Source organism: Oncorhynchus kisutch, linkage group LG29, assembly GCF_002021735.2.
Source record: "Oncorhynchus kisutch isolate 150728-3 linkage group LG29, Okis_V2, whole genome shotgun sequence".
NCBI classification, from domain to species: Eukaryota; Metazoa; Chordata; class Actinopteri; order Salmoniformes; family Salmonidae; genus Oncorhynchus; species Oncorhynchus kisutch.
In genome coordinates this window covers 44,134,508-44,194,507 of record NC_034202.2, presented here as the reverse complement: position 1 = coordinate 44,194,507, position 60,000 = coordinate 44,134,508, and the positions used below count along the sequence as shown (strand labels likewise).

At 42.8% G+C, this 60,000-nt stretch overlaps 2 protein-coding genes across 3 annotated transcripts in view; both read right to left on the bottom strand.

The window, feature by feature from the left end:
- ltn1 (listerin E3 ubiquitin protein ligase 1) overlaps positions 1-14,720 on the bottom strand; it is a 75,902-nt gene extending 61,182 nt beyond the window's left edge. The window contains 11 exon segments of the mRNA XM_031809100.1: positions 347-433; positions 435-495; positions 573-763; positions 5,313-5,486; positions 6,723-6,903; positions 8,820-8,872; positions 9,982-10,152; positions 10,655-10,714; positions 10,811-10,909; positions 13,836-14,042; positions 14,509-14,720. Of these exon segments, the coding sequence (XP_031664960.1) occupies positions 347-433; positions 435-495; positions 573-763; positions 5,313-5,486; positions 6,723-6,903; positions 8,820-8,872; positions 9,982-10,152; positions 10,655-10,714; positions 10,811-10,909; positions 13,836-14,042; positions 14,509-14,550 (1,326 nt within the window). The 5' untranslated portion in view covers positions 14,551-14,720.
- An 8,448-nt stretch (positions 14,721-23,168) lies between these two features.
- On the bottom strand, positions 23,169-39,730 carry cct8 (chaperonin containing TCP1, subunit 8 (theta)). 2 transcript variants are annotated; one of them, XM_031808697.1, is made up of 15 exons: positions 39,450-39,612; positions 37,495-37,585; positions 36,783-36,862; positions 36,310-36,459; positions 35,137-35,317; positions 31,993-32,054; positions 31,256-31,393; positions 30,548-30,726; positions 28,807-28,873; positions 26,373-26,460; positions 26,037-26,224; positions 25,721-25,885; positions 25,325-25,444; positions 24,315-24,452; positions 23,169-23,471 (listed from the first exon to the last, which is right to left on the bottom strand). In XM_031808697.1, the coding sequence occupies exons 1-14, from the start codon at positions 39,507-39,509 to the stop codon at positions 24,348-24,350; spliced, it is 1,674 nt and encodes a 557-aa protein (XP_031664557.1). In that variant the 5' UTR covers positions 39,510-39,612; the 3' UTR covers positions 23,169-23,471; positions 24,315-24,347. The 2 variants fall into 2 exon arrangements, with proteins under 2 accessions (XP_031664557.1, XP_031664558.1); XM_031808698.1 differs by lacking the exon at positions 24,315-24,452 and having other exon boundaries at positions 39,450-39,730.
- Between the last annotated feature and the right edge of the window lie 20,270 nt (positions 39,731-60,000).

The following is a 60,000-nucleotide window of genomic DNA, read 5'->3' as shown; positions in this document are numbered from 1 at the left end:
AGCATGTTGTTACCTGTTGTTACCTGTTGTTACCTGTTGTTCTAGGAGCATGTTGTTACCTGTTGTTCTAGGAGCATGTTGTTACCTGGTGTTCTAGGAGCATGTTGTTACCTGGTGTTCTAGGAGCATGTTGTTACCTGGTGTTCTAGGAGCATGTTGTTACCTGTTGTTCTAGAAGCATATTGTTACTCGTTGTTACCTGTTGTTACCTGTTGTTCTAGAAGCATATTGTTACTCGTTGTTACCTATTGTTACCTGTTGTTACCTGTTGTTCTAGGAGCATGTTCTTTACCTGTTGTTCTAGGAGCATGTTCTTTACCTGTTGTTCTAGGAGCATGTTCTTTACCTGTTGTTCTAGGAGCATGGTGCGTATCCGTGTGTGTTCCTCCTCCTCCCCAGTGTTCTGTAACAGAGTGTATCTCAAACACTCTACTTGCCGACACCACTATAGCAGCACTCTCTGACGGACTGGACACAGCACGCTCACTGGACAAGCTGCAACACACACAGTCTGGGTTAAACACTGCAGCTGGACTCCCCGCCCCCTCCTCCACCACCCGCCCTCTCCTTACCCTTGTATGAGACAGCTGCAGAAGGTCGTGTAGAAGTCTAGGTTAGGTGTAGTGACCTCAGAGGGTAGTTTACTGATGAGGGGTAGCAGGTTAGGGTGGAGGGCTGTGGCTAAACCTTTACCCCCATCCTTTAACAGGGACCACAGTTTAGGCAGAACAGCCTTCCTGGCGTTGACATGACTCCAACAGTCCTGGAACAGAGACAGAGAGCGTACTGGGTAACGATGACCCGGGAAAATGACACGTTGTCCATTAACTAATAAAGCCTATGATTTAATAAATGCAAAAGCCATTTTACAAACATCTGACTGAATTCTGAAGGTGTCGAGCATACTAGAACAGGGATGGAGTTAGGTCTTCCTCTCGTTGTGTAGTTATCTGACTTCTAGATCAATGGCATAGTTACATAAACCTCCTAGAGGAGGAACTAGAGGAGAGGCTAGAGGAGAGGCTAGAGGAGGGGCTAGAGGAGGAACTAGAGGAGGGGCTAGAGGAGGGGCTAGGAGGGGCTAGAGGAGGAACTAGAGGAGAGGCTAGAGGAGAGGCTAGAGGAGAGGCTAGAGGAGAGGCTAGAGGAGGAACTAGAGGAGAGGCTAGAGGGGAGGATGGAGGAGGGGCTAGAGGAGAGGCTAGAGGGGCTAGAGGAGGGGCTAGAGGAGAGGATGGAGGAGGGGCTAGAGGAGAGGCTAGAGGAGGGGCTAGAAGAGAGGCTAGAGGGGCTAGAGGAGGGGCTAGAAGAGAGGCTAGAGGGGCTAGAGGAGGGGCTAGAGGAGAGGATGGAGGAGGGGCTAGAGGAGGGGCTAGAGGAGGAACTAGAGGAGAGGCTAGAGGGGCTAGAGGAGGGGCTAGAGGAGAGGCTAGAGGAGGAACTAGAGGAGAGGCTAGAGGAGGAACTAGAGGAGAGGCTAGAGAGGAACTAGAGGAGAGGCTAGAGGGGCTAGAGGAGGGGCTAGAGGAGGAACTAGAGGAGAGGCTAGAGGAGGAACTAGAGGAGGGGCTAGAGGAGGAACTAGAGGAGAGGCTAGAGGAGGAACTAGAGGAGAGGCTAGAGGAGGAACTAGAGGAGAGGCTAGAGGAGGAACTAGAGGAGAGGCTAGAGGGGCTAGAGGAGGGGCTAGAGGAGAGGATGGAGAAGGGGCTAGAGGAGGGGCTAGAGGAGGAACTAGAGGAGAGGCTAGAGGAGAGGATGGAGGAGGGGCTAGAGGGGCTAGAGGAGAGGATGGAGGAGGGGCTAGAGGAGAGGCTAGAGGAGGAACTAGAGGAGAGGCTAGAGGAGGGGCTAGAGGAGGGGCTAGAGGAGGGCTAGAGGAGAGGCTAGAGGAGGAACTAGAGGAGAGGCTAGAGGAGGAACTAGAGGAGAGGCTAGAGGAGGAACTAGAGGAGAGGCTAGAGGAGGAACTAGAGGAGAGGCTAGAGGAGGGGCTAGAAGAGGGGCTAGAGGAGGGGCTAGAAGAGGGGCTAGAGGAGGGGCTAGAGGAGAGGCTAGAGGAGAGGCTAGAGGAGAGGCTAGAGGAGGAACTAGAGGAGAGGCTAGAGGGGCTAGAGGAGGGGCTAGAGGAGAGGATGGAGGAGGGGCTAGAGGAGGGGCTAGAGGAGGAACTAGAGGAGAGGCTAGAGGGGCTAGAGGAGGGGCTAGAGGAGAGGATGGAGGAGGGGCTAGAGGAGGGGCTAGAGGAGAGGATGGAGGAGGGGCTAGAGGAGAGGCTAGAGGAGGAACTAGAGGAGAGGCTAGAGGGGCTAGAGGAGGGGCTAGAGGAGAGGCTAGAGGAGAGGCTAGAGGAGGAACTAGAGGAGAGGCTAGAGGGGCTAGAGGAGAGGCTAGAGGAGGAACTAGAGGAGAGGCTAGAGGGGCTAGAGGAGGGGCTAGAGGAGAGGATGGAGGAGGGGCTAGAGGAGAGGCTAGAGGGGCTAGAGGAGGGGCTAGAGGAGAGGATGGAGGAGGGGCTAGAGGAGAGGCTAGAGGAGGAACTAGAGGAGAGGCTAGAGGGGCTAGAGGAGAGGCTAGAGGAAGAACTAGAGGAGAGGCTAGAGGAAGAACTAGAGGAGAGGCTAGAGGAGGGGCTAGAGGAGGGGCTAGAGGAGGGGCTAGAGGAGGGGCTAGAGGAGGGGCTAGAGGAGGGGCTAGAGGAGGGGCTAGAGGAGGGGCTAGAGGAGAGGATGGAGGAGGGGCTAGAGGAGAGGCTAGAGGAGGGGCTAGAGGAGAGGCTAGAGGAGGAACTAGAGGAGAGGCTAGAGGGGGGGCTAGAGGAGGGGCTAGAGGAGGGGCTAGAGGAGGGGCTAGAGGAGGGGCTAGAGGAGGGGCTAGAGGAGGGGCTAGAGGAGGGGCTAGAGGAGGAACTAGAGGAGAGGCTAGAGGAGGGGCTAGAGAGGAGGCTAGAGGAGAGGCTAGAGGAGGAACTAGAGGAGAGGCTAGAGGAGGAACTAGAGGAGAGGCTAGAGGAGGAACTAGAGGAGAGGCTAGAGGAGGAACTAGAGGAGAGGCTAGAGGAGAGGCTAGAGGAGAGGCTAGAGGAGAGGCTAGAGGAGGAACTAGAGGAGAGGCTAGAGGAGGAACTAGAGGAGAGGCTAGAGGAGGAACTAGAGGAGAGGCTAGAGGAGGAACTAGAGGAGAGGCTAGAGGAGGAACTAGAGGAGGGGCTAGAGGGGCTAGAGGAGAGGCTAGAGGAGGGGCTAGAGGAGGGGCTAGAGGAGAGGATGGAGGAGGGGCTAGAGGAGGGGCTAGAGGAGAGGATGGAGGAGGGGCTAGAGGAGAGGCTAGAGGAGGAACTAGAGGGGCTAGAGGAGGGGCTAGAGGAGGAACTAGAGGAGAGGCTAGAGGAGGAACTAGAGGAGAGGCTAGAGGAGGAACTAGAGGAGAGGCTAGAGGAGGAACTAGAGGAGAGGCTAGAGGAGGAACTAGAGGAGGGGCTAGAGGGGCTAGAGGAGAGGCTAGAGGAGGGGCTAGAGGAGGGGCTAGAGGAGAGGATGGAGGAGGGGCTAGAGGAGGGGCTAGAGGAGAGGATGGAGGAGGGGCTAGAGGAGAGGCTAGAGGAGGAACTAGAGGGGCTAGAGGAGGGGCTAAAGGAGAGGATGGAGGAGGGGCTGGAGGAGGGGCTGGAGGAGGGGCTGGAGGAGGGGCTGGAGGAGGGGCTGGAGGAGGGGCTGGAATGGGGGCTAGAGGAGGGGCTAGAAGAGGCGGGGCTGGAGGAGGGGCTGGAGGAGGGGCTAGATAAGGGCTAGAGGAAGGGCTAGATAAGGGCTAGAGGAAGGGCTAGAGAAAGGGCTAGAGGAAGGGCTAGAGGAAGGGCTGCATCAATTCAGCAACAACAGACAAGCAGCATATTGGGTAATGAGGAAGAAATAAAATAACAGAATACGTAAATGAATTGACCTGGCGATTCATAATGTTTGAATCGGTTTTCTGATTATCGGTGAAGCCCTGTGGAAATTACGATCACCAAATACATATATACATTATATGTCCTTTTTGGGCTTTAAAATGTGTTTATTATGATCAACTTCGATACCCACGTTGAATTATTTGGAAGTTCGCTACAAAATGGAGAATTAATTCAATACTGATCCATTCTGACTGCTAGATATTTAATTAAATAGTGATCCATTCTGACTACTAGATATTTAATTAAATACTGATCCATTCTGACTACTAGATATTTAATTAAATACTGATCCATTCTGACTACTAGATATTTAATTAAATACTGATCCATTCTGACTACTAGATATTTAATTAAATAGTGATCCATTCTGACTACTAGATATTTAATTAAATAGTGATCCATTCAGACTACTAGATATTTAATTAAATAGTGATCCATTCAGACTACTAGATATTTAATTAAATAGTGATCCATTCTGACTACTAGATATTTATTTAAATAGTGATCCATTCTGACTACTATATATTTAATTAAATACTGATCCATTCTGACTACTAGATATTTAATTAAATAGTGATCCATTCTGACTACTAGATATTTAATTAAATAGTGATCCATTCTGACTACTATATATTTAATTAAATGCTGATCCATTCTGACTACTACATTTGTGGTCACACAGGACTACATGCCGACACAGGCCAGCGGGCCACGGGAAGCTCGCGCCCTCATTCACACGGATGACAACTGCGGTGTCAACGAGCCTGTCAAATGGAGACAGAGTTGCTGACCAATGTCTATGGGACTGACCAGAATGGAGAACAGAGAGTCACCATGTTCTCTATTTAACAGTGCTAATAGTCGCTCTAAAAAGAGACATAATTCTGATGATCGTATTTGCCGTCCATTTCTGTTGACCTGTTGACCTGGCTCGGTTCTAGGTGACCTGGCTCGGTTCTAGGTGACCTGGCTCGGTTCTAGGTGACCTGGCTCGGTTCTAGGTGACGCTGAGCTTTCAAATGAAGCTTCTGCTGCACAGGTTTAACAGTTCTAGGTAACGCTGAGCTTTCAGTTTAACAGTAGACTACCATCCGGTTCAGAGACATTAAAACCAGGTTAACTCCATCAGGCAGGATGAAAAAGACTACAACGACCACGATCCTTTCCTAGTTACGGCCACATTCACCATGATCCTTAGCAACAACAAAAAAAACAGTGTGCTATTCAACCCCGTTCAGAAATATGGCAAACTTCAAATAGTCCCGGGAGTTTTCCATAGAAATATGTGGATGACGTCAGCCCTATCACTACTATCTACCGGTTTGAATGTCTGTGGTTAAATCACCCCCAGAAGACTTACTGTTAAGGTGGAGAGCGTGTGGAGCACAGCTTCCCAGAGAGGAGGCAGCACCACAGGGTCCGTGTCGTCTATAGACAGTAGAACAGCAGGACAGACTCTGGCAGCCTCAGTCTGCACCAGACCTGGTGTGTGTTCACACAGGGAAGACACCACCTCGAAGAAAGCACCACGCACCTGGAGAGAGAGACCAGAGGACACGTCGAGGAGGTTAGCACCTGGAGAGAGAGAGACCAGAGGACACGTCGAGGAGGTTAGCACCTGGAGAGAGAGACCAGGACACGTCGAGGAGGTTAGCACCTGGAGAGAGAAACCAGAGGACACGTCGAGGAGGTTAGCACCTGGAGAGAGAGAGACCAGAGGACACGTCGAGGAGGTTAGCACCTGGAGAGAGAGACCAGGACACGTCGAGGAGGTTAGCACCTGGAGAGAGAGACCAGAGGACACGTCGAGGAGGTTAGCACCTGGAGAGAGAGACCAGAGGACACGTCGAGGAGGTTAGCACCTGGAGAGAGAGACCAGAGGACACGTCGAGGAGGTTAGCACCTGGAGAGAGAAACCAGAGGACACGTCGAGGAGGTTAGCACCTGGAGAGAGAGACCAGAGGACACGTCGAGGAGGTTAGCACCTGGAGAGAGAGACCAGAGGACACGTCGAGGAGGTTAGCACCTGGAGAGAGAGACCAGAGGACACGTCGAGGAGGTTAGCAACTGGAGAGAGCGAGACCAGAGGACACGTCGAGGAGGTTAGCACCTGGAGAGAGAGAGACCAGAGGACACGTCGAGGAGATTAGCACCTGGAGAGAGAGACCAGAGGACACGTCGAGGAGGTTAGCACCTGGAGAGAGAGAGACCAGAGGACACGTCGAGGAGGTTAGCACCTGGAGAGAGAGAGACCAGAGGACACGTCGAGGAGGTTAGCACCTGGAGAGAGAGAGACCAGAGGACACGTCGAGGAGGTTAGCACCTGGAGAGAGAGAGACCAGAGGACACGTCGAGGAGGTTAGCACCTGGAGAGAGAGAGACCAGAGGACACGTCGAGGAGGTTAGCACCTGGAGAGAGAGAGACCAGAGGACACGTCGAGGAGGTTAGCACCTGGAGAGAGAGAGACCAGAGGACACGTCGAGGAGGTTAGCACCTGGAGAGAGAGAGACCAGAGGACACGTCGAGGAGGTTAGCACCTGGAGAGAGAGAGACCAGAGGACACGTCGAGGAGGTTAGCACCTGGAGAGAGAGACCAGAGGACACGTCGAGGAGGTTAGCACCTGGAGAGAGAGACCAGAGGACACGTCGAGGAGGTTAGCACCTGGAGAGAGAGAGCCCAGAGGACACGTCGAGGAGGTTAGCACCTGGAGAGAGAGACCAGAGGACAGAGGTGTGTGTATGTGTGTGTGTGTACCCCTATCTCCGTACCTGTGGGGTCTTGTGTCTGCTGTACTTCCAGAATTTGGCCTGGTTGAGGAGGTGTGTCAGTCTGTCCTGCAGGTTGTGTGTGTCTGTCTGGGGTAAGGAGGACAGCAGTCTCTTCACCCCAAGTAGAGAGCTGGTAAGCAGGCGGAGGAACTTCGCCTCCCTCTCCTCCTCTGGAACACTCCTCATAACACATCATCAACAGGTTAATGAATCAGTCTCTGCCTCTTCTGCTGGCCAAACACATCATCAACAGGTTAATGAATCAGTCTCCACCTCTGCTGCTGGCCAAACACATCATCAACAGGTTAATGAATCAGTCTCTACCTCTGCTGCTGGCCAAACACATCATCAACAGGTCATATCATCAGTCAGTCTCTACCTCTGCTGCTGGCCAAACACATCATCAACAGGTTAATGAATCAGTCTCTACCTCTGCTGCTGGCCAAACACATCATCAACAGGTCATATCATCAGTCAGTCTCTACCTCTGCTGCTGGCCAAACACATCATCAACAGGTTAATGAATCAGTCTCTACCTCTGCTGCTGGCCAAACACATCATCAAGAGGTTAATGATTCAGTCTCTACCTCTGCTGCTGGCCAAACACATCATCAACAGGTTAATGAATCAGTCTCTACCTCTGCTGCTGGCCAAACACATCATCAACAGGTTAATGAATCAGTCTCTACCTCTGCTGCTGGCCAAACACATCATCAACAGGTTAATGAATCAGTCTCTGCCTCTGCTGCTGGCCAAACACATCATCAACAGGTTAATGAATCAGTCTCTACCTCTGCTGCTGGCCAAACACATCATCAACAGGTTAATGAATCAGTCTCTACCTCTGCTGCTGGCCAAACACATCATCAACAGGTTAATGAATCAGTCTCTACCTCTGCTGCTGGCCAAACACATCATCAACAGGTTAATGAATCAGTCTCTACCTCTGCTGCTGGCCAAACACATCATCAACAGGTTAATGAATCAGTCTCTACCTCTGCTGCTGGCCAAACACATCATCAACAGGTTAATGAATCAGTCTCTGCCTCTTCTGCTGGCCAAACACATCATCAACAGGTCATATCATCAGTCAGTCTCTACCTCTGCTGCTGGCCAAACACATCATCAACAGGTTAATGAATCAGTCTCTACCTCTGCTGCTGGCCAAACACATCATCAACAGGTTAATGAATCAGTCTCTACCTCTGCAGCTGGCCAAACACATCATCAACAGGTTAATGAATCAGTCTCTACCTCTGCTGCTGGCCAAACACATCATCAACAGGTTAATGAATCAGTCTCTACCTCTGCTGCTGGCCAAACACATCATCAACAGGTTAATGAATCAGTCTCTACCTCTGCTGCTGGCCAAACACATCATCAACAGGTTAATGAATCAGTCTCTACCTCTGCTGCTGGCCAAACACATCATCAACAGGTTAATGAATCAGTCTCTACCTCTGCTGCTGGCCAAACACATCATCAACAGGTTAATGAATCAGTCTCTGCCTCTTCTGCTGGCCAAACACATCATCAACAGGTCATATCATCAGTCAGTCTCTACCTCTGCTGCTGGCCAAACACATCATCAACAGGTTAATGAATCAGTCTCTACCTCTGCTGCTGGCCAAACACATCATCAACAGGTCATATCATCAGTCAGTCTCTACCTCTGCTGCTGGCCAAACACATCATCAACAGGTTAATGAATCAGTCTCTACCTCTGCTGCTGGCCAAACACATCATCAACAGGTTAATGAATCAGTCTCTACCTCTGCTGCTGGCCAAACACATCATCAACAGGTTAATGAATCAGTCTCTACCTCTGCTGCTGGCCTATCATAACATCAACAGGTTAATGAATCAGTCTCTATCTCTGCTGCTGGCCTAACATAACATCAACAGGATAATTAATCAGTCTCTACCTCTGCTGCTGGCCTATCCGCCCCTAGCCAGGGTTATTTAGCCAGCACTACAGATCACAGCTTCTCTGGCATTATGGGTATGACTTCATTCTTCCTTATAGTCAAAGGACCCTGCTTACTGTGGGTGCTAAACAGCAGTCATATGTTATATGAAAATAGATGAACTACTCACTGTGGGTCACTTAGGGTGTCTGCCGTCTCCTTCAGCAAGTTGTCTTGAAGTACCTGAAGTTCAACATCACAATCATCATCATCCTCTCTATCACAATCACCATCGTCTCTATCACAATCATCATCATCACCATCGTCTCTCACAATCATCACCATCGTCTCTCACAATCACCATCCTCTCTATCACAATCATCATCTCTATCACAATCACCATCGTCTCTATCACAATCATCATCATCACCATCGTCTCTCACAATCACCATCGTCTCTATCACAATCACCATCATCATCGTCTCTATCACAATCATCGTCCTCTCTATCACAATCATCGTCCTCTCTATCACAATCATCATCGTCCTCTCTATCACAATCATCATTGTCCTCTCTATCACAATCATCGTCCTCTCTATCACAATCATCATCCTCTCTATCACAATCATCATCCTCTCTATCACAATCATCGTCCTCTCTATCACAATCATCGTCCTCTCTATCACAATCATCGTCCTCTCTATCACAATCATCGTCCTCTCTATCACAACCATCGTCCTCTCTATCACAATCATCGTCCTCTCTATCACAATCATCGTCCTCTCTATCACAATCATCATCAGGTTAAAGACCTCATCATTTTGATAATCATCTCCCTCAACACCATCCCACCTACCCCAACACCCCCTCAATTTTCTATAGTATAGACTACTGACAGTGAAGACCTCTATACTAAAGTATAGACTACTGACAGTGAAGACCTCTATCCTAAAGTATAGACTACTGACAGTGAAGACCACTCTCTGTACTATAGTATAGACTACTGACAGTGAAGACCACTCTCTATACTATAATATAGACTACTCACAGTGAGAACCTCTATAGTATAATATAGACTACTGACAGTGAGAACCTCTGTAGTATAATATAGACTACTGACAGTGAAGACCACTCTCTGTACTATAGTATAGACTACTCACAGTGAAGACCTCTCTCTGTACTATAGTATAGACTACTGATAGTGAAGACCTCTCTCTGTACTATAGTATAGACTACTGACAGTGAGAACCTCTATAGTATAATATAGACTACTGACAGTGAAGACCTCTATACTATAATATAGACTACTGACAGTGAAGACCACTCTCTATACTATAATATAGACTACTCACAGTGAGAACCTCGTCCTTGCAGAAGCTAAGAGCCTCAGCCTGTTTGCTGGGAGGGAAGGCAGCGCTGAAGGCCTGGCAGGCAGCAGAGGCAGCGGGAGGATAGCTGTCACACTGAGACAGCAGCCAGTGGCCCATCACACTCTTCAGGTAGGGAGCTAGACTACGCCGCACCTAGGGTTATACAGAGATCAATGGGTTACAGAGAGATCAATGGGTTATACAGAGATCAATGGGTTATTCAGAGATCAATGGGTTATACAGAGATCAATGGGTTACACAGAGATCAATGGGTTACACAGAGATCAATGGGTTACACAGAGATCAATGGGTTACACAGAGATCAATGGGTTACTCAGAGATCAATGGGTTATTCAGAGATCAATGGGTTATACAGAGATCAATGGGTTATACAGAGATCAATGGGTTATACAGAGATCAATGGGTTATACAGAGATCAATGGGTTATACAGAGATCAATGGGTTATACAGAGATCAATGGGTTATTCAAGTGTGTGTCCGTCAGTCCGTCCGTCTGTCTGTCTTGCTGTCTGTCTGTCTGTCTGTCCGCCTTGCTGTCTGTGTCTATCTGTCCGTCTTGCTGTCTGTCTGTGTGTCCGTCCGTCTGTCTGTCCGTCTTGCGGTCTGTCTGTCTGTGTGTCTGTCCGTCTCCCACCTTCAAGACCAGTTGTTCAAACGCCTGCTGGGTGGCCTCTCTCACACGTCGGTCGTGGTCCTGAAATCAACAACATCAGAGTTCAAGTCCCACAAGGATCACATACAATATGCAAACACTTAAGACCCCCCCCTCTAACATCTCACTAAGACTCACCATTGAAATCTTGCAGTAGATCCTGGGCCAGTAAGGCAGAACTCCTTTAACGACCTCTGAGTCCCGCTCCTGACACATAGCCCCAAACTCCTGCACTGCCTGTAATGGAGAAACAGAGAACAAAATGTCAGAGCCTCCGGGACAGGGCTGGTGTGTGTGTGTCTGTTTGCGTGCACTAAGTCTAGAACATTCTTCTCCCAAGGGAACTGAAGCGACTGGTACTCTATCAGTCTTTATGGTGTGTTGGTACTCTATCAGTCTTTATGGTGTGTTGGTACTCTATCAGTCTTTATGGTGTGTTGGTACTCTATCAGTCTTTATGGTGTGTTGGTACTCTATCAGTCTTTATGGTGTGTTGGTACTCTATCAGTCTTTATGGTGTGTTGGTACTCTATCAGTCTTTATGGTGTGTTGGTACTCTATCAGTCTTTATGGTATGTTGGTACTCTATCAGTCTTTATGGTGTGTTGGTACTCTATCAGTCTTTATGGTGTGTTGGTACTCTATCAGTCTTTATGGTGTGTTGGTACTCTATCAGTCTTTATGGTGTGTTGGTACTCTATCAGTCTTTATGGTGTGTTGGTACTCTATCAGTCTTTATGGTATGTTGGTACTCTATCAGTCTTTATGCTGACTGTATTTTATTTTAATCTGCCCATGTATTTTTTAGAGCCCAATCCAAACAGTCCCATTTTTTACCACATTCTAGCTCAGATAAGCTTTTTATATCTCCTGCGCGGAGGGAGGCGTTTAGGAGAGGGGAGAGACGTTTAGGAGTGGAGGTAGACATGGGCCGATGTGCTGGCTAGTGTAGGAGTGGAGGTAGACATGGACCGATGTGCTGGCTAGTGTAGGAGTGGAGGTAGACGTGGACCGATGGGCTGGCTAGTGTAGGAGTGAAGGTAGACATGGACCGATGTGCTGGCTAGTGTAGGAGTGGAGGTAGACGTGGACCGATGTGCTGGCTAGAGTAGGAGTGGAGGTAGACGTGGACCGATGTGCTGGCTAGAGTAGGAGTGGAGGTAGACATGGACCGATGTGCTGGCTAGTGTAGGAGTGGAGGTAGACATGGACCGATGTGCTGGCTAGTGTAGGAGTGGAGGTAGACATGGACCGATGTGCTGGCTAGTGTAGGAGTGTAGGTAGACGTGGACCGATGTGCTGGCTAGTGTAGGAGTGGAGGTAGACGTGGACCGATGTGCTGGCTGGTGTAGGAGTGGAGGTAGACATGGACCGATGTGCTGGCTAGTGTAGGAGTGGAGGTAGACGTGGACCGATGTGCTGGCTAGTGTAGGAGTGTAGGTAGACGTGGACCGATGTGCTGGCTAGTGTAGGAGTGGAGGTAGACATGGACCGATGTGCTGGCTAGAGTAGTAGTGGAGGTAGACATGGACCGATGTGCTGGCTAGTGTAGGAGTGGAGGTAGACGTGGACCGATGTGGGTCTATTTTAATCAATCCATTGAATATACACCATCACAAAGAAACCCATTAATAAATAGTTTTAGGCAGGTCCTAAGAAACATTATAGATGTTTAACTCTACACAAACAAAAACATATTTTTCTAAATATTAGCTAGCTGGCTAGCATTTATGAGTCCAGCAAACATGTTTCCTCACATGCTAGGAACATATTTCCTCCAATGTTATAATGAAAATGTCTATTTCGGCGCCAAAACACAAGTTTTATGGAGACTTGTGGGAGGACTGCTGATGACATCACCCACTGTATGTTCTTTCGGTAGTCTGATTGGTCCAGACTGAGGAGAAATTTGCATACGATGCATCCCTGACCACTCCCCCTGAAGAGGTCAGACAGATCTGAACACAATCAGACCACAAAGCCACTTTTGGGTGCGTCTACACCCGTCTTTTCAAATGTGATCTTCGTATTCTGATAGCAAAAGTCGCATGTAAGTGTTAAGTGTAGACACGACTTCAAAGCAGCGTGAAACGATACTGAAATAGTTGACCACACGTGGGTAGGCTATTGATTCAAATCCTATTATAAGGATTGGATTACTTTGGGAGTCAACAATTTGATGCCTTCAACTGCACTAGCCTACTTTATTAGAATAATTTTTGTAATTCAGTGATATTTATTCCAACAGTAATTTGTTCTGGATAGATCTAGTTGTGGTTTAGAAAACAGATTATTTTTATTTTTTATTTTATTTTATTTCAACCTTTATTTAACCAGGTAGGCAAGTTGAGAACAAGTTCTCATTTACAACTGCGACCTGGCCAAGATAAAGCAAAGCAGTTCGACACAAACAACAACACAGAGTGACACATGGAGGAAAACAAACATACAGTCAATAATACAGTAGAAAAATAAGTCTATATACAATGTGAGCAAATGAGCTGAGATAAGGGAGGTAAAGGCAAAAAAAAAAGGCCATGGTGGCAAAGTAAATACAATATAGCAAGTAAAACACTGGAATGGTTGATTTGCAGTGGAAGAATGTGCAAAGTAGAGATAGAAATAATGGGGTGCAAAGGAGCTAAATAAATAAATACAGTAGGGGATGAGGTAGTTGTTTGGGCTAAATTATAGATGGGCTATGTACAGGTGCATGTGGTGGGTTATGTGAAGAGACAGGTGAAGTGACACGCCTCACAACTGCCAGGATGAGTAGTAACGGGCGCTGCCTAGCAACCATCAAAAGCTTAAATAGTGCGTACCAATGCTGCCTCAGCATTACAGCTACTAGATGACACGTTATGGTCATTCCAGCATCTGCATTCGCCGTAAAGCCTTTACTGCGATGCGGCCTCTGCAGAAGTCAGGGCATTAATAGTTCTTGAACTTCGCGGAACAGAACAGAGCTGTTGTGTAGGAAGATGTCAAGGAAGCGAGTTTGTGAATTTACAGGATGTACCGCCCCCACCTACCATCAACCAATCATGCCAATGTGGAGCCCTCCACATCGTTACAAAATGTGGGAGGCGCGATGCAGTACAAAGGTTGATTTGGCCTCTGTAAAAGTCTATATCTCTTTCCTTCTATTTCTCTAAGATCTTACCTTCAGTTTGGTGACTGTGTCTCTCTTCGATAGTTTTCTCAACACCAGGCGGAAGTCAGCATCAACCAGGTTGTCAATCTCCTCTGCCCCATGGACAGCAGGCACATAGCCCGGCTCTGTGGTCGTAGTGGTGCCGAACCCCACGAACCCGGGAACGACACCACTCTCCCGGGCCAGCAACTCGGCAGCCCGCCCGCTGCTGGACGGCTGGTGGTGGAAAATTGAACGAAATGTCAGATTCACAACTGGGGTTGTTAGGTAGTTATTTAGCACATTGACCATAACATTACCATAAGTAACACCGGGTAGCTCACTGACAAACTAGTCAATTGATTTCTAAGTTTGATTGTGTCAAACATGACATTCTGGAAAGTTATGCTGGCGTGAACTTTGAATTGGCAAGTTAACGTTACCTAATGGGTCGGCGCCAACCGGGATCCTTGGGAATAGGACATCCCAACTCTGACCAACACACCATTGAAGTTCACATTTAAAACGGTATGGGTAAGAGGTTATGATTTAGGGTAGGGAAGTCCCAATGATCCCGGATATCACCCAGCTTGTCTAATGTTTTGTAGCTAGCTAAGCTAACCACACAGATATCATGACTAACGTTAGAATAGCGAGATAATGTATATCTGGCTCAATCGATAGCAGAGGCGAGGTAACTTACCCGGACGTTTCCTTTCGTTCGCTGTTTATTCTTTCCTCCCATGTTATGTATTTAATTTTTTTACAGATTAAGTTAACTTTCAAACATTAGATAACGAGCCAAAGCCAAAGCCCAAAAAAAAGCATGGGGTTTGAAAATGGAAAACACGTCACAACTGTTACCCGGAAAAACCGTAAAAAAATACCGGAAACACGTCATCATAGCGCAGCTAGAACAAGGAGCAAGATGTGCAAAAAAGACTCCTGAATACTAGTAGACCACATAAAAACCAAAACACATGTTTCACCGGATGTATAAATCTGAAGAATGGAAATATGAAGAGGGAAAACCCAGTGGCCAACAAGTGGAGCGAGATGGAACTGGACCTACTTTCTGCTGATCGTGGAAAAGGACGATCTCAATAAAGTTTTCTGTTCCCAAAGCAATAATCTAAGAACAGAATGCACTGAGTTTTGTACACGTGACCCTATAACAACATGTTTGTTGTTTACAAGGAGTGTACGGGCGAAGTGACTTATTGCACATGTGTACCTCACAGTGAAGTTATTCACTAACGGGAATATGCAAATATTTATTTCTATAAACTAGAGTTCCAGTGAGAATTTCCTACACTGAAAAATGTGTTACAGCTGTTGATAAGTCATTGATAATAATACAGCAATTATTTTCATGTCATAACATGAATATATATAAGTGTGGTCATAGCTATTTGCAATAAAATTTATATTTAACCCTTTATCATGATTGGAGTCTTGATTGATTTGTCCAAAATCATGTGCCATAAAACATTACTTTTCTGTCCTTGCGTTTATGGCAGTGTAAGTTGTTATATTGAGTCTGACCGTTTTTTGTTGTTGTTGTTGTACAGAGATCTCAGATATACAGTGTAACTTCTGTAGTATTTATTGTCTCCTTATATTACAGGGTGAAAACCGTTTTCATGGGCACACAAATCCCAAATAATAAATGCGATGGCAAAAATCGAATGCTTCTAAAAACCAACACACACACAAAAAGTCACCTTACCTTGATACTTACAAAACCTGAATTGATACTGTTATTAATAAGTGGTTCTTCAATAATTATGTATAATACTTGTTGGATGTTGGACTAGTTGAATACTCATTTAGCATCCAGCTGATTAGCGTATTTTCAAACATTATCATCAGATCCAGGAAGGAGTTTTCTGAATGACAAGTCAAGTGTTGAGCAACAACAGTTCATGGAGAAACCAGCTTCCCCCTGAAACTAAGACAGCAGAGGTAATGGCCTGCATCTATTTTATTTCTTTACGTTCTTTGCATGCTTTTGGGGGGAGGGGGGGGCTATTTTAGGCCCTATATGTACAATTATATAATATTGAGGTCCTTGAAAATCACAATTTTAGAGCTTGAAAAAGTCCATGAAAGTCCACACAGATGTCCTTGAATTTGTCTTGCCAATGTCTGTATGAACACTGCTTAAAGAATCTATAGTCCTAGACATGTTGTTGGATATGGCGGCATTCGGAAAGTATTCAGACCCCTGGACTTTTTCCACATTTTGTTACGTTACAGCCTTGTTCTAAAATGGATGAAATTACAATATAAAAACCCTTTGCTATGCGACTCCACATTGATCTCAGAAAGGTCCAACCTGATCTTGCCTCCTGCCGGCTGACTTTCAATTTTGAAGATATTTCTGTAAGGGGTCCTTATTGCAGTGTAATTACAAGACTAATGACACTGTAACGAGCATTGTAGTTCATTGTAATAACTCAGTTACAAGTGTAATAACAACATGTAACTGGTGATAATTACAGTCTGTAATTACAGAGGTGCAACAACGAATGTTTGTTACCACGTTTGTTCCAAATGGGCAAGTTTCCACAAAATTCACCGATTTAGTGCTTCCTTTCTTCTCAGCTGCATCCGATTTAGTAATAACTATCACAAGGTTGTAATCTCTTGTGGACAGATTTATGTGACATTTCGTTGTGTTAAAAATCAAAATGGATAAAAAAAAAATAATACATCTCACCCATCTACACACCAAAGACATCAACCACCCTAGCCACGGCCTGTTCAGCTCATTATCATCCAGAAGACGAGGTCAGTACAGATGGATCAAAGCTGGGACCGAGAGCCTGAAAAACAGATTTCATCTTTTGTTTTTTTGCCATTTTTGCAAATGTATTGAACATGTAATACATGTAATACAATGTTAGCCATCTAATTTACATAATTATTCACACCCCTGAGGCAATACTTTGTAGAAGCACCTTTTGCAGCGATTACTTCTGTGAGTCTTTCTGGCTGAGTCTCTAAGAGCTTTCTACACCTGGATTGTGCAACATTTGCCCATTTTTATTATTATTATCAAAATTTGTCAAGCTCAAAACTCAGGGACATTCACAGTCTTCTTGGTAAGCAACTCCAGTGTAGATTTGTCCTTGTGTTTTAGGTTATTGTCCTGCTGAAAGGTGAATTCATCTCCCAGTGTCTGGTGGAAAGCAGGCTGAACCAGGTTTTCCTCTAGGATTTTGTGCTATGCTCCATTATTTTTCATGTTTAACCTGAAAAACTCCCAAGTCCTTAACGATTACAAGCATACCCATAACATGATGCAGCCACCACTATGCTTGAAAATATGAAGAGTGGTAATCAGTAATGTGTTGTATTGGACTTTCCCCAAACATAACACTTTGTATTCTAGACAAAATGTGAATAAAAGCGAACTATTTCCCTTCACCTGTCTCAGCAAGGGAGTATCCAGCATGAGACCTTTCTGGTGTTAATCACAGTGCCTCCGCGTACCAACCCCTCTACACAATCTGTAGCCACGAGTTGAAGCAAGCACTGTTCTGTAGGACCGAAGGAGGCAGGGGGAGAGAGTGTTTGGTAGGATGAGGAGGAGGAAGACGAGGGGGAGGAAAGCATTGTGGAAGAGTGTTCGGGAGAAGGAGGAGAGCGAGAGCTGGATATCATCATGATGTCTCTGGGATAGAGAGGAGAACCACAGAGTGATGGGGCAGCCTGGTCTCATACAGTAGACATAACAAATTAAAATGAAATCCGAGACACTAAAATGTGTATGATATGTTACGTTTGGTATGGTTACATAAGACAGAAGGTTCGTTAATTAAAAATCTAAAGGAGGATGGTTGGTCTGGGCGGATGGGTAGGCTTATGACTGAAAAGGTTGCGTGTTAGAATCTCATCACGGACAACGTTAGCATTTGACCTAATTAGCAACTTTTCAACCTCTTACTACTTTCTAGCTAGTTTGCAACTACTTAGCATGTTAGCTAACCCTTCCCTTAATCCTTTCAGCTAACCATGAACCCTTTTAGATAACCCTATTCCTAACCTTAACCGTTTAATCTAACTCCTAAACTTAACCCTAACTAACGTTAGTGTTAGCCACCTAGCTATTGCAATTAGCCACAAATTGGAATTCAAATCAAATTTTATTTGTCACATACACATGGTTAGCGGATGTTAATGCGAGTGTAGCGAAATGCTTGTGCTTCTAGTTCCGACAATGCAGTAATAACCAATGAGTAATCTAACCTAACACATTGTACGTTTCGCAAATTCGTAACATATTGTACGTTTGCAAATTCATAACATGTTGTATTTTTTTTTTGCAGATTTGTAACATATCATAAAAAAAGGATAATGGACATCCACAAATTAATACATACCATACGAAACGTAACATATCATACTAAATGGAGCATCTCGGATTTAAATACAAGATATTACGAAATGCTCTGAGACCAGGTTGGGTGGGACAGTCGCAGAAGCAGGACAGTCGCTAAAAATTGCAACCAGCTATTTTTTTTTGTAAAAGACAGTCAAACTAAAGGATCTAATCAAAGCCCTGTTGATCTAATCAAAGCCCCATTGATCTAATCAAAGCCCCGTTGATCTAATCAAAGCCCCGTTGATCTAATCAAAGCCCCGTTGATCTAATCAAAGCCCCGTTGATCTAATCAAAGCCCCGTTGATCTAATCAAAGCCCCGTTGATCTAATCAAAGCCCCGTTGATCTAATCAAAGCCCTGTTGATCTAATCAAAGCCCTGTTGATCTAATCAAAGCCCTGTTGATCTAATCAAAGCCCCGTTGATCTAATCAAAGCCCTGTTGATCTAATCAAAGCCCTGTTGATCTAATCAAAGCCCCGTTGATCTAATCGAAGCCCCGTTGATCTAATCAAAGCCCCGTTGATCTAATCAAAGCCCTGTTGATCTAATCAAAGCCCTGTTGAATATGTTAAAGATGATTCGTGTTGTTTTTCTGGAATGTGTCATTTTGGTATATTTGTATTACATTGTATTTTGTAAATCATGTATATGTTACTGTGTGATTGGTTAAGACATGATCACATGTTTAAGATGTTACTGTATGATTGGTTAAGACATGATCACATGTTTAAGATGTTACTGTATGATTGGTTAAGACATGATCACATGTTTAAGATGTTACTGTATGATTGGTTAAGACATGATCACATGTTTAAGATGTTACTGTATGATTGGTTAAGACATGATCACATGTTTAAGATGTTACTGTATGATTGGTTAAGACATGATCACATGTTTAAGATGTTACTGTATGATTGGTTAAGACATGATCACATGTTTAAGATGTTACTGTATGATTGGTTAAGACATGATCACATGTTTAAGATGTTACTGTATGATTGGTTAAGACATGATCACATGTTTAAGATGTTACTGTATGATTGGTTAAGACATGATCACATGTTTAAGATGTTACTGTATGATTGGTTAAGACATGATCACATGTTTAAGATGTTACTGTATGATTGGTTAAGACATGATCACATGTTTAAGATGTTACTGTATGATTGGTTAAGACATGATCACATGTTTAAGATGTTACTGTATGATTGGTTAAGACATGATCACATGTTTAAGATGTTACTGTATGATTGGTTAAGACATGATCACATGTTTAAGATATGTTACTGTATGATTGGTTAAGACATGATCACATGTTTAAGATGTTACTTTATGATTGGTTAAGACATGATCACATGTTTAAGATATGTTACTGTATGATTGGTTAAGACATGATCACATGTTTAAGATGTTACTGTATGATTGGTTAAGACATGATCACATGTTTAAGATATGTTACTGTATGATTGGTTAAGACATGATCACATGTTTAAGATGTTACTGTATGATTGGTTAAGACATGATCACATGTTTAAGATGTTACTGTATGATTGGTTAAGACATGATCACATGTTTAAGATGTTACTTTATGATTGGTTAAGACATGATCACATGTTTAAGATGTTACTGTATGATTGGTTAAGACATGATCACATGTTTAAGATGTTACTGTATGATTGGTTAAGACATGATCACATGTTTAAGATGTTACTGTATGATTGGTTAAGACATGATCACATGTTTAAGATGTTACTGTATGATTGGTTAAGACATGATCACATGTTTAAGATGTTACTGTATGATTGGTTAAGACATGATCACATGTTTAAGATGTTAATGTATGATTGGTTAAGACATGATCACATGTTTAAGAGATGTTACGGTATGATTGGTTAAGACATGATCACATGTTTAAGATATGTTACTGTATGATTGGTTAAGACATGATCACATGTTTAAGATGTTACTGTATGATTGGTCAAGACATGTTTTATGATTGTACATTATGATTGTAATAAACATTTTAAAAAATATAAACCTAACATGGAACATTTTCAACGATTTTACTGAGTTACAGTTCTTATAAGGCAATCAGTCAATAAAAATAAATTCATTAGACCCTAATCTATGGATTTCACATGACTGGGCAGGGGCGTAGCCATGGGATGGCACATGCCCACCCACTGAGGAGCCAAGCCAGCCAATCAGAATGTGTTTTTCCCCACAAAAGGGCTTTATTACAGACATAAATACTCCTCAGTTTCATCAGCTGTCCGGGTGCCTGGTTTCAGACAATCCCTCAGGTGAAGAAGCCAGATGTGGAGGTCCTGGGCTGGCGTGGTTACACGTGGTCTGCGGTTGTGAGGCCGGTTGGATGTACTGCCAAATTCTCTTAATTAAACGACATTGGAGGCGGCTTATGGTAGCGAAATTAACATTAAAGTCTCTGGCAACAGCTCTGGTGGACATTCCTGCAGTCAGCATGCCAATTGGATGCTCCTGTTGTGTGACAAAACTGCATATTTTATCATGTCGCCAGCACAAGGTGCACCTGTGTAATAATACCTCTGTTTAATCAGCTTCTTGATATGCCACACCTGTCAGGTGGATGGATTATCTTGGCAAAGGAGAAATGCTCACTAACAGGGATGTAAACAACATTTTGCACAAATTGAGAGAAATAAGCTTTTTCTGCGTATGAAACATTTTTGGGATCTTTTTTTAAATTTCAGTTCATGAAACATGGCACCAACACTTCACATGTTGAGTTTATATTTTTTGTTCAGTGTAGTTTTGGTGCTCATAGAATGGAATCATGAGTGCATTCAGATGTATGGTCCGCGCAAACTTTATTTCACAAAAACAAACGAGTCATTTTGTTTAGGACAATGCAGCGTATGATGTCATCTTGTAAACTGTACATCAAAACAGTGACCAGAAATATGGACACTAATTTACTTCAGTTATACTTTCAGAATGTATTCAGATCCCATGGCTTTCCACTTTTTTTTTTTTAGGTTACAGCCTTATTCTAAAAATGAAATAATAAATAAATAAATAAATAAATAAATAAATATAAATTAAAAAATTTAGGTTACAGCTAAAAATGATTAAATCTAAATCTACATATAATCCTCCACAGTGACAAAGCAAAAACTGTTTAGATTTTTTTTGTTAATTTGTTAAAGATAAAAACAGAAATATTACATTTACGTAAGTATTCAGACCCTTTTATTCAGTACTTTGTTGAATCACGTTTGGCAGTGATTACAGCCTTGCGTCTTCTTGGGTATGACGCTACAAGCTTGGCACACTTGTATTTGGGGAGTTTCTCCCATTCTTCTCTGCAGATCCTCTCAAGCTCTGTCAGGTTGGATGGGGAGTGTTGCTGCACAGCTATATTCAGGTCTCTCCAGAGATGATCGGGTTCCAGTCCGGGCTCTGGCTGGGCCAATCAAGGACATTCAGAGACTTGTCCCGGAGCCACTCCTGCGTTGTCTTGGCTGTGTGTTTAGGGTCGTTGTCCTGTTGGGAGGTGAACCTTCACCCCAGTCTGAGGTCCTGACTGCTCTGGAGCAGGTTTCATTCAAGGATCTCTGTACTTTACTAGGTTCATCTTTCCCTCGAGCCACTGAAAACATTGGCCAGGTGATGAGCGGTGCCTGGATTCCTCCAGATGTGACGCTTGGAGGAAGAGTTCAATATCGTTTTCATCAGACCAGAGATTCTTGTTTCTCATGGTCTGAGTCTTTCGGTGCTGTTTGGCAAACTCCAAGCGGGCTGTCATGTGCCCTTTAATGAGTGGTTTCTGTCTGGTCAATCTACCACAAAGGCCTGATTGGTGGAGTGCTGCAGAGATGGTTGTTCTTCTGGAAGGTTCTCCCATCTCCCCAGAGGAACTCTAAAGCGCTGTCAAAGTGACCATTGAGTTCTTGGTCACCTCTCTGACCAAGGTCCTTCACCCCAATTGCTCAGTTTGGCCTGACGGCCAGCTCTAGGAAAAGTTGTGGTTCCAAACTACTTCAATTTAAGAATGACGGAGGACACTGCGCGCCTGGGGACCTTCAATGCAGCAGAAATGTTTTGGTATCCTTCCCCCAGATCTGTGACTCAACACAATCCTGTCTTTGAGCTCTATGGACAATTCCTTCAACCTCATGGCTTGGTTTTTGCTGACATGCACTATCAACAAAGCTACCTTATATAGACAGGTGTGTGCCTTTCCAAATCATGTCCAATCAATTGAATTTACCACAGGTGGACTCCCATCAAGTTGTGGAAATGTCAAAAAAATAACGCACGTGAGATCATTTAAGTCTAATAGCCAAAAACTTATACACGGTTCTGATTTTAATAAATGTGCAAATAGTCAAAAGAAATGTTTCACTGTCATTATGGTTTATTATCGGTTTGTTATCATTATCAGTTGTAGATTGCAAGTTTAAAGAGGCTATCACTCAAAAGCCCTTAGAGAGCTCAGACATCAGGTATAGCATGTTATGGTACAGGCACGTTGTGTCCAAACCTGCAATTTTCAACCAGTATGACTGTAAAGGGTTAAAGGCTCAGTCCAAAACCAGATTTTCCTGTGTTTATATACCATTTCCAAATGGAGGTTGGAAGAACACTGAAAATGTAAAATGATTTCAGTGTAAAAGCTGTTGGCCTGAAACTCCGGCCTGTTTTTGGTGGAATGGAGTAATGGCCTGCTTGGTGATATCAATGGTCTATTAACCAATAAGAACATACCAAAACCTCTGCCAATAAGAGCTCGTTTTCAATGTTCCCCTCCCCCACTCAGAAGACCAGACATTCCTAGCAAAAATCTTTGCTTGAGAAATTGCACCTAGCACCCCCCCCCCCCATATCTCACAATAAGATACTTAGTTGTTAGCCAGAGAGGATGACATCGCAAAAAAATATATTTTTTAAAACTGCTTTGGAAATGTTTAATTCATAAAATAAAACAATGACAGGGAATGAAGTGCCTTTTATTTGAGAGAACATAAAAAGCAATACAGTGCCATCATCAATCCATCCATGTCATCTCTCCTTCCATCATACAGTAACCATGCAGGATGGTGCCTACACACAATACGCTAAACGCTTTGGACTTTAAATAAAACATAGAAAAACCAGATTGGGAGGGCTGAGGGGGGGGCATAGTGGCAGGGGTTAGGTGGTCAAAGGGTAGAGGTCATGTTCAGTCATCTTCATCCCAATCTTTCTTGCCTGTGGGGGCTTTGGGTCCACCTGCTGGTTTGGCCATGATGATCTGAGGAACACACACACACACAGTCAGTCATTCTACCATTGTGAACATTCTGTTGTTGATCTGGCTTCCTGTGAAGATGTAGCATGCATTCACACACTGTGTCAGTTGCTTTTACATCAAACATGGTTATATCACAGCAGAGTGCGAGCATTCGCCTAAAAAGAAAAGTAAATAAGGTTATGGTCGTGAACAACGTTATGGTTATTGTCACACGGTAGCACTATAGTCTCATTAACATGGGTATCTTGTTATATTTAAAAACACACGACTGTGAGAGTGAGTATTCATGCCATTTCCCCATCACAAATATATATCCCCCCTCCCATTAACAGTGCATATCCAAAACACACACGAACACGACAGCAAGGTATCGGCAGGTTCCATGAAATTGAATTTTTTTATAACTTTTTAATGAAACTCAGAATGAAACCTAATATCTAGTGATGTGGCAACAACTACGCAGTGACACAACATACAGGAAACACCGCAGAGCTTCGAACCCTGAATCTAAGACTTAAGGCCTTTCATCAGATAAATGTATTTAAGAAACCGCAGACACCCTGTGAGTGAGTGTTTTCCGTGCCATTTGACCATCACACAGTGAGTGTTTTCCGTGCCATTTGACCATCACACACAGTGAGTGTTTCCGTGCCATTTGACCATCACACACAGTGAGTGTTTCCGTGCCATTTGACCATCACACACAGTGAGTGTTTCCGTGCCATTTGACCATCACACACAGTGAGTGTTTCCGTGCCATTTGACCATCACACACAGTGAGTGTTTCCGTGCCATTTGACCATCACACACAGTGAGTGTTTCCGTGCCCCCGTTCCCCAGCACCTGTCAGTGTGTACTCTGTCCTGTTCAGAAAGGTTAGTGGTGTGTGTCAAAATGTTCAGGCTCGTCTCCCGCGTCCTTGTCCCAGTGGCCTTGTTGTTTAGGAGCCCGGGGCCCACCTGCTGGCTTAGCCATGATAATCTACACACAAACACCCCCCCCCAACCACAAACACACAGATTAACACACATCCTGTACATTTTCTACAGGATCCTGATGAGAACTTGGGAAAGAGAAGTGAAGACAGCAATTAAGAAGATGAAAACACCATTTTACTCCGATTGACCTGCAATGAGACGATGAGTGTGTGTGTGTGTAGCTGGTCCAGTAGGAGCACAGTGAATGAAAGTGGTAGGGATGTGTACGTTGCCCCCCCCCCCCCCCCCCCCCCCCCCCCCCCCCTTTCAAGACAAGTTGGATACGTATCTAGATACATGGGCTCGGATACGATATACAGGAACTAAACTTTTAGTTCGGTTAGAGGAACGAGTCGATGGGATTCGGGTCGATGTACAAACACATCCATCTTCCATTCTAAATCTCCCGCAGGCGGAGGTCATGAGTCGACACGAGTAAATATCATCTATGGTGTAAGTAGGAACTGGGTGGTTTCGAGCTCTGAATGCTGATTGGCTGACCAGCCATGGTATATCAGGTATAATACCCCCCCCCCCAAAAAAAATTGGGCCCTAATTACGTTGATAACCCGTTTATAATAGCAATAAGGCACCTCGGGGGATTGTGATATTTAGCCAATATACAACGGCTAAGGACTGTGTCCAGGCACTCTGCGTTGTGTCGTGCTTAAGAACAGCCCTTAGCCGTGGTATATTGGCCGTATACCACACCTCCTCAGGCCTCGGTGTATATGAAGTAGGCCCCAGAGACCAGCCCACTATTGGATGGTACAGAAGTATACTTTGATCCCACCGATCTGAAATCAAAACATGTTCGAGGTTGTAACGTATCAATGAACCCAGTCTGTGTCTCTGTGTGAGTGTGTGTGTGTGTACCTGGTCTACTCGGAGCACGGTGATAGCAGCGTTGGTAGCTAGTTTGATGCCCCAGTGTTTGACCAGGAAAGGCTCCAGGATCCCAGCTTCAAGCATGTCCTTCAGAGCAGCACCCTCTCCCTGTGAACACGTCCATTACACACATGACGTCAGCTTTGTAAAGAATCAATTTTTTAAAAAGGCACGCTATACACTTCCATGGAAATCAACAAAACCTTAATGTCTTAAGGTGCACTGGATTTAATGAGCATGGCGTGCCGGCAGAGCTTCTTTGGAAAACATCTGCCAACTTCGTACACTGGGCAAACTAAACCAAGTGCACCTTGTCAGGTATAAGGACCCCCCCCCCCCCCAAAAAAAAACTGGAAATGCAACAGGAAGAGACTTGTCACACACCTCGATGTCAAAGCCCATGTTCTTGTTGCCCTCATGATGCACGGCGTACAGTTTGGAGATGAGCTCGTTTCCCTTGATGCCAGAGTTCTCTGCCAACGCTCTGGGCACCGCCTCAAACGCCTCAGCAAACTTCTTAATGGCATACTGCTCCAGACCCGGACACGACTAGAGAGAGAGGAGGGGGGGGGGGGGGGGTCAGGGAAAGTTGTTCATGACACACTACTCAAAGACCGGAAACGACTAGAAAGGGAGTCATACTAGTTAAGTGTGTTTAAAACGACACATTCGTTAACACACACACGTCCGTGTTCTGTACCTCTCCGTATGAAGTGATCTGTCTAGCCAGTTCAATCTCTGTAGCTCCAGCACCTGGCACCAGTCTCTTGTCTCGGACCAGAACCTTGAAGGTGTTGACCCCGTCGTCGATGGCTCGCTCGATATCATCCATCCGGTTGTCAGTGGATCCTCTAATCACCAGGGTGGAGATGGCACCATCCTCTTTCTCTGGGAAGGAGGAGGAAGAGAGGTGGAAAGAGAACGACTATGAGATGGCACCATTGCAGACTGTGGTCTATAGTTCCCCGAAACACACAGAAATGACTTAAGTTTTTTTTTAAACGACAAGACTTTTAGTCAGGAAGTCTGTTCTCACCGTGTTTGAAGACCACCACCTGAGTGTCTCCGACCTCATCCAGGTAGACACTGTCACAGTGACCCATTTCCTCTGGAGTGGGAGGGGTCTGGGGGGGGAGAAGAGGACATAGGAATGGTCCATTTCAGTTTTGACTTGGAAGAAGCACAACTTACATTCATTTATTTTTACCGTGTCGATTGTCTGGGGCCAAGTTAACCTCCCCCTTTTCATGTTAGAAAGTCAGGACCATCATGCATTTAGGGAAAGAGGATTATTCATTCTTTGAATAATACATTATTTTGTACATGTATTCAAATAAGTTTGACCAATTCCAGTGCCCTTGCTTACGGGTCCTCCACAGGATCATTTTTAGGATGGGACCGAAAAGCTCAGTTCTGATGACTTAAAAAAAAAAAACGAATATGAATAAACAATACCGACACTAAAATATAAGTCCCGCCTCCAAATCAGCCCAATAACAAACCTGAAGACAACCGATGCAGAATCGTAGCTATAAAATGAACAGAGGCCGAAGCAAGGTGTTTGTCCATGTGCATTTATCCCCATGGACACATGATTATTGTATCATACATTTGAGATACTATGAGGAACAAACTACGCTACTGCCCCTTTTATTAGCCCTCTTTTGAAAAGCTGTCCCTAAACCATGAGAAATAAACCTGGGCGGGGATCCCAGTTTCCAAACAAAAAATGAGCTGTAGTTTGTACATGTAATACAGATCCAAAATAATGAAAATATTTTATAATCCTCTTTCCCTAAACACACGATGGTCCTGACTTAACATAAAATAGGGGGGTTAACAGGACAACAAAAGGACAAAACTGTTTTCATGGGCACATGTAACTTTGAGTCTGGAGTGTAACATTCATCACACAACAAGCCGACAGGGTAAATGGGTAAACCAGTCTACTGTGGGGATATGATTTTGTTTAAACATTACATGGTGAAAACAGTAACGGTGGACAGTTCCATCCTGGGAATAACTTCCGCAGCAGCGACTGTAGGCTTAACTGTCTGAGGTGAGAACCGTGCCGGTGCGCATTACGGACTAATTGGGCGCCAGATAGCCTAGGAGGTTCAGAGAGCCGGACCAGGCAGCCTAGGAGGTTCAGAGAGCCGGACCAGGCAGCCTAGGAGGTTCAGAGAGCCGGACCAGGCAGCCTAGGAGGTTCAGAGAGCCGGACCAGGCAGCCTAGGAGGTTCAGAGAGCCGGACCAGGCAGCCTAGGAGGTTCAGAGAGCCGGACCAGGCAGCCTAGGAGGTTCAGAGAGCCGGACCAGGCAGCCTAGGAGGTTCAGAGAGCCGGACCAGGCAGCCTAGGAGGTTCAGAGAGCCGGACCAGGCAGCCTAGGAGGTTCAGAGAGCCGGACCAGGCAGCCTAGGAGGTTCAGAGAGCCGGACCAGGCAGCCTAGGAGGTTCAGAGAGCCGGACCAGGCAGCCTAGGAGGTTCAGAGAGCCGGACCAGGCAGCCTAGGAGGTTCAGAGAGCCGGACCAGGCAGCCTAGGAGGTTCAGAGAGCCGGACCAGGCAGCCTAGGAGGTTCAGAGAGCCGGACCAGGCAGCCTAGGAGGTTCAGAGAGCCGGACCAGGCAGCCTAGGAGGTTCAGAGAGCCGGACCAGGCAGCCTAGGAGGTTCAGAGAGCCGGACCAGGCAGCCTAGGAGGTTCAGAGAGCCGGACCAGGCAGCCTAGGAGGTTCAGAGAGCCGGACCAGGCAGCCTAGGAGGTTCAGAGAGCCGGACCAGGCAGCCTAGGTGGTTCAGAGAGCCGGACCAGGCAGCCTAGGTGGTTCAGAGAGCCGGAACAGGCAGCCTAGGAGGTTCAGAGAGCCGGAACAGGCAGCCTAGGAGGTTCAGAGAGCCGGAACAGGCAGCCTAGGAGGTTCAGAGAGCCGGACTAGGCCTCCCAGAGCGCCGGGCCCGGTAGCCTAGCGGTCCAGAGCACCGGGCCCGGTAGTCTAGCAAGGCACTTGACCCTAAATGCTTCTTTAAGTTGTTCTGAATAAGAACATCTGCTAAACGACTCAATGTAAAATATGTCAACATAGCAGAGTCAGCGACAACCATGTCAGTTCAGCGCACATTGTCACAGTAATGTATTTATCAGGGGAAACATTTATCGAGGAATATATTTCGTAGAACAGACATGAATCTGTATTAGGCTGTCATCACCTCAAGAGGTCCATTGCCTTGCACGATTAATAAAATGTACCAATATATTTGTGTAGTTACCGACTGGTTTTCTTATTCACACCCCTTTGTGTATCTGTGACCAACAGATGTATGTCTGTATTCCCAGTCACGTGAAATCCATAGATTAGCGCCTAATGAATATATTACATTTTGGCGGATTTCCTCGTATGAAGGAAACGAACGATTGGGTACGAATACAGTCAACACCCACACTACCCTGTCAGTAAGGGGAACTCACCAGTCTAGGCAGGGCCACAGCGCCGACCGTCTTACACAGTCTCCTCAGATCCCATTTAGAGTTCAGCCTGCAGGAGACATGGGTTTAGTAACACAGAGAGACAGGATCCTAAAAGGACCAGTCGCTGATGTTCAGTAGTTTTAGATCAGGTGGTTCACACCACCAGTAAGACCTACCAGCTACCTCATGTAACCCCTTGACTCAAACTCCCCAAAACCAAGTTAATCTTAACTGACGAACTAGAGCAGACTGTCTTGGAATGTTGATTTTTAGGCAGGAAGTGGTCTGAACTTAAAAACAGGTACGAGTGAGTGAGTGCCCCATCTCTCTCCTACCTGACGACCATGAGCTGGTATCCTACCATGAGCTGGTACCCTACCTGACGACCATGAGCTGGTACCCTACCCGACGGCCATGAGCTGGCACCCTACCCGACGGCCATGAGCTGGCACCCTACCCGACGGCCATGAGCTGGCACCCTACCCGACGGCCATGAGCTGGCACCCTACCCGACGGCCATGAGCTGGCACCCTACCCGACGGCCATGAGCTGGCACCCTACCCGACGGCCATGAGCTGGCACCCTACCCGACGGCCATGAGCTGGCACCCTACCCGACGGCCATGAGCTGGCACCCTACCCGACGGCCATGAGCTGGCACCCTACCCGACGGCCATGAGCTGGCACCCTACCCGACGGCCATGAGCTGGCACCCTACCCGACGACCATGAGCTGGCACCCTACCCGACGACCATGAGCTGGCATCCTACCATGAGCTGGGACCCTACCCGACGACCATGAGCTGGCACCCTACCCGACGACCATGAGCTGGCATCCTACCATGAGCTGGGACCCTACCATGAGCTGGCACCCTACCAGACGACCATGAGCTGGCACCCTACCATGAGCTGGCACCCTACCATGAGCTGGCACCCTACCATGAGCTGGCACCCTACCATGAGCTGGCACCCTACCATGAGCTGGCACCCTACCATGAGCTGGCACCCTACCATGAGCTGGCACCCTACCATGAGCTGGCACCCTACCATGAGCTGGCACCCTACCATGAGCTGGCACCCTACCATGAGCTGGCACCCTACCATGAGCTGGCACCCTACCATGAGCTGGCACCCTACCATGAGCTGGCACCCTACCATGAGCTGGCACCCTACCATGAGCTGGCACCCTACCATGAGCTGGCACCCTACCATGAGCTGGCACCCTACCATGAGCTGGCACCCTACCATGAGCTGGCACCCTACCATGAGCTGGCACCCTACCATGAGCTGGCACCCTACCATGAGCTGGCACCCTACCATGAGCTGGCACCCTACCACGAGCTGGCACCCTACCACGAGCTGGCACCCTACCACGAGCTGGCACCCTACCACGAGCTGGCACCCTACCACGAGCTGGCACCCTACCACGAGCTGGCACCCTACCACGAGCTGGCACCCTACCACGAGCTGGCACCCTACCATGAGCTGGCACCCTACCATGAGCTGGCACCCTACCATGAGCTGGCACCCTACCATGAGCTGGCACCCTACCCGACGACCATGAGCTGGTATCCTACCTGACGACCATGAGCTGGGACCCTACCTGACGACCATGAGCTGGGACCCTACCTGACGACCATGAGCTGGGACCCTACCTGACGACCATGAGCTGGTTTCCTACCATGAGCTGGGACACTACCTGACGACCATGAGCTGGTATCCTACCATGAGCTGGTTTCCTACCTGACCACCATGAGCTGGTACTTGTTGGCGTAGTGAAGCGCCATATCCGCCACTTTGCCACCGGTCACCACTACGTTGGCGCCTGCCTCGGCGATGGACTTGACTTGGGCTTCCATCATATCCTCCTCTCCCTTACTGAAGTTAAGGAGCTCCTCCGCATTGTTAATCAACACTGTACCCTGCGGAGGGAGGGAAGGAGAGAGGGAGGGAGGGAGAGAGGGAGGGAAGGAGAGAGGGAGGGAGAGAGGGAGGGAAGGAGAGACAACATCATCATTATTCAACACTGTACCCTGCGGAGGGAGGGAAGGAGAGAGGGAGGAAGGGAGCCAGAGGGCGGGAGAGACAACAACATATCCTCTCCTTTAATGAAGTTAAGGAGCTCAACCGCATTATTTATCAACACTACCCTGCAGAGGGAGGGAGCCAAGGGGGAGGAAGGGAGCCAAGGGGGAGGAAGGGAGCCAAGGGGGAGGAAGGGAGCCATGGGGGAGGAAGGGAGCCATGGGGGAGGAAGGGAGCCATGGGGGAGGAAGGGAGCCAAGGGAGAGGAAGGGAGCCAAGGGAGAGGAAGGGAGCCAAGGGAGAGGAAGGGAGCCATGGGGGAGGAAGGGAGCCATGGGGGAGGAAGGGAGCCATGGGGGAGGAAGGGAGCCAAGGGAGAGGAAGGGAGCCAGGGAGTCAGAGGGTTAACATATATTTCCATCCTACCTTGGTTTCTGTGACCATGCAGTCGAAGGGGCAGGAGAAGACTGCGATCTTGGCGTCTTTAATTGACGTGACATCTCCCTCCGTCTCCTTCTTGAACACCATCCCATGGAGCACTGAGGACGAAGTCAGTCCACAGCCCTGCAGACACACCAGAGAGCAGGGTAACAGACCCCCCCAACCAGTAATATCTTGTTTTGTAAACTCACATCTAAAATACCATTGTAATTTCTGCTTCTAAACTCCAGTGAGAATTCACCAATGGGCATTCCATCATCAGACAGCTCTCTCTGACTGATGTCTAGCTTCCTTTTCTCTGGTAAAAATCCAAGATTCACTTCAAGCAAAACATAATGACAAATGCAATCGTTTTTGTACTTAGTCATCGGATTAAAAAAAGAATAAGCTTTTTTTCTGCTGAACGTGTTGCACTAATGTATTTCCTAAAGGAAACGAACTCGAGCGGCACCTCCTTGATCGCTCCACTGAAGCAAAAAATATTTTATATTAAAAAAAATATATTAAAATTGATTTCAATATAAAATTCAGCTAGAAATGGTTTAAAATTCATATTTTTTTTAACATTATATCTGCATTTAGAAAATTCATATTTCAAGCTTGACACGAGACAGATTAGACCAATCAAAAAATATATATATAATTTTTCAACACAGATGGGACAAAAGCAACACAAGGCAGACAGACTGAGACACTGTAGCAGTGTAATCAGGGACACTCACCAGGATCTTGCAAACTCTGACGTTGTCCACACTGAAGTTACCAGACTCGGGGAAGATGGAGACTAAGAACGACAAAAATTACCACAACAATAAAAATCAACATCCTATTTATTTGATTCATTGGCTGTGCCTAAAAACACCACCGGCCAATAAAAACCCTTCTTTTCTTTATTCCTATCAAAGCCAATTGCAATGATGCAAATTGGTTAAGGCCTGTGGGGGGAGGGGAATTGCACAGAAACACATAAAATAAATTCTGTAAAGTGATTGTAAAAAGGCACATTTTCAGTGTGCTGCACAAAAAAAACTGATATTCACATCTCTACAACACACGTCCGTTAAATTCAAGGGCTTTCAAGTACTTTTTCCGAGCACTAATATTTATGTTCAAGGCCCATCAATGTGTAAATAGTTCAGATCGTGCAGTTCTCTCTGGTCGCCACCAGATGCCAGTATATCGCCACAACCTCACGAGGAGGAAAAAAAAAAAAGCATTATCTTAAAAAAGTTCAACTCAATAATAAGTTGTTTCACTAGTTCTTTACTACATTACATGAATGGTAACTTTAGTCAGTACCAATGTTTTCATTTGAGTAGTGAGGAGCAGAGTTTTGGGACAACACACCTACCTGGTGAACACACACATTTCCTAGTCACATTGACTACACAATTGCAGCTTAATGACTGTTTTTAATTGGGCATTTGGGCATCTACTACTTAATAGCTACGGAAAAGCATCTTGCTTCCAACTGGCAGGTTTAGTTAGTGTCACCTGTCGAGAGAAGGGGAGGAAAAACAGCACGTGAACGAACGGTCACCAGAACCGGGCTCCAGAGTGCCGCAGCGGCCTAAGGTACTGCTAGAGGAGTCACTACAGACCCTGGTTCGATTCTGGGCTGTAACACAGCCGGCCGTGATTGTGAGTCCTATAGGGCGGCGCATAATTGGCCCAGTATCGTCCGGGTTAGGCCGCCATTGTGAATAAGAATTTGTTCTTGACGGACTTGCCTAGTTAAATAAAGAATAAATAAAATACTCTGACCTGACCAGCTCAAACCCGGACCCGGAGGGCCGAAACACTTCCAATTTATTTTATTCTACCTGGTAGTTAACTGCACTGACCTGGTGTCCCAGGTCTGAATCAGCACCCTGACTAGAAGGAGAGGATGACAACCAAGTGTTTTGGCCCTTGAGGACCGACATTGACCACCCCTGCTGTAGGCTAAATCCTAAATAAATCTTCATTGATAAATTCTCTTCCGATTTGTCCATAGCTGTGTTTGAATACTCATACTAAGCACACTAAGTGACGTGAATTGAGTATATAATATGCTTATTGGTCATAGTATGGATAGTTAGTACGCCAAAATGTCCTATTAAATTCGCCAAAATACGAAGAGGACACTATTTCTGTACTTTTATGGCCCATAATGCAATTATTCAGAAAATGGGCGTGGCTTCGCAACATTTTCAGATTTGAAGAAAATGGCAGAAAATATGAAGTCTGACGAGAGCATATCAAAAATTAACTAACGACAAATGTTAAGAAAATGTTAAGCAAAGTAATAAATTACATTTCAAATAAGTAACACGTCATGTTGGCTGACAATTTGTAAGCTGTCCCTACGAACCTTGTAGCATATCATTACAGCAGTATGTACCGGTATGTTAGCTAGCTACCTCATTAGTTGGCTACTTATACATCAACATTTCCAGTATATTAACTATCCGCTATCTAACTAACTACCCAACGTTTATTGACTTGATTATTTGCGCCATTCATAGCTAAGTGGTATAGCCGCTGTGCGTTTCAATGGATATTGTTTATTCTGGCCATCTACTCCCGATATCAGAGATACCAGCTCTGCTAGGGAGAATAAAATGATCAGAGAGAGGTTCTCTCTTATTTGTGTCTGGATGTAGTTAGCCAGTTAACTTGGGTGCTTGACTGCTGCTGATTGGTCGGATGAACTCTACTCCTCAGCCAGAGCGTCCAGTGTGCGCTCTGAAACGCTCCCAAAGCCAAACACTCTGAAATTACAAACGCTCTGAACACGCCGAGAGCAAAAAGTTCTGAATTTAAGAACGGACAAATCCGACAACACTCTGGCACTGCAGACTGAATTTACGAACACACCCGAAATTGTAAAATGTTTAGCTAGTCATTTGTTATGCTAACTAGCTAGCAAGACGTTGCATAGCAACAGCATCAACTTCCTGTAGACAGAGCTAGTACACTCAACTGGAAACTTTGCTTTACAGTATATTAAAATTAACTAATAGTATATACTCATTAAGCATGTAGTATACAGTATGTTAGAATGGGTACTCATTAAGTATGTAGTATACAGTATATGTTAGTACGGGTATTCATTAAGTATGTAGTATACAGTATGTTAGAATGGGTACTCATTATGTAGTATACAGTATGTTAGTATAGGTACTCATTATGTAGTATACAGTATGTTAGTATGAGTATGTAGTATGTTAGTATAGGTTCTCATTAAGTATGTAGTATACAGTATGTTAGAATGGGTAATTATTAAGTATCCAGTATACAGTATGTTAGTATAGGTTCTCATTAAGTATGTAGTATACAGTATGTTAGAATGGGTATGTAGTATACAGTATGTTAGTATAGGTTCTCATTATGTAGTATACAGTATGTTAGTATAGGTACTCATTATGTAGTATACAGTATGTTAGTATAGGTTCTCATTATGTAGTATACAGTATGTTAGTATAGGTACTCATTATGTAGTATACAGTATGTTAGTATGAGTATGTAGTATACAGTATGTTAGTATAGGTTCTCATTAAGTATGTAGTATACAGTATGTTAGAATGGGTAATTATTAAGTATCCAGTATACAGTATGTTAGTATGAGTACTCATTAAGTATCTAGTATACAGTATGTTAGTATAGGTACGCATTAAGTATGTAGTATACAGTACATGTTAGTACGGGTACTCATGTAGTATACAGTATGTTAGTATAGGTACTCATTAAGTATGTAGTATACAGTATGTTAGTACAGGTACTCATTAAGTATGTAGTATACAGTATGTTTGTATGGGTACTCATTAAGTATCTAGTATCCAGTATGTTAGTACGGGTATTCGAACACAGCTCATGTCTCTTACCGCAGGCCTGAGCGATGAGGTTGGCCAGGAAGTCTTCGTTGCCGTACTGTTTAGACATGACGGCCGGGCGGATCATAGCGGTCGCCTCCTCTACATCGTGAAGGTTCTTGGCCGAAGCGCACACGCACTCTGGGAGGAGCTCCAGACTCTTCTTCATCGCCAGCTCATAGCCCTCAATCACCTGGGAGAGAGACACACACACACACACACACACAGGGTTGTGTGTCAGGGAAGTCCTTGTCAAACAGGTACATACAGACATATCATAGACAGATCCTTGTCCATTTGTCCTGAACTTTGCCGTTTTCGTTGCGTGTTCCTATGGGTCAGCGTGTGGTGCTACGGGATTCAGGATTATTTTTGACACAAGCAACATAGCGTAAATAATCGTTGTGGCAGATACAGGACACATGTTTAAAAAAGAGAGAACCCCCGTTGATCTGTTTGACAGGGGGTTGGGTTTATGGTATGTTTTAACTTTCTTGCGACAAATGATAGAATTCGGAACGATAATTCCAGAATACCTTTGAAGGTATGCTGGGGGCATGTGATGTCATCGCGTCACTATAAGCCCCCACACTCCGCATTTAATTCTAAATGCTTACCGCTTGCAAAAAAATCTATTTTTTGTTGTTGTTGCAGAACATGGATTGCCCTGCCTTTCAAGAAAGCCTGAATTACTACACATTGCTTCTCTGATTGGCTGGAAAGTTAAACCAACCAATTAAAATCCGTTCTACCGGAGTTTAAGTCTCACCATGGCTCGGCTCGTGGTGATACGTTGGCACATGAGATTGACTAGAATATGGCCAATAGTAGTTCGGTATTCAATCCCATCCACGTTGGATTTCACAGGCTACCCGAGACATGAAACAGCTAGGTGGGAGGGATACATACTGTTGACAATTTATGAATATGCAAATGAGTAATGGTTTAAATGGGCAATGTAATCACTTCAACCACTACATTTGTATTGGACACTGCAGGGTTTTTTTCTCGCGAAAATAAAAAGTGTTATTTTGATATTATATTTTATAGGTTTGACGTCATTATGTCTAGCTGTTTTTAATCAACAGAAGATATTTAAATGGAAAACGCACCCTAGCAGGCAATCGTCACCTCTATTTTCGATACAAACTTTGTAATGGAAATGGAAACACAGCTAGTGCGTACCTCTGACACAGAAAGCCCCATGCGTAGCAGCTCCTCAGCCAGCTCCAGCAGTGCTCCAGCGAACACCAGGACAAAGTTGGTCCCGTCCCCCACCTCCTGCTCCTGCATGTGGGACGCCATCACGACCATCTTGGCTGCTGGGTGCTGCACCTGGAGGAAGAACCACACACAGGGAATGGTTACGTTACGAAGCCCGGCGACTGGGTTACGAAGCCCGGCGACCGGGTTACGAAGCCCGGCGACCAGGTTACGAAGCCCGGCGACCAGGTTACGAAGCCCGGCGACCAGGTTACGAAGCCCGGCGACCATGTTACGAAGCCCGGCGACCATAATCTTATGAAGGTTTATGAACATTCCTGGAGTCTTCATCTAACTCCAGACCATAAGAACTACTGGTTGAGCAGACTGTCTCCCATCCAGCTTTCTGAGGATGGTAGTGTGTGTGTGTTGTAGTGCATGTTTACACATCTCACCTCCAGCTCTCTGAGGATGGTAGCAGCATCGTTGGTCACAAACAGCTTCTCCAGGTGGTTGATCACCATCTTGTTCATGCCTGAAGATTAAACAGGAAAAGGGTCAAGAAAACCATCTCTCATTTAGGACAGAGTCAGACAGACACTGATATAGATTTTGTCCACCCACACCAGACGCGATCAGGACACGCAGGTCGAAAATATCCAAACAAACTCTGAACCAACTATATTTAATTGGGGACAGGTCGAAACACGTGAAACATTCACGACCATTTAGCTAGCTAGCTTGCTGTTGCTAGCTCATTTGTCCCGGGATACAAATTCCGTCTTCTTCATTGGACTTTATATGGCGGTTAGCAACCAACTTTAAGGTTCATTACCACCACCAACTGGACTGGAGTGTGGACCTCAGTTCATCTTTCAATCGCCCACTTGGGTATATGCTCCTAAAAACCAATGAGGAGATGAGAGAGGCGGGACTTGGAAAGCGCCGAGACCCAAAAAACAAACAAAGTTATATTTTAGCGCCTGGCCATGCAGATGATCCTTCGTGCGAAAGGTTTGGATGGCGTGATGGAATAACACGTGTACATTTTTTTTTTTTGCAACGCTCGCGCACGCAATGTGAGCGCCGTGGTCGACATGTTAGGATGGGTGTGGTCTAACATAAAACGAGAAAGGACAGGCAATCAGAGAGACAGACAGATCTCACCGTTGGGTCCATAAGCAGTGCGTGTAGTCTGAGCCAGTTCCTTACAGGCCTGAATGTTCCTGAACACGGCTTCTTCCAGACCAGAGTAGTGCTGGGGGGTGACCAAGCAAAAACACAGACGGTAGTCAGTACATCTCCCCTCCCCCACTCTTACACACATAAAAAATACCATGACTTTTACATTACTTCCCATACCCAGTAAGAAAAAGCATGAAACCTTTGTACACTCACTACTGTAAGTGGCTCTGGATAACAGCCTACTTAAATGACTCATGTAATGTAAAATGCTTACACTACAATACACAGTACAGAAAATAACTTATTTCCCAAACAAGGACAATGAAAGACTGGATTTGATTGAAGAACAAACATTTGTACTAGTTGTGCATATTAGCTAGCTAACTAATTCCCATTGACGATTTAGCTTTCCAATGGAAAAATACCAGAGGCTAAAAAACGGTATATATGGATACGTCTGGATTTGACATTTCTGATTGTTAGTTCATTATTGTATCCATGTAAAAAACCAGTTGACTCATAAATGAGTGTAAAACCCGCAGTTCTCTGAGGCAATGCCTTATTAGGCACTAATCTGACCAGTAGCGCTGCTAATCTGTGATGCTTGACATCAGATTTTTTTTATATCTACATTTTATTTACCTGTATTTAACTAGGCCAGAAGGTACCAACCATACCCTTAAACTTGTTTACACTGCGATGCAATCGGGTCTGAACGCAAATCATGGATACATTAATTAAGACACTGCGCAGCATGCCGCAATACGGGTCGGGAAAACGTACCGATATGCCACTGTCCTCTAAATTATATCTTTATCCACACTGCCCCATCGAGACGATTGAAATGCTGCATGTTTCCCGGAAAACGGACCATTTTTTCGCCATTCTAACTAGTAGATGACACGTTACTGCCGTTCCAAAATGGCCTGGGTGGCTATTGCTAGATGGGATGCAAAGGACCGTTTTCAGAGGGGGGGAGCAGCATTTCAATCTTCTCGATGTACCAGTGTGGCTAATGGTACCATTTGGAGTACATATCCCATCCCTGCTTCATTGCATCTTTAATGTAATCATGAACCCAGTGCAGCTCAGTGTAAACCGGAGTAGGGTCGGTATCTTCTGGAAACGAGCTGGCTAACTAATCCCATTCACTAACAAGGAGCAGGGAGGCTATTAATGTTAGCTGGCTGAGGAGGTTAACCATTGTAGGGGCAACTAATAAGTATAGCTAAACCCCACCTACTTCTTAAAATCTTATTTTAACCTTAGGCAAAATGTTAGCGGTTAACCTTAAATTAAGACAAAGATTATTTTGTGTTTGCAAACATTTTTAGGATAACCAGATTTTTGTGGCCGTGGTAACCACTTTAGAGTGACAACGTCCTCATCTTAGCTCACTACAGTAGCTATCAACTACGCAGTGGCAAGATAATAGTAGCTGCACACAAAGTCGACAATATCCGAACTACCGTTTCTTATTATTATTGGTTTCATTTCAATTAAATTAAACTTTTTTCTTTTTTAAGAAGACAGACGAGTATGAAGTTAGTTAATCTTTGTATGAATGAATGACAGCCCGCATGGGACGCTAGTTAGCTAACTATGCTACATAAATCAGATGCTGATGCTAGTTAGCTATTAGCACATCATAGCAACCAACCACATGTTAGCAATGCGTGAAAACGCATTTTTATCCCATCCACTTAAGAAAACCATTTCTGAGAGATTTTAAACAATTTCCAAAAAAGCTATATGAAAAAGTACCTCAGTTTGATACAACAAAAAACACACACAAAAACAGGGAGGGAAAATATTTCACGGCCTTGCGGCTTTCTAGAAGTCTCCACATGACTTGACACAGTGCGTACCTGAACTTCCCCGGTCACACTACCACTCTTTTGCTTTTAGGTTTAATTTGAACATTTATTTAATCTTACCTTTGCGCCATCCTTCAACATTTGGGCGAAGCCCGGTGCTTTTGGTACATGCATAGCCATTTTTAATGTTGTTTTTGCAACCCCTGTAACCAAGATGTGTTAGCGGCAGCGTGGAACTCGGCAGTTGCACAAAGCCAGAAGAGAGATCCGGAAGTGCTCTGTCGAAAAGGCATCCACAACTACGGAGGGATGCACAGGACATACATTACATTTGGCGTTTTCGAATTAAAAAAGTGTATCCAGTGAACTCAACATGGAGGGGGGGGGGGGACACTGCCCTCATTGTTAATACAGACAAGCCATACTTGTTAACAACTACTGTTTTATGGACACAATCTGTAGTTTTCCAGTAAGCAAATTTTACATTTCTTTTTTTAAACTATGGATGGACGGATGAGTCAAAATCAAATCAAAGTGTACTGGTCGCATGTAGTTTAGCAGATGTTATAGCGGGTGCAGCTAGCCAACGCCTATCAAGTACACAAATCGTTAAACAGAAAAATAAATACAAAATACAAATGAAAGACATCAAGAAAAGTCTCATTAAAAAACAAAATAGCACTGTAACAGTAATCCAAATGCAAATTATACCGATGTACAGCGGATTAATTTACTTAAAATATACTTAAAATGGTATGCACAGCAGTAGATATACAAAGAATGGTATGCACAGCAGTAGATATACAAAGAATGGTATGCACAGCAGTAGATATACAAAGAATGGTATGCACAGCAGTAGATATACAAAGAATGGTATGCACAGCAGTAGATATACAAAGAATGGTATGCACAGCAGTAGATATACAAAGAATGGTATGCACAGCAGTAGATATACAAAGAATGGTATGCACAGCAGTAGATATACAAAGAATGGTATGCACAGCAGTAGATATACTAAGAATGGTATGTAGGGCAGTAGATATACTAAGAATGGTATGTAGGGCAGTAGATATACAAAGAATGGTATGTACAGCAGTAGATATGAGCTCTGTCAATAATCCAGTATATAAATAAATATGTGGTGTGTATAAACAGTGTAACTAAAATGCAGTAGTAGAAGAAGTACTAGAATGAGCTATACAGCATTTAAATACACACTACTAGTACTAGAATGAGCTGAATACAACATTTAAATACACACTACTACTACTACTACTAGAATGAGCTATACAGCATTTAAATACACACTACTAGTACTAGAATGAGCTATACAACATTTAAATACACACTACTAGTACTAGAATGAGCTATACAACATTTAAATACACACTACTAGTACTAGAATGAGCTGAATACAACATTTAAATACACACTACTAGTACTAGAATGAGCTGAATACAACATTTAAATACACACTACTACTACTACTACTAGAATGAGCTGAATACAACATTTAAATACACACTACTAGTACTAGAATGAGCTGAATACAACATTTAAATACACACTACTAGTACTAGAATGAGCTGAATACAACAATTAAATACACACTACGAGTACTAGAATGAGCTGAATACAACATTTAAATACACACTACGAGTACTAGAATGAGCTGAATACAACATTTAAATACACACTACGAGTACTAGAATGAGCTGAATACAACATTTAAATACACACTACTAGTACTAGAATGAGCTGAATACAACATTTAAATACACACTACGAGTACTAGAATGAGCTGAATACAACATTTAAATACACACTACTAGTACTAGAATGAGCTGAATACAACATTTAAATACACACTACTAGTACTAGAATGAGCTATACAACATTTAAATACACACTACTAGTACTAGAATGAGCTGAATACAACATTTAAATACACACTACTAGTACTAGAATGAGCTGAATACAACATTTAAATACACACTACTACTACTACTACTAGAATGAGCTGAATACAACATTTAAATACACACTACTAGTACTAGAATGAGCTATACAACATTTAAATACACACTACTAGTACTAGAATGAGCTGAATACAACATTTAAATACACACTACTAGTACTAGAATGAGCTGAATACAACATTTAAATACACACTACTAGTACTAGAATGAGCTATACAACATTTAAATACACACTACTAGTACTAGAATGAGCTGAATACAACATTTAAATACACACTACTAGTACTAGAATGAGCTGAATACAACATTTAAATACACACTACTAGTACTAGAATGAGCTATACAACATTTAAATACACACTACTAGTACTAGAATGAGCTGAATACAACATTTAAATACACACTACTAGTACTAGAATGAGCTGAATACAACATTTAAATACACACTACTAGTACTAGAATGAGCTGAATACAACATTTAAATACACACTACTAGTACTAGAATGAGCTGAATACAACATTTAAATACACACTACTAGTACTAGAATGAGCTGAATACAACATTTAAATACACAGTACTAGAATGAGCTGAATACAACATTTAAATACACACTACGAGTACTAGAATGAGCTGAATACAACATTTAAATACACACTACGAGTACTAGAATGAGCTGAATACAACATTTAAATACACACTACGAGTACTAGAATGAGCTGAATACAACATTTAAATACACACTACTAGTACTAGAATGAGCTGAATACAACATTTAAATACACACTACTACTACTACTACTAGAATGAGCTGAATACAACATTTAAATACACACTACGAGTACTAGAATGAGCTGAATACAACATTTAAATACACACTACGAGTACTAGAATGAGCTGAATACAACATTTAAATACACACTACGAGTACTAGAATGAGCTGAATACAACATGTAAATACACACTACTAGTACTAGAATGAGCTGAATACAACAATTAAATACACACTACTACTACTACTACTAGAATGAGCTGAATACAACAATTAAATACACACTACGAGTACTAGAATGAGCTGAATACAACATTTAAATACACACTACTAGTACTAGACTGAGCTGAATACAACAGTTAAATACACACTACTACTACTACTACTAGAATGAGCTGAATACAACAATTAAATACACACTACGAGTACTAGAATGAGCTGAATACAACATTTAAATACACACTACTAGTACTAGAATGAGCTGAATACAACATTTAAATACACACTACTAGTACTAGAATGAGCTATACAACATTTAAATACACACTACTAGTACTAGAATGAGCTGAATACAACATTTAAATACACACTACTAGTACTAGAATGAGCTATACAACATTTAAATACACACTACTAGTACTAGAATGAGCTGAATACAACATTTAAATACACACTACTAGTACTAGAATGAGCTGAATACAACATTTAAATACACAGTACTAGAATGAGCTGAATACAACATTTAAATACACACTACGAGTACTAGAATGAGCTGAATACAACATTTAAATACACACTACGAGTACTAGAATGAGCTGAATACAACATTTAAATACACACTACGAGTACTAGAATGAGCTGAATACAACATTTAAATACACACTACTAGTACTAGAATGAGCTGAATACAACATTTAAATACACACTACTACTACTACTACTAGAATGAGCTGAATACAACATTTAAATACACACTACGAGTACTAGAATGAGCTGAATACAACATTTAAATACACACTACGAGTACTAGAATGAGCTGAATACAACATTTAAATACACACTACGAGTACTAGAATGAGCTGAATACAACATGTAAATACACACTACTAGTACTAGAATGAGCTGAATACAACAATTAAATACACACTACTACTACTACTACTAGAATGAGCTGAATACAACAATTAAATACACACTACGAGTACTAGAATGAGCTGAATACAACATTTAAATACACACTACTACTACTACTACTAGAATGAGCTATACAGCATTTAAATACACACTACTAGTACTAGAATGAGCTATACAACATTTAAATACACACTACTAGTACTAGAATGAGCTATACAACATTTAAATACACACTACTAGTACTAGAATGAGCTGAATACAACATTTAAATACACACTACTAGTACTAGAATGAGCTATACAACATTTAAATACACACTACTAGTACTAGAATGAGCTGAATACAACATTTAAATACACACTACTAGTACTAGAATGAGCTATACAACATTTAAATACACACTACTAGTACTAGAATGAGCTGAATACAACATTTAAATACACACTACTAGTACTAGAATGAGCTGAATACAACAATTAAATACACACTACGAGTACTAGAATGAGCTGAATACAACATTTAAATACACACTACTAGTACTAGAATGAGCTGAATACAACATTTAAATACACACTACGAGTACTAGAATGAGCTGAATACAACATTTAAATACACACTACGAGTACTAGAATGAGCTGAATACAACATTTAAATACACACTACTAGTACTAGAATGAGCTGAATACAACATTTAAATACACACTACGAGTACTAGAATGAGCTGAATACAACATTTAAATACACACTACTAGTACTAGAATGAGCTGAATACAACATTTAAATACACACTACTAGTACTAGAATGAGCTATACAACATTTAAATACACACTACTAGTACTAGAATGAGCTGAATACAACATTTAAATACACACTACTAGTACTAGAATGAGCTATACAACATTTAAATACACACTACTAGTACTAGAATGAGCTGAATACAACATTTAAATACACACTACTAGTACTAGAATGAGCTATACAACATTTAAATACACACTACTAGTACTAGAATGAGCTGAATACAACATTTAAATACACACTACTACTACTACTACTAGAATGAGCTGAATACAACATTTAAATACACACTACTAGTACTAGAATGAGCTGAATACAACATTTAAATACACACTACTAGTACTAGAATGAGCTGAATACAACATTTAAATACACACTACTAGTACTAGAATGAGCTGAATACAACATTTAAATACACACTACTAGTACTAGAATGAGCTGAATACAACATTTAAATACACACTACTACTACTACTACTAGAATGAGCTGAATACAACATTTAAATACACACTACTAGTACTAGAATGAGCTATACAACATTTAAATACACACTACTAGTACTAGAATGAGCTGAATACAACATTTAAATACACACTACTAGTACTAGAATGAGCTGAATACAACATTTAAATACACACTACTAGTACTAGAATGAGCTATACAACATTTAAATACACACTACTAGTACTAGAATGAGCTGAATACAACATTTAAATACACACTACTAGTACTAGAATGAGCTGAATACAACATTTAAATACACACTACTAGTACTAGAATGAGCTATACAACATTTAAATACACACTACTAGTACTAGAATGAGCTGAATACAACATTTAAATACACACTACTAGTACTAGAATGAGCTGAATACAACATTTAAATACACACTACTAGTACTAGAATGAGCTGAATACAACATTTAAATACACACTACTAGTACTAGAATGAGCTGAATACAACATTTAAATACACACTACTAGTACTAGAATGAGCTGAATACAACATTTAAATACACAGTACTAGAATGAGCTGAATACAACATTTAAATACACACTACGAGTACTAGAATGAGCTGAATACAACATTTAAATACACACTACGAGTACTAGAATGAGCTGAATACAACATTTAAATACACACTACGAGTACTAGAATGAGCTGAATACAACATTTAAATACACACTACGAGTACTAGAATGAGCTGAATACAACATTTAAATACACACTACTACTACTACTACTAGAATGAGCTGAATACAACATTTAAATACACACTACGAGTACTAGAATGAGCTGAATACAACATTTAAATACACACTACGAGTACTAGAATGAGCTGAATACAACATTTAAATACACACTACGAGTACTAGAATGAGCTGAATACAACATGTAAATACACACTACTAGTACTAGAATGAGCTGAATACAACAATTAAATACACACTACTACTACTACTACTAGAATGAGCTGAATACAACAATTAAATACACACTACGAGTACTAGAATGAGCTGAATACAACATTTAAATACACACTACTAGTACTAGACTGAGCTGAATACAACAGTTAAATACACACTACTACTACTACTACTAGAATGAGCTGAATACAACAATTAAATACACACTACGAGTACTAGAATGAGCTGAATACAACATTTAAATACACACTACTAGTACTAGAATGAGCTGAATACAACATTTAAATACACACTACTAGTACTAGAATGAGCTATACAACATTTAAATACACACTACTAGTACTAGAATGAGCTGAATACAACATTTAAATACACACTACTAGTACTAGAATGAGCTATACAACATTTAAATACACACTACTAGTACTAGAATGAGCTGAATACAACATTTAAATACACACTACTAGTACTAGAATGAGCTGAATACAACATTTAAATACACAGTACTAGAATGAGCTGAATACAACATTTAAATACACACTACGAGTACTAGAATGAGCTGAATACAACATTTAAATACACACTACGAGTACTAGAATGAGCTGAATACAACATTTAAATACACACTACGAGTACTAGAATGAGCTGAATACAACATTTAAATACACACTACTAGTACTAGAATGAGCTGAATACAACATTTAAATACACACTACTACTACTACTACTAGAATGAGCTGAATACAACATTTAAATACACACTACGAGTACTAGAATGAGCTGAATACAACATTTAAATACACACTACGAGTACTAGAATGAGCTGAATACAACATTTAAATACACACTACGAGTACTAGAATGAGCTGAATACAACATGTAAATACACACTACTAGTACTAGAATGAGCTGAATACAACAATTAAATACACACTACTACTACTACTACTAGAATGAGCTGAATACAACAATTAAATACACACTACGAGTACTAGAATGAGCTGAATACAACATTTAAATACACACTACTAGTACTAGACTGAGCTGAATACAACAGTTAAATACACACTACTACTACTACTACTAGAATGAGCTGAATACAACAATTAAATACACACTACGAGTACTAGAATGAGCTGAATACAACATTTAAATACACACTACTAGTACTAGAATGAGCTGAATACAACAGTTAAATACACACTACTACTACTACTACTAGAATGAGCTGAATACAACAGTTAAATACACACTACTAGTACTAGAATGAGCTGAATACAACAGTTAAATACACAGTGTGCAACAGGAAGTGTCCAGTGTTTTACAGGTAAAACTTCACAACTCTTGGTAGAAAACTCCAAACAGATAATCAACCTTGTAGTTGTTTTTCTTCTAAACTTTTCAATTGACTAAAGTACACAAAATCACACAGTAACTTTTTTTCTCCAAATCTAATCAGTGTTTTATCTAGAAATACCTTTCATGTAAAGTAATTTCGAATGCAATGCTCACAATACGTTTTATATGATTCTCTTCTCATTTGTTTAAATACATTTGACCATCAGTTAATCCAACTGCGCTTAATGATTTAATCACTTAACCGTTCGGTAAACCTATAGATTCTTAACTGGTTTGAACTGGTTTGAACTGGTTTACTACATATGGATTTTGAGAACTACAGAAATTAAAGGTGTGTTTTTGTAAAGTATAAACAATGACATGGATGATGCATGATAACCATACACAATAACCAACAATACATAATGACTAGTGGTTATTGCTAATTGATTTCACATAGTGGTAACCACAATTGGTCACCAGATAAAAGAGGGGGTGCGTGAACACTTGATATTTCTTTCAACATGTAGCAGGATAGACAGCAAGGGAGAGGAAGAAATTAATACTACATCTAAAGTCAATCTCAGTTAGCTAACTAAAGTTATACTGCATCTAAAGTCAATCTCAGTTAGCTAACTAAAGTTATACTGCATCTAAAGTCAATCTCAGTTAGCTAACTAAAGTTATACTGCATCTAAAGTCAATCTCAGTTAGCTAACTAAAGTTATACTGCATCTAGTCAATCTCAGTTAGCTAACTAAAGTTATACTGCATCTAAAGTCAATCTCAGTTAGCTAACTAAAGTTATACTGCATCTAAAGTCAATCTCAGTTAGCTAACTAAAGTTATACTGCATCTAAAGTCAATCTCAGTTAGCTAACTAAAGTTATACTGCATCTAAAGTCAATCTCAGTTAGCTAACTAAAGTTATACTGCATCTAAAGTCAATCTCAGTTAGCTAACTAAAGTTATACTGCATCTAAAGTCAATCTCAGTTAGCTAACTAAAGTTATACTGCATCTAAAGTCAATCTCAGTTAGCTAACTAAAGTTATACTGCATCTAAAGTCAATCTTAGTTAGCTAACTAAAGTTATACTGCATCTAAAGTCAATCTTAGTTAGCTAACTAAAGTTATACTGCATCTAAAGTCAATCTTAGTTAGCTAACTAAAGTTATACTGCATCTAAAGTCAATCTCAGTTAGCTAACGAAAGTTATACTGCATCTAAAGTCAATCTCAGTTAGCTAACTAAAGTTATACTGCATCTAAAGTCAATCTCAGTTAGCTAACTAAAGTTATACTGCATCTAGTCAATCTCAGTTAGCTAACTAAAGTTATACTGCATCTAAAGTCAATCTCAGTTAGCTAACTAAAGTTATACTGCATCTAGTCAATCTCAGTTAGCTAACTAAAGTTATACTGCATCTAAAGTCAATCTCAGTTAGCTAACGAAAGTTATACTGCATCTAAAGTCAATCTCAGTTAGCTAACTAAAGTTATACTGCATCTAAAGTCAATCTCAGTTAGCTAACTAAAGTTATACTGCATCTAAAGTCAATCTCAGTTAGCTAACTAAAGTTATACTGCATCTAGTCAATCTCAGTTAGCTAACTAAAGTTATACTGCATCTAAAGTCAATCTCAGTTAGCTAACTAAAGTTATACTGCATCTAGTCAATCTCAGTTAGCTAACTAAAGTTATACTGCATCTAAAGTCAATCTCAGTTAGCTAACGAAAGTTATACTGCATCTAAAGTCAATCTCAGTTAGCTAACTAAAGTTATACTGCATCTAGTCAATCTCAGTTAGCTAACTAAAGTTATACTGCATCTAAAGTCAATCTCAGTTAGCTAACTAAAGTTATACTGCATCTAGTCAATCTCAGTTAGCTAACTAAAGTTATACTGCATCTAAAGTCAATCTCAGTTAGCTAACTAAAGTTATACTGCATCTAAAGTCAATCTCAGTTAGCTAACTAAAGTTATACTGCATCTAAAGTCAATCTCAGTTAGCTAACTAAAGTTATACTGCATCTAAAGTCAATCTCAGTTAGCTAACTAAAGTTATACTGCATCTAAAGTCAATCTCAGTTAGCTAACTAAAGTTATACTGCATCTAAAGTCAATCTCAGTTAGCTAACTAAAGTTATACTGCATCTAAAGTCAATCTCAGTTAGCTAACTAAAGTTATACTGCATCTAGTCAATCTCAGTTAGCTAACTAAAGTTATACTGCATCTAAAGTCAATCTCAGTTAGCTAACTAAAGTTATACTGCATCTAGTCAATCTCAGTTAGCTAACTAAAGTTATACTGCATCTAAAGTCAATCTCAGTTAGCTAACTAAAGTTATACTGCATCTAAAGTCAATCTCAGTTAGCTAACTAAAGTTATACTGCATCTAAAGTCAATCTCAGTTAGCTAACTAAAGTTATACTGCATCTAAAGTCAATCTCAGTTAGCTAACTAAAGTTATACTGCATCTAAAGTCAATCTCAGTTAGCTAACTAAAGTTATACTGCATCTAAAGTCAATCTCAGTTAGCTAACTAAAGTTATACTGCATCTAAAGTCAATCTCAGTTAGCTAACTAAAGTTATACTGCATCTAAAGTCAATCTCAGTTAGCTAACTAAAGTTATACTGCATCTAAAGTCAATCTCAGTTAGCTAACTAAAGTTATACTGCATCTAAAGTCAATCTCAGTTAGCTAACTAAAGTTATACTGCATCTAAAGTCAATCTTAGTTAGCTAACTAAAGTTATACTGCATCTAGTCAATCTCAGTTAGCTAACTAAAGTTATACTGCATCTAAAGTCAATCTCAGTTAGCTAACTAAAGTTATACTGCATCTAAAGTCAATCTCAGTTAGCTAACTAAAGTTATACTGCATCTAAAGTCAATCTCAGTTAGCTAACTAAAGTTATACTGCATCTAAAGTCAATCTCAGTTAGCTAACTAAAGTTATACTGCATCTAAAGTCAATCTCAGTTAGCTAACTAAAGTTATACTGCATCTAAAGTCAATCTCAGTTAGCTAACTAAAGTTATACTGCATCTAAAGTCAATCTTAGTTAGCTAACTAAAGTTATACTGCATCTAAAGTCAATCTTAGTTAGCTAACTAAAGTTATACTGCATCTAAAGTCAATCTTAGTTAGCTAACTAAAGTTATACTGCATCTAAAGTCAATCTCAGTTAGCTAACGAAAGTTATACTGCATCTAAAGTCAATCTCAGTTAGCTAACTAAAGTTATACTGCATCTAAAGTCAATCTCAGTTAGCTAACTAAAGTTATACTGCATCTAGTCAATCTCAGTTAGCTAACTAAAGTTATACTGCATCTAAAGTCAATCTCAGTTAGCTAACTAAAGTTATACTGCATCTAGTCAATCTCAGTTAGCTAACTAAAGTTATACTGCATCTAAAGTCAATCTCAGTTAGCTAACGAAAGTTATACTGCATCTAAAGTCAATCTCAGTTAGCTAACTAAAGTTATACTGCATCTAAAGTCAATCTCAGTTAGCTAACTAAAGTTATACTGCATCTAAAGTCAATCTCAGTTAGCTAACTAAAGTTATACTGCATCTAGTCAATCTCAGTTAGCTAACTAAAGTTATACTGCATCTAAGTCAATCTCAGTTAGCTAACTAAAGTTATACTGCATCTAGTCAATCTCAGTTAGCTAACTAAAGTTATACTGCATCTAAAGTCAATCTCAGTTAGCTAACGAAAGTTATACTGCATCTAAAGTCAATCTCAGTTAGCTAACTAAAGTTATACTGCATCTAGTCAATCTCAGTTAGCTAACTAAAGTTATACTGCATCTAAAGTCAATCTCAGTTAGCTAACTAAAGTTATACTGCATCTAGTCAATCTCAGTTAGCTAACTAAAGTTATACTGCATCTAAAGTCAATCTCAGTTAGCTAACTAAAGTTATACTGCATCTAAAGTCAATCTCAGTTAGCTAACTAAAGTTATACTGCATCTAAAGTCAATCTCAGTTAGCTAACTAAAGTTATACTGCATCTAAAGTCAATCTCAGTTAGCTAACTAAAGTTATACTGCATCTAAAGTCAATCTCAGTTAGCTAACTAAAGTTATACTGCATCTAAAGTCAATCTCAGTTAGCTAACTAAAGTTATACTGCATCTAAAGTCAATCTCAGTTAGCTAACTAAAGTTATACTGCATCTAGTCAATCTCAGTTAGCTAACTAAAGTTATACTGCATCTAAAGTCAATCTCAGTTAGCTAACTAAAGTTATACTGCATCTAGTCAATCTCAGTTAGCTAACTAAAGTTATACTGCATCTAAAGTCAATCTCAGTTAGCTAACTAAAGTTATACTGCATCTAAAGTCAATCTCAGTTAGCTAACTAAAGTTATACTGCATCTAAAGTCAATCTCAGTTAGCTAACTAAAGTTATACTGCATCTAAAGTCAATCTCAGTTAGCTAACTAAAGTTATACTGCATCTAAAGTCAATCTCAGTTAGCTAACTAAAGTTATACTGCATCTAAAGTCAATCTCAGTTAGCTAACTAAAGTTATACTGCATCTAAAGTCAATCTCAGTTAGCTAACTAAAGTTATACTGCATCTAAAGTCAATCTCAGTTAGCTAACTAAAGTTATACTGCATCTAAAGTCAATCTCAGTTAGCTAACTAAAGTTATACTGCATCTAAAGTCAATCTCAGTTAGCTAACTAAAGTTATACTGCATCTAAAGTCAATCTTAGTTAGCTAACTAAAGTTATACTGCATCTAGTCAATCTCAGTTAGCTAACTAAAGTTATACTGCATCTAAAGTCAATCTCAGTTAGCTAACTAAAGTTATACTGCATCTAAAGTCAATCTCAGTTAGCTAACTAAAGTTATACTGCATCTAAAGTCAATCTCAGTTAGCTAACTAAAGTTATACTGCATCTAAAGTCAATCTCAGTTAGCTAACTAAAGTTATACTGCATCTAAAGTCAATCTCAGTTAGCTAACTAAAGTTATACTGCATCTAAAGTCAATCTCAGTTAGCTAACTAAAGTTATACTGCATCTAAAGTCAATCTCAGTTAGCTAACTAAAGTTATACTGCATCTAGTCAATCTCAGTTAGCTAACTAAAGTTATACTGCATCTAAAGTCAATCTCAGTTAGCTAACTAAAGTTATACTGCATCTAGTCAATCTCAGTTAGCTAACTAAAGTTATAATGCATCTAAAGTCAATCTCAGTTAGCTAACTAAAGTTATACTGCATCTAGTCAATCTCAGTTAGCTAACTAAAGTTATACTGCATCTAAAGTCAATCTCAGTTAGCTAACTAAAGTTATACTGCATCTAAAGTCAATCTCAGTTAGCTAACTAAAGTTATACTGCATCTAAAGTCAATCTCAGTTAGCTAACTAAAGTTATACTGCATCTAAAGTCAATCTCAGTTAGCTAACTAAAGTTATACTGCATCTAAAGTCAATCTCAGTTAGCTAACTAAAGTTATACTGCATCTAAAGTCAATCTCAGTTAGCTAACTAAAGTTATACTGCATCTAGTCAATCTTAGTTAGCTAACTAAAGTTATACTGCATCTAGTCAATCTTAGTTAGCTAACTAAAGTTATACTACATCTAAAGTCAATCTCAGTTAGCTAACTAAAGTTATACTGCATCTAGTCAATCTTAGCTGGTTTAAATTATACTGCATCTAGTCAATCTTAGTTAGCTAACTAAAGTTATACTGCATCTAAATAATTTTGCACGCCCAATTTTTCAGTTTTTGATTTGTTAAAAAAGTTTGAAATATCCAATAAATGTCGTTCCACTTCATGATTGTGTCCCACTTGTTGTTGATTCTTCACAAAAAAATACAGATTTATACCTTTATGTTTGAAGCCTGAAATGTGGCAAAAGGTCGCAAAGTTCAAGGGGGCCGAATACTTTCGCAAGGCACTGTAAATGGAGAGTTTGACAAAAGGGGGCATGATTTATTGAAGTAATTGTTCTCCAAACCAAACCTGAATTTAATCGTTGTGACGCACTGAGGTTCCAAACTCCGTTTTTAGACCAGACTGACTTTATGACCAAAATTATCCTATTTACACTTTATAATCTATTTATTTTGACACTAGAATACATGTTTCCCATGCCAATAAAGCCCTTGAATTGAATTGAGTGAGAGAGAGAGAGAGAGAGAGAGCGAGAGAGAGAGAGAGAGAGAGAGAGAGATTCACCAAGTCCAAACTACCAGGTGTGAAACAGGGAAGGGACTCAGGGGGTATGGTAATTTGGTATACACGCAGTGTGTGTGTCTATTTTCTCTCCCTAAGCATTTAGAACTAGTGGAGCGTCATTCTGAGCGACTGCCTCATTGCCAAGCTATTGCAGCTCCAACAGTCCTTCCTGCCGCCCAGCCTGCGGAGTGGTCATGTCACTCAAACCCGACCAGACGGCGCAATGGACATTGTTACAGGCTAAAGTCAGGCCATCAGACACGTTTAATTGGTGGTCGGGGTGCAGCAAAATTCCCTTTTGTGTTGCTGCCGCGTGGAACCACTCTCTCTGTCTCTCTCTCTCTCTCTCTCTCTCTCTCTCTCTCGTGTGCTGTCTTCCTCTCTGTCCTCTCCTCGTGTGCTCTCTTCTCTCTCTCTCTCTCTCTCTCTGTCTCTCTGTCCTCTCTCTCTCTCTCTCTCTCTCTCTCTCTTGAGCTGTCTCCCTCTCTCTCTCTCTCTCTCCCTCATGTGCTGTCTTCCCCTATGTCTCTCTCTCTCCTCTCTCTCCCTCTCTCTCCCTCGTGTGCTGTCTTCCCCTCTGTCTGTCTCTCTCTCTCTCTCTCCTCTCCCCCCCTCTCTTCTCTCTCTCTCTCTCTCTCTCTCTCTCTTTCTCTCTCTCACGTGTGCTTGTCTCCCTCTCTGTCTCTCTTGTGTGGTCTCTCTCTCTCTCTCTCGTGTGGTGTGTCTCTCTCTCTCTTGTGACTCTTTCTCTCTCATCTCTCTCTCTCTCTCTTTCTCTCTCTCTCTCTCTCTTCTCTCTCTCTCTCTCTCTCTCTCTCTCTCTCTCTCATCTCTCTCTCTCTCTCGTGTGGTGTCTCTCTCTCTCGAGTGGCGTTTCTCTCTCGTGTGGTGTCTCTCTCTCTCTCTCTCTCTCGTGTGGTCTCTCTCTCTCTCTCTCTCTCCTCTCTCTCTCGTGTGGTGTCTCTCCCTCTCATGTCTCTCTCCCGTGTGGCGTTTCTCTCTCGTGTGGTGTCTCTCTCTCTCTCTCTCTCTCTCTCTCTCTCTCTCTCTCTCTCTCTCTCTCTCTCATGTGGTGTCTGTCTCCACACAGTGTCTAAAGAGGAGTGCTCTAAGTCTGTGGTCTGCGGCTCCAGGATCAACTGTGTGGATTTGATACGGACTGACTGACTGACAGCTCTGTCACACGCAGTCAGGCCAGTGGACGATAAGAGAACCAGGGCTCGACTCCACAGTCTTTGGGTTAAGAGAGACTGTTGAAGAGGTTGAAGGGGTCAACTGCTGGGGGGAGTGTTCTATTGGGACAGTGCTTTGTGTATCCAGCCCATCTCTAACAGGACGTGCTGAACAGCAGAGGAGTCTTCATGACACTGACCGGGGGGGGGGGGGGGGGACCAAAACAAAAGGAATAAAAGTCCAACTCCGTGGGGAGGTCTCTCTTTATACCTCAGAATTTCCTAGGTCCGGTTCGTGCTGTCTGGTAAGTAAGGCTGTTGTTGGTTTTAGTATCACGCCGTGTGTAAATGGCAGACCACCAGAGTAGGGTGGCTTGGGGTGAAACACTCCCCTCCTCTTGTAATTTTCACAGAAACCACTTTATGTCAAAAACATTTATTTTAACACTTTCACTGGATACCAACTAGTCTTGCTCAATTGAACATTTTTTTTTTAAACGTTTCTGTTTTTATTGAAAAACAAACTAAAATAAACATATCCTGCCCACTCATTTCTCTTAATAATGTGTTAGACTAAAGAGAGCCAGTTTCCACATATCTAAATGTTACCAAACATAGCTTTTTTTTTCTGTCTTTGGGCATATTGGGGGGCAGGGTTAGCCTAGTGGTTAGAGTGTAGAGGCGGTAGGGTAGCCTAGTGGTTAGAGTGTAGAGGCGGGTAGGGTAGCCTAGTGGTTAGAGTGTAGAGGCGGGTAGGGTAGCCTAGGGGTTAGAGTGTAGAGGCGGTAGGGTAGCCTAGTGGTTAGAGCATTGGACTAGTAACTGGAAGGTTGCAAGTTCAAATCCCCAAGCTGACAAGATACAAATCTGTCATTCTGCGCCTGAATAGGCAGTTAACCCACTGTTCCTGGGCCATCATTGTAAATAAGAATTTGTTCTTAACTGACTTGCCTAGTTAAATAAAGGTCAATTTCCCCCCCAAGTTACCCTAACCAGTGATATTTATTTTAGGCCTTTATGTGTTGTAAAACATTCCTGCATGCTTATTGTGTCACCATTAGATAGGTGCACCCAGGTTCTGGGGTTTATCCTGCAGCTAGAGGGAGCTAGCTGGGAGGGAGCTAGATGGAGCTGGGAGGGAGTTAGAGGGAGCTGGGAGGGAGCTAGAGGGAGCTGGGAGGGAGCTTGAGGGAGCTAGGAGGGAGCTTGAGGGAGCTAGAGGGAGCTGGGAGGGAGCTAGAGGGAGCTAGAGGGAACTAGAGGGAGCTAGAGGGAGCTTAGAGGGAGCTGGGAGGGAGCTAGAGGGAGCTGGGAGGGAGTTAGAGGGAGCTGGGAGGGAGCTGGAGGGAGCTAGATGGAGCTGGGAGGGAGCTTGAGGGAGCTAGAGGGAGCTGGGAGGGAGCTAGAGGGAACTAGAGGGAGCTAGATGGAGCTAGAGGGAGCTGGGAGGGAGCTTGAGGGAGCTAGTGGGAGCTGGGAGGGAGCTAGTGGGAGCTAGAGGGAGCTGGGAGGGAGCTGGGAGGAGCTAGAGGGAACTAGAGAGAGCTAGGAGGGAGCTAGAGGGAGCTAGTGGGAGTTTAGAGGGAACTAGAGGGAACTAGAGCGAGCTGGGGAGGGAGCAAGAGGGAGCTGGGAGGGAGTTCGAGGGAGCTAGTGGGAGCTGGGAGGGAGCTAGATGGAGCTGGGAGGGAGCTTGAGGGAGCTAGAGGGAGCTGGGAGGGAGCTAGAGGGAACTAGAGGGAGCTAGATGGAGCTAGAGGGAGCTGGGAGGGAGCTTGAGGGAGCTAGTGGGAGCTGGGAGGGAGCTAGTGGGAGCTAGAGGGAGCTGGGAGGGAGCTGGGAGGGAGCTAGAGGGAACTAGAGAGAGCTAGGAGGGAGCTAGAGGGAGCTAGTGGGAGTTAGAGGGAACTAGAGGGAACTAGAGCGAGCTGGGGAGGGAGCAAGAGGGAGCTGGGAGGGAGTTCGAGGGAGCTAGTGGGAGCTGGGAGGGAGTTAGAGAGAGCTAGAGGGAGCTAGAGGGAACTAGAGGGAACTAGAGGGAGCTGGGGAGGGAGCAAGAGGGAGCTGGGAGGGAGCTTGAGGGAGCTAGAGGGAGCTGGGAGGGAGCTAGAGGGAACTAGAGGGAGCTAGATGGAGCTAGAGGGAGCTGGGAGGGAGCTTGAGGGAGCTAGTGGGAGCTGGGAGGGAGCTAGTGGGAGCTAGAGAGCTGGAGGGAGCTGGGAGGGAGCTAGAGGGAACTAGAGAGAGCTAGGAGGGAGCTAGAGGGAGCTAGTGGGAGTTTAGAGGGAACTAGAGGGAACTAGAGGGAGCTGGGGAGGGAGCAAGAGGGAGCTGGGAGGGATGTTCGAGGGAGCTAGTGGGAGCTGGAGGGAGTTAGAGAGAGCTAGAGGGAGCGTAGAGGGAACTAGAGGGAACTAGAGGGAGCTGGGGAGGGAGCAAGAGGGAGCTGGGAGGGAGTTAGAGGGAGCTAGAGGGAGCTGGGGAGGGAGTTAGAGGGAGAGTTAGAGGGAGCTAGAGGGAACTCGAGGGAGCTGGGGAGGGAGCAAAGAGGGAGCTGGGAGGGAGTTAGAGGGAGCTAGAGGGAACTAGAGGGAGCTGGGGAGGGAGTTAGAGGGAGTTAGAGGGAGCTAGAGGGAACTAGAGGGAGCTGGGGAGGGAGCAAGCAAGAGGAGCTGGGAGGGAGTTAGAGGGAGCTAGAGGAACTAGAGGGAGCTGGGGAGGGAGCAAGAGGGAGCTGGGAGGGAGTTAGAGGGAGCTAGAGGGAACTAGAGGGAGCTGGGAGGGAGCAAGAGGGAGCTGGGAGGGAGTTAGAGGGAGCTAGAGGGAACTAGAGGGAGCTGGGGATGGGAGCAAGAGGGAGCTGGGATGGGAGCTAGAGGGAGCTGGGAGGGTGAAAATAGTTGGGGGATAGAACACAGGTTGCACACTAAGAAAGAGGGTTCCTCGCGGTTTCTTTGGGGAAAGGTGGTGGTTCTATGTGGAACATTAATGACTCACCGAACCCTCTGAGCTCTTCAATGGTTCTTTACAGTTCACAGATTGGTTCTTTACAGTTTACAAGATTGGTTCTTTACAGTTCACAAGATTGGTTCTTTACAGTTCACAAGATTGGTTCTTTACAGTTCACAAGATGGTTATTTACAGTTCACAAGATGGTTCTTTGCAGTTCACAAGATGGTTCTTCTCTCTTAGTGATAATTAAAATGTAGTGGAGGCGGATCATTAGAACGAGGGGGGCGTGGTTTGTGATAATTAAAATGTAGTGGAGGCGGATCATTTAGACGAGGGGGCGTGGTTTGTGATAATTAAAATGTAGTGGAGGCGGATCATTAGAACGAGGGGGGCGTGGTTTGTGATAATTAAAATGTAGTGGAGGCGGATCATTAGAACATGAGGAAAACATATTTTTTATAGAACCATTCTCCATAAACGTTCTATAAAGAACCATAACAAAGGTTGTATATAGGCCCAAAAAGGGTTTTGTAACCATAGCAGAACCCTATTAGGTCCTATATAGAACCGTTCAGCTGCTGTCAGAACCCCTTTAATCTCTACCTCTCTAACCGCAGATAGAGAGAGAGGTTAAAGGGGTTCTAACAGCAGATAGAGGGAGAGGTTAAAGGGCTTCTAACAGCAGATAGAGGGAGAGGTTAAAGGGCTTCTAACAGCAGATAGAGAGGGTTAAAGGGCTTCTAACAGCAGAGAGAAGAATTTAAAGAGGTTCTAACAGCAAGAGGAGAGAGGTTTTTAAAGGGGTTCTAACAGCAGATAGAGAATTTAAAGAGGTTCTAAACAGCAGAGAGAGAGGTTAAAGGGGTTCTAACAGCAGAGAGAGAGTTTAAAGGGGTTCTAACAGCAGATAGAGGGAGAGGTTTAAAGGGGCTCTAACAGCAGATAGAGGGAGAGGTTAAGGGGCTCTAACAGCAGATAGAGGGAGAGTTTAAAAGGGTTTCTAACAGCAGATAGAGAGAAAGGTTAGAGGGGTTCTAACAGCAGATGGTCGGGGTTAAAGGGGTTCTAACAGCAGATATACAGGTTAAAGTGGTTCTAACAGCAATTAAAGGGGTTCTAACAGCAGATTGAGAGGTTAAAGGGGTTCTAACAGCAGAGAGAGAGGCTAAAGGGGTTCTAACAGCAGATAGACAGGTTAAAGGGGTTCTAACAGCAGAGAGAGAGTTTAAAGGGGTTCTAACAGCAGATAGAGGGAGAGGTTAAAGGGGCTCTAACAGCAGATAGAGGGAGAGGTTAAAGGGGCTCTAACAGCAGATAGAGGGAGAGTTTAAAAGGGTTCTAACAGCAGATAGAGAGAAAGGTTAGAGGGGTTCTAACAGCAGATAGAGAGGTTAAAGGGGTTCTAACAGCAGATGGTCGGGGTTAAAGGGGTTCTAACAGCAGATATACAGGTTAAAGTGGTTCTAACAGCAATTAAAGGGGTTCTAACAGCAGATTGAGAGGTTAAAGGGGTTCTAACAGCAGAGAGAGAGGTTAAAGGGGTTCTAACAGCAGATAGACAGGTTAAAGGGGTTCTAACAGCAATTAAAGGGGTTCTAACAGCAGATAGAGAGGTTAAAGGGGTTCTAACAGCAGAGAGAGAGGTTAAAGGGGTTCCAACAGCAGATAGACAGGTTAAAGGGGTTCTAACAGCAGAAAGAGATACAGGTTAAAGGGGTTCTAACAGCAGATAGAGAGGTTAAAGGGGTTCTAACAGCAGATAGAGAATTTAAAGAGGTTCTAACAGCAGATAGAGAGGTTAAAGGGGTTCTAACAGCAGAAAGAGAGGTTAAAGGGGTTCTAACAGCAGATGGTTGGGTTAAAGGGGTTCTAACAGCAGATAGAGAGGTTAAAGGGGTTCTAACAGCAGATGGTCGGGGTTAAAGGGGTTCTAACAGCAGATAGAGGGAGATGTTAAAGGGGTTCTAACAGCAGAGAGAGAGCTTAAAAGGGTTCTAACAGCAGATAGAGAGGTTAAAGGGGTTCTAACAGCAGATAGAGAGGTTAAAGGGGTTCTAACAGCAGATAGAGAGGTTAAAGGGGTTCTAACAGCAGATAGAGGGAGATGTTAAAGGGGTTCTAACAGCAGAGTGAGAGGTTAAAGGGGTTCTAACAGCAGATAGAGGGAGGTTAAAGGGGTTCTAACAGCAGATAGAGAGAGGTTAAAGGGGCTCTAACAGCAGATAGAGGGAGGTTTAAAAAGGGTTTCTAACAGCAGATAGAGAGAAAGTTAGAGGGGTTCTAACAGCAGATAGAGAGGTTAAAGGGGTTCTAACAGCAGATGGTCGGGGTTAAAGGGGTTCTAACAGCAGATATACAGGTTAAAGTGGTTCTAACAGCAATTAAAGGGTTCTCAACAGCAGATTGAGAGGTTAAAGGGGTTCTAAAGCAGCAGAGAGAGGTTAAAGGGTTCTAACAGCAGATAGACAGGTTAAAGGGGTTCTAACAGCAGATAGAGGGAGAGGTTAAAGGGCTTCTAACAGCAGAGAGACAGGTTAAAGGGGTTCTAACAGCAGATAGAGGGAGAAGTTAAAGGGGTATTACCCAGCAAGAAGAAGAGAGGTTAAAGGGGTCTAACAGCATTAAAGGGGTTCTAACAGCAGATAGAGAGGTTAAGGGTTTCTAACAGCAGAGAGATGGTTAAAGGGGTTCCCAACAGGCAGATAGACAGGTTAAAGGGGTTCTAACAGCAGAGAGAGAGGTTAAAGGGGTTCTAACAGCAGATAGAGAATTTAAAGAGGTTCTAACAGCAGATATAGAGGTTAAAGGGGTTCTAAACGCAGAAAAGAGAGGTTAAAGGGGTTCTAACAGCAGATGGGTCTGGGTTAAAGGGGTTCTAACAGCAGATAGA

Excerpts from the sequence above, each read along its gene's own strand:
- cct8 (XM_031808697.1), bottom strand. The coding sequence starts at position 39,509 with ATGGCTATGCATGTACCAAAAGCACCGGGCTTCGCCCAAATGTTGAAG. Across the intron at positions 30,727-31,255 it reads GCATGGTCACAGAAACCAAG|GGTACAGTGTTGATTAACAA; the intron begins GTAGGATGGAAA and ends CTCCCTCCGCAG. Across the intron at positions 28,874-30,547 it reads TACCAGCTCATGGTGGTCAG|GCTGAACTCTAAATGGGATC; the intron begins GTAGGAAACCAG and ends TGTCTCCTGCAG.